Raw genomic sequence first — 72,089 nt, forward strand, 5'->3', positions numbered from 1 at the left:
TGTTCTGTTTCCCAGCACTGAATCTCAGCCTCGGCTGAATGTGGGAATCACCTGATTGTTTTTCAAAAATTCTGACACTGTCTTAAAATATAGGTTTTATTATTATTTAGGTATGGCAAGGTCAACAGATCAGGATATGACTACCATTAATAAGATAGCTTGTTATAATCACAGATGCTAAGTGGAGAGGGCATGCCATGCCATAGGGGCCACATGGGGAAGCACCAGGTCAGTCAGGAGGCAGAAGGAGCAAGGGAAAATGTAGGCAAGAGCCTTCATTGTGGTTCCCACAGTAAGGAATGGGCAAGGCAGGCCAAGCTTGGCTCAGGACTGGCTAGTCTGAATAATTTCAGTGGACTCCGCGACATTGGCGCTGTCACTAGATATCTGGTACCTGGCCCTGGAGTGATTAGGGCAGGTGGATAGTGGCTAGTATCCAGGGATTAGCTAGCCTTAGGAGGGGCAGTCCTTCTGATGTGGGCTTGGCGAGCCAAGGACTTGAAAGAAAGATTTCTTGGACTCTCAAGTTCTGGTAGTAGTGCTCTTTTATCCAGAGAATAGCATGGGGACAGGACCCACGGGCAGTGAAGAGCTGCAATGTGTTGAGGGTTAGGGCTAAATTTATAAGTCATGGGTACGTGACTTATTTTCTACTAGACAAAGGAAAGATGATGTAAAAAGTCATTAAAATGGCATTAAGGCAGGTGGGGTCTGGTTATTGTGTGTTCGTATAACTTTAGATATGAATCGGGTCATATAGATTGGCATGTAGGCCAGGACTCCTTGGGCTTCTTTCCCTGGGGCAGCCTTGATCCACATAATTTCCAGAATCAGCAAGGCCTCAAGAGATCAAACCATCAGAGTATAGAAAATAAAATGCATGAGTAATCGGAGGTCCAGGTTAAACTCCAGAACAATTAAATCAGTTTACCTGGGATGGGGTCCAGGCATCCATATTTTTAAAGCTATCCAAGTGATTTTTTTTTCTTTTGGTGAGGAAGATTGGCCCTGAGCTAACACCTGTTGTCAATCTTCCTCTTTTTGCTTGAGAAAGATTGGCCCTGAGCTAATATCTGTGCCAGTCTTCCTCTATTCTGTACGTGGGATGCCGCCACAGCATGGCTTGACAAGCAGTGTGTAGTAGGTCTGTGCCCGGGATCTGAACCTGCGAACTCCCAACCACTGAAGCAGAGTGCATGAACTTAACCACTATGCCACCGGGCTGGCCCCTGCCCAGGTGATTTTAATGTGGAGAAAAGGCTGAACAGGACTGCTGCAGGCCTCCACCATTGTATTCAGCATTGACGGCTCTAGCTTTTCATAATTTCTTCCCTGGTCATTGAAACTAAGATCTTTCCTCTCTTGGTGTGAATGCCAACGTGTGTTGACATTCATTGAAGGATCACCTTCCCAATCCTTGAAAACTCTTTCAGTCACAATTAAATGTCACTTCAAAATAAAGGTGAGTGTTACTCTCATGACTGTGGATGTCAGTATTAGTTCACTTTGATGTGGCATTTTTAATTAGGACACAAACCTCTTTGGGAAGTTGAGGAGACAGCCCTAAAATTAGTTACAAAGTTCACTGACTTTCTGAAACCATTTGGAGCCTATCTACTCAAAGTGTGGCCAAGAGACCAGCAACATCAGCACTCCTTGGAATTTTGTTATAAATGCAGACTCCTGGGCCCTCACTCTATACCCACTGAATGAGATTCTGCAGTTCAGCAAGGTCCCCAGGTGATTAGTATGCACATTACAGTTAGAGAGGACCAGATTTCATGTCAATTCGAGAAAGGGTGTCACAAGCTTAATTGGACATATTCGGTGTCCGTATTAATTCAAGTGGCTCCTCAGTTTCCATGGATTTCTGCTCAAGTGAGCTAAAGCCTGTGGAACACACCTTGCAGACCTCCAATTCTGCTGAAGAATTTCTTTTCTGAAGCAACAAGTAAAAAGGATTTTTTTTTTTCCTTAAAGAGCAACGAAGGTCAAAACACCCCAGAGTGAGCTTACCAGTGAGTAAGAGTTCTTTATAATAGTCTCTAGGTCTGTTCTAATTCATTCCTGCAGCCTCCTTTGATGAGATTGTTTCCTCCACTTTCTTTTTTTTCTTTCATCAAGATTTCTCAACCGAATGTGCTTCCCACCGAGAGGTTAGCAATTATATTTTTCTTTTCTTCAACATAGGCCTGAACTTTAGCAAGGCTCGTCCTGACCTTGCTTCTAGGTAGAGCTTCTCCCATTTATCGGCCCCTCCATTTTACAGCCAATATCTCCCTTTGATTTTTCTTGGCATTATTTACCTGAATTTGTGAAATTTACAAAAGAATTAGAAATGTAGTTGCAATTGTATATCCCAAATAATGAAATACAGGATCATTTCTACCATTTTGCCCAACATTATTCTGCTCCATTTCCTAGAAAGATATTTAGAAAGTCCTGGATTCTGGAAATATAGTCCTGGGAAAACTAGATTGCTGGTCATCTTACTCCAGACCTAGTGAATCTGAGACTCTGAGGGGGGACCCAGGAATCTAGGTTTCAACAAGCTCTCCAGGTGACTTTTAAATGCACTAAAATTTGAGAAACACTACTTTAGATTATCCTCTCAGTGCACAGAAGGCTAAGCATCTGTGGACAGCACAAACACCTAATTTCTCTCAGTGTTCTGTCCATTTTCTAGTCTTGGGTATCATGTCTATCTGACAAGACTAAATAAATTCCAGCCATCAGCATCTGCAGTGCAGTCTCAGACACTGCCCTCAGCTGCAGAACCTGTACCATGGTGCAGCCACCAACCCCGACACCACATTTTAGATCCATTGTCTACACTGTTTAAGAAAATGAACATATTCACTGTGTGCCGGCAAGGCTGGGTACCAGGTCGCCTTTCTATTCTCTGTGACTGTCCTCATGGTTCTTGCAGAATCCATTAGAGAAAGAGCAGCATTGATGGGACTTGGTGGCTTTCCTGCTCTCTCTTTGCATTGTTATTTATGAGCATTGCATGTGTGACTTCAGTCCTGTTTGTTCATCCCTTGTGGCGGGCTCTCCCCAGTGCTGTCTGGAGCCCATCCCTGGCAGTCTTCAGCAGATGTGGTGGGTTTTAGTCATGTTGCCAGTGCCATCCCCAAGTAAAATTGTGAGTTGGACCAAGATTGACTTTGCCACCTACTGGTTTACCTTCTTTCCTTCTTGAGAGTCTTCTCACCCCAGTCTCCATGTGGCCATTTGTTCTCTGTTGTCTCTCTGAACTATTAAGGAATCTCTGCCAAGAAACGAACGAACTGATAGATAAGGTGTTCCCTCAGAATGCAAGGTGTGACTCTTCCTCTTCCAATTCAAATGGAGAACAACATGGAGATCTCCAGAAGAGTGACTGTCACCAGAGAATTAGCCAGTGTGGCAGGCATAGTCAGGGCAGAGGTCACCTACTCTGTATTCTTCTCAGGACGGCCTTGAGATAGCGTGGTATCTATGACCGCAGAAGCAGATGTCAAGGAGCTTGTACTCAGGGAGAAAACTCTGCTCAAACGGTCTCTGCTTCTCTTGGCTGACTGTGGTAGCCTGGATATTGGCCCCTAAAAATGTCCACATCGGGATCCCTGGAACTTGTGGATATTACCTTATATGGCAAACGAGACTGTGCATATGTGATTAAGTTAAGGATCTTGACATAGGGGGATTATCCTGGGTTATCCAGGTGGCCCCTAAATGCAAACACAAGTGTTTTATAAGAGGGATGCAGAGGAGGATTTGGCAGCAGAATAAGAAGGCAATGTGACACTGAAACAAGATGCTATGCTGTTGCCTTTGAGGATGGAAGAAGGGGCCAGAAGCCAAGGAATGCAAGGAATGTAGTTCTAAAAGGTGGAAAAGGCAAAGAACCAGATTCTCCTCTGGAGCCTTCAGAGGGAACAGCACCTTGATTGTGGTCCACTGAAACTGATATATATTTGTATTTATATAGTTATATATACATAACTATAAAAAACTAATTTATAAAGTTATATATATAAAAGATAAATTTGTGTTGTTTTAAGCCATTGAGTTTCTGGTAATTTGCTGCACCAGCAATAGGAAACTAATAAACTGATTACCTAATGTGGTGCTAAGATATCAAGAGAGAACTCCCCTGTGGTATTCCTTTCTTCCTCCAGAAGGCTTGGCCAGATCTCTTTCTCCTACAGCAACACTAGAGGTTGCAGCTGCCAAATGACCACGTGAAGACTCAGCTTGCCACGTCTGGGAAGCCAAAGCTTCCGTCTATCCAGCGGTGTCTTCAGCCTCTGACCTTTCATCTCTTAAGGACTAAGCAAATGGAAGGATGGACCCCACCACTAGCTTCAGCTCCCTGCTTCCTCTGTCAATCTCTCTGCTTCAGCTCTTGGCCACAAGATGTCAGCCCCACATACCCACGTTACTGGTAACTGCTTATTGGTGACAATTGGCTGCAGCCTTCACCCTGGGACTAATCTTGAACTCAGTACTAAGGTCTTGCTCTTCTTTAGGGCAATGGTTCTCATCCACTTTACCCAAAGGCTTGAAAACCCTGTCTTTCTATACCATGAGCCTGGTAGATTTGAAAGAAAAGGGGATTTGGAAAATCACACATCTACATTTGCATCTGGACTCTGCCACACACTAGGAGCAGGATATTGAACAAGTTTCGCTTCTCTGAGTCACAGGTTTTCTTTCTTTCTTGTTTTTCATCTGTAAGAAAAGGATAATAATGTCTACATCCTTGGAGTAATGTAAGGCCACTAACAGAGGTAACGCACACTGTATTAGTCAGGATTCTCCAGGGAAACAGAACTAATAGGAGATATATATAAATTAATTTTAGGGAATTGCTTTACATGATTATGGAGATTGAGAATTCCCACAATCTGCCATGTGCAAGCTGGAGACCCAGGAAAGCCTGTGGTATAAATTACAGTTCAAGTACAGGAGAAGACCAATGTCCCAGCTCAAAAACAGTCAGACAGAAAGTAAATTCTCCCTTACTCCTCCTTGTTGTTCTATCAGGCCTCCAAGGGGTTGGATGATGCCCATCCACATTCGGCAGGGCAATCTGCTTTACTGGGCCTACCAATTCCGATGTTAACCGCATCCAGAAATGCCCTCTCAGACCTATGCAGAATAACGTTTGACCAAATATCTGGGTACCCTATGACCCAGGCAAATTGACACATAAAATTAACCATCACATACAAAGTATCTAGTACCCTGCAGAGGCTCAACAAATGCCACTTCTCTTTGTTAGCATCCTTACCTGAATTGGCTTAGTAACAGGGTGAGGGGGAAACAAAAGTAACAAGTGAAAACTCAGCTAGATTAAACTGCCTTAAAAGGCTAGACGTTGTGCTGTGTGCCAGATAAAATAAGTGAAAACCAAAACTATGACTTGGTGGATATGTGTCATTACATGTTTGTCAAAACCCATAGAATGTACAACACCAAGAGTGAACCCTAACGTAAACTATGGACTTTGGGTGATAATGATGTGTCAATGTAGGTTCATCAGTTGTAACAAGTTTACCGCCAGCGTGGGGGATAGTGATAATCAGGGAGGCTGTGCATGTGTAGGGGGAGAGGTGGGTATGTGGGATCTCTCTTACTTTCTTCTCAGTTTTGCTGTGAACCTAAAACTACTCTAAAAAATAAAGTCTGTAAATAAAAAATCAACAATAACCGATAACTGTCAAATGAAAATATCAATCTTCTGAGTGGCAGAAATGGATTCAATATAGCGAGCATCTCTTACGGGCAGTGGGGTAAATAGCAGTTGCAGAGAAAACTGAAGGACACTTTGCCTGCTACTGCCTTCCGTTTTTCCGTACAAATGCTTGTTCCTTCACAATTTCTTAAAATATGCTATTTTTCTTTGTTTACTGAAAGCCACTAGCATACAACGACTAATCAGAATTCATAGAAGGATTCCTGACCAGGATAACTCTCAGCTTGGTCTATATCGCTTCAGCCCCTCACCTGGAATATTTGCTTTGCCCCAAGAACATTATAAAATCTGTTTAGTATGTTAAAAATCACAGTATGCTAAAAGCTCTCGTTCTTTAGAAAATTCACCCAGCGTTCTTTCTTATTAATATTCAACTGCAAGAAGATGATGTAAAAAATATATGCAGAGGGCATTATTTCCTCTCACTATAAGTGAAAAAAAGTTCTAAAGGAGAATTTTTGATAATATTGAGTTCTAGGATACCTCAATAACCTCGCTTAAAATAGACAGCTTTTCTTTAAAGAGCCAGATAGTAAATATCTTCTGTTTAGCGGGCTGTGCAGTCCGTCACATCTACTGAACTCTGCTGTGGTAGCATCATAGACAATACATAAACAAATGAGCATTCTTGTGTGGCCGTAAACCTCCGTTCACAAAAACAGGTTTGTGGGCCAGATTTGGCCCATGGGCCATAGTTTGCGGAACTTTGATTTAAATCCTTGTACCTCCCGTTGCTGTGCTACCCATTCTGCATCTTCCTCAAAGCAAACAAACCAATAGGTAAGAAAACACCCCATAATCCAAGCGTCTCCTTCATTTTGCAGGCCCTGGACACCAATGAATGCTCATTCAGAGCCTGTGGCTTCTTGGCATAGCGGTACATCTTTCAATCAAGGGAATTCAGAAAACATTCATTAAGTTCCAGCTGTGCCAAGAACTGTGCAAAATGTCTTTTTTATTCCCTGATTTTGTCCAGCATTTTCTATTTCCACCACTCACAGCCATTTCAGCGACAGCATTTCTCTTTCTGGATCTTCTTCAGACCCTCCCAGCAGATGCTGGCTCAATCTTTTTTTCTCGAGGCTTAAGATCTAAAGGCATAAATTTTAAAAGGTTTGCAGAATGCTTTATGTTCTCTGTAGATGGATGTAACTTTTATTTCTGTTATACATATGATGCTATACAAATAGCAGAATATAAAAGTCAAAAAAATACAGAAATGTGTGATGAGGACAGGAAACGTCATCTGCAGTTCTACCGTGCGATAGATCTTAGACTTTGAACTTTGTTAGTTGAAACTAGGAATAAGAAAATTGATACTACATCTCAGCTTCTAGAGGATTAACATCTATGACTATTTGAGAAGCTGATATATGGAAGCACGTTCCTAATTTTTTAGCCTCAGGTAGATCACAGATTGTGTTAGTGAAGCCAGGTAGTTGATATGAGGCCACGAGTTGCTCCTACCTGCTCGAAAGCAAAATGAGATGGGTCACCACTTTTTCTCCTTTCTGATCAGCAGCCACTCAGATCTTTTCATACACTGCTAGCCCACCCATTCCTACAACATCCCACTGGCATCCTTATCCTGTCCTTTTAAATTCAATTCTAAGACCAAGGCCATATGATGAATTTGTCAGACTGGTTAGACCAGAAAATATGAGAGATGTCAGAACAATTTATTTCACTTGGAAAAACAACACTTTAAAAATGAACAAAATTCAAGATCTATTATGTCCAGGAAAGCTTTTGGTGACTTTCCAAGATCTGGTGAATATAGAATAATTGACAAATGGAGCTTGTTTTTCCAGGGAGTGCAGCAGAATGGCTGATTTGATAAATCGCAGGCTGAAATGTATTTTCATAAACAGCTTCCTAATTCAATTCAGCATATTAATGTCTTATTGCTTACTCTGATTTGAGCTAAGAAATATCTAAATCTTTTTCAAGTGTTTCACAAAAATAATCTGGCTGTGTGTAAGTTACTCTATGCTTCATTAATTAACTCTCCTGTGGTCAAAAGGCAAATAGAAGTGACTTCTGGCAACTCTCTTACGTGGACCAGAAGGTGCCAATTATCTCGTGTTAACCAATTAAAAGATCAAAGACACAAGAACACAAGCATGAGGATACAAAATGAGGAACACTGGACAAAAATACCACTTAGTGAACTGATTGGTGAAATTGATGGATTTTACTCTCCTTTTCTTCTGATAGTAGATAAACATAACTCAGAATCTTTTACCTGTACCCCTCCACCCACTCTTAAATATGTTTTGGAAACAAAGTGTTAGCTGTTCTCCCTCTCTGTTTGTTACATGTGTATAACACTTGTACATCTGTCACCCTCTGATCCTTACACAATTGAGGAAGTCCACAGGACATGGAGGAAGGGATTCTACTATGGAAAAAAATTAAAGAAGAAGAAAAAGATCAACCTAGGTAGACTTCCCAGAATTTCTAGTACAAAGCTGGACAGAGAAAATTCACTTTTTTAAAGTAGTTATTGTTTTCTTTTTTTGCAAAGATAATATAATTTATAGGTAGTTTGATTTTCAATTTTCCAAACACTGCAGATAGCCCTAATTTTTGTTTTCTATGTGCTTTTCCTTCAACATCCTGAGATGTGGTTTCTTGGTTTATAAAATAGTTAGTCCTCGTTCTTTAGATGATAATAAGACTCAATTTAGGGGAGTCAAAGCCCCTGCAACCAGAGATAGAACCCTTTCCTGGTGGGAGGAAAAGGAGAAGAGAAAGGCAGGTTAGGACCCTGTTATAAATGTTTCTTGGTTTCAAAGGATTCTTTCTCCTTTCCTCTTTCCCTCCCTTTTGCTTTTCTCCCTCTCTCTCTTTTTTTCCCTCCTCCATTGCTCTCTTACTCATTTTATTTGTTCCTTGATATTTCAGTACAGAAGCCATTGCATAGGAATGCTCGCAGTAAGCATCTGCATAGGAGGTTGCAGCAGTCTGCTGGGGTGTCTGGAGATTAGTATGTCAAGGAGGGCATCTTTGCAAAGTTGGGGTACAAGCTGTAGGTAATGGCAGTGGCCAATGAGTGGCAAACAAACCTGTGTAGAAGGAAGATAGCACCTGAAGGAAGGTGAGGGCGAGGGTGGCTTTGGCGCAGAGTGGGGTGAGTATCCAAAGATGTTTGATGAGGGTGCGTGCACAGAAGGGTGGCAATCACTCAGCCAGGGTTTTTTGAGCCCATTGTGATAAGGAGGACATTTGAGAAGGGGGCATCAGCAGCACAAGCATAGTGGGGTGAAGAGGAGATCTATGTTGGGGGAAAGTAGCCATGGGTAGAAGCTCTGGCACAGGGCAGCGAAGCCTGAGCAGTGTAAGGACAGTGTCCAGTTAGGGAGCTGGTGGTGGTCCATAGCAAAGTGTCAGTCTCAGCAAAGACTGGAGGGCATGACAGATCAGTGATAAAATGGTTGCATGCAATGGTGATGCATTCAATAAGTTGGTATTTTGAGATTAATGGGAGTCATTTTCTTACTATCAAGAGAAATGGATTTAAAAATATGAATAGAAAGTTAGAATAAACCCTTTGTAGCTAATTTGGAATTGGAGTTATCACTGTGAACTTATGATTTTCAATATACATAGAAATAATGATGCAAATATGTTCATTTTTCAATCGAGCTGTCTTTTTACTGTAGAGTTGTAAGAGTACTTTATATATACTAGATACAAGTCCTTCCTCAGTTATATCAGGTGCAAACATTTTCTCCCAATGCTGTGAGTTGTCTTCTCTGTCTTGATCATGTCCTTTGAAGTACAATGCTTCTAATTTTGACGAATGCCAATTTACCAGCATCACTTCTGGTTTTGTGTCATATCTAAGAAACCATTACCTAATACAAAGTTGCAAAGTTTTACTCCTATGTTTTCTTTCTGGAGTTTTATAGTCTTAACTCTTCTACTTATTTCTATGGCCTTGTTTGAGCTAATGTTTGTAAAGGTGTGAGGTAGGAATCCAAATTCATTCTTCTGTCAAAGAATTTTTTTTGACACTCCCACTAGGACTTTATTAATTATGGGATAATTGTTTACAGCAAGAGTGGAGGTGGGAGGGAAGACTCAGGCCTTAACCCCAGCATCAAAGACACACAAGAATAAATACATAAATTGTTGTAGGTGAGCAAGGGGGAGAAGTGGTACAGCAAACACTGACAGCACAGGGAGGGGCACAATCCCTCCACCTCTCAAGCTGTCTTTAGGCGGGTCATGCTTTTTCAGTACATGCTGTTAGTCTCTACCTTGTGATTGGAGTATTTAATCCATTCATGTTTAATGTTAATACTGATAGGACAGGATTTACATCTGTCATATTGCTATTTGATTTCTATACATTTTAAGTCATTTTACATTCCTCTATTCCTCCATTACTTCTTTCTTTGTGTTAAGAAGTTATTTTCTAGAGCTCTTTTTAACTTCTTTTGTTTATCTTACTGTATTTTTTAGTTATTTTCTTAACGATTTCTCTGGGGAAAACAAACATACATTTACACTGTCTTTTATATTTACATATTAGTTACTTTTACCAGTGCAATTTATTTCTTCATTTGGGGAAGTTACTGTCTGGTATCCTTGCATTTCATCCTGAAGGACTCCTTATAATCCTTCTTATAGGTCTTCTAGCAAAAAATTCTCAGTTTTTGTTTTTCTTGGAATGTCTTAATTATTCCTGCGTTTTTGAGGGATAGCTTTGCTGGATCTGATTGACAAGTTTTTCTATCAACATTTTCAGCATGTCATTTCATTCAATGGTATATTAAAGGTTTCTAAGGATCTCTTCATTTTTTTTTCTTCCTGTGCCTCCCACTGGACAATTTCAATTGACCTATCTTTTGATTCTTTCTTCCGTCAGCTCAAATATGTTGTTGAACCCCTCTAATCAATTTTTCATTCAGTTATTTTACTTTACAACTCAAGAATTTCTTTTGGTTCGTTTTTATACTTCTCTCTCTTTATTGATATTCTATTTTTGATGGACATTATACTCATACTTTGTTTATATGTTCTTTTCTTGAGTTCTTTGAACATATATATATATATATATATATATATATAATATCTTACTTAAAGATTTTATTTCCAAATTCCAAAATCTGGACATCCTCAGGACAGTTTCCATTGACTGGTCTTTTTACGCATGTATAAATCATACTTTCCTGCTTCTTTGTGAGTATCATAATATTTTTTATTGAAAGCTGGACTTATTTTTCTTTTTGAGTGAGGAAGATTGCCCCTGAGCTAACATCTGTGCCAATCTTGCTCTATTTTTCATGAGGGATGCCACCACAGCATGGCTTGATGAGCAGTATGTAGGTCCACACCTGGGATGTGAACCAGGGAACTCTGGGCTGCTGAAGCAGAGCTCATGAACTTAACCACTATGCCACGGGACCAGCCCCAAAAGCTGGACACTTTTAATAATACAGGGTGGTAACTCTAAAAATTAGATTTCCCTCGCCATCCAAGGTTTGCTGTTGCATCTGCTACTTTGTTTAGTCACTTTCCTGGACTAATTATAAAAAGTCTGCATGCCTTATCACGTACAGCCACTAAGGATTCTGCTCAGCATGGTGGTCAGATATTCATTAGAGAGAGATTCTCTAAATGCCTTAAATCAGTGTGTTTTCCACTCTTTGCTGGGCACCCATTTGCTGAATGTGTGCTTGAATATGCTTTCAAATCATTGTCAGTTTTCAACTCTACCTTAATCTTCAGTTTCTATTTGCTTGAAGCCTCAAGGTTAGGCAGGGGTGAGAGATTAAGGTCTGCTCAGGTCTATCTTGGGCATATGCACAACTCTGCACATGTGCACGACCTTCTAGATTTCCAGGAATATGTAGAAACTTTTCAAAATTCCCTACTGGCATCTCATTCCCCCAGTTTCCCTTTTAAGTGTTTTGTACAGCTTCTCCTTTGCCCAACTGGCATCAGTGCATTAGGCAGCTGCAGTGTTAAGGATTTGCTGCTGGATTGTCTTTTTTTAAGAAAAAATAAATGCCCAAACCAAGAATCAGGAAAAAAAAGAAAATAAAATTAATGTTAATTTGAATTTCAAAATGTGAAGTTTATGAGCATTGGGATTCAAATTCTGATCTATATTAAACGTCTCTGTATGTTTACTTTAATAATGTCAATACACGATACCTGTTTGCACAAATACATTGTATTTTAACTTCCAGGATTTTTGCTATCAATTTTAGATAATCAGATCTCATATTTCAATAAAAATTCTGGTGCTACAAAAAAAAAAAGTCCTCAGACAGAGATTTTCTAACTGAACAAGCTCTGAGGTATGTCAAATAAAGACAAGCTGTGTGAATGGGACCTTTGCATGAAGCTTCCACATTGTATCAATTCTCTGTAGATGGGGTTCTTGGGGGAGCTTCAAGCCCATTCCATTCCCCTTCCGTCACTGCTAGGCTGCTGTTTTCCACAGCTACCATGACTGCGAGGCTTCTGATTTTCAATGGCAAGGAGGGTAGAAATAGAACAAATAAAAACCCACAAAGCTCGCTGGTGTTTATGACAGTTAACTATTTTCTTTGAATAAAGCTTCTCACATTGTTGCAAACATTTGGAGAATTTCAAAAGTTCCAAAATAGTTGATTTTGATAATTTTTGACAGTGTTCGTGTTGTTTTTATGTAGTGGATTTTTGGAGGTCCACCATTCTAAAAGTGTTTTCTCTGTACTTTCATGAGTTTTTTTCTGTTAGTTTTGAATTATTTCAAAATAAAGAAAAAGCATGAATTTAGTTATTTATACTTTATCTCACCTTTAGTTCCTTGCATTTTTCTCCTTAGCCACTTCACTTAGCTGCGTAAGTATAATTACTTCATTAGTTAAGGTTCAGTGGTGCTTGGAACTCATATATATTTGCACAGTGACAGCCTGGAAGCTTTAGTTTCTTATTTTTTCCTTTGTCCATTGAACTCACACCAGCCAACCTTACCTTTCTTCTCATACCCATCAATGGCATGATATTATTGGTAGTAAGATGAACACTCAATTGTCTTTTAAATTCACATTTTTGTCTTCATTAGCAGTTATGTTTTTTTTTATGTAAGCTATGTTTCAGATATATGCCCTACAATCCACATTGCATGGAGAACTTTATTATTTTCCCATTTCAGTAGAAATGGCCATCACCACTAACTTACAAAAGAAGAGACTCCCCAGGCATATTTATTATTGGCAGAAGCTAATCAAGGGTAAACTAAGTTTTGAACAAATAGCCAAAGCCTTATGTGGCATCAGACTCTTGAAATAAAGTACACACAATGTGGAGTATAGTTTTTATTATAAACCAGATGCTATTTTGCACCTCATTCTTTAAATTGTCCATTATAGAAGTCGTTAACTTTTTTATTTTTCAACAGTTGCCTAGAAGACTTGCTCTCCGTATTCCTTGTTCTCCCTCTTTCTTCGGTCTCAGCCTTCTTAGTTTGTTTTTCTAGGTGGTACTTCTTTCTAGGAACACGGGAAGTCACTGACCAGTGTCAATCGCTGCAGTGCTGCTTTATTCCACGAGAGGGCGCTCGGATGGCTTTCTTTCTCTGGTATTCTACCTGCTCACTTGTTTACCATGTTGGACTGTAGAATAGATTTATCCCGAAGTCCTCTATGAAAACCAGGACGACATATGTATACATGCAAGTATGACTAAGTTATTAGGAAATATGAGGATTTATATGTTATAGAAATAGGAAAATAAAAAGGAAGAGACTGAGATATCCCGATATTTTATCCATGACAGTATTATTTACTTCCTCTGGGAAACCTTTGGATGGCTAAGAGATATAACTCCTGAAAAGAAGGTGAGGCACATGGAAAATCTTCTATGTTCTACATTGATCAATATCAGTGATATTTGATCATTTCCAGACTAGAGAGAGCAGGTAAAGCCTTTTTTTTTTAAATAAAGCTAAAAACATAAGTTCAAATAAGTGTCTGAGATGATTACAGATCAAGAGATTATAAAAAACAATTCTCGAGTTTTGTCAGAATAATAAGCAGAAATGTTAAGAAAATGTTTGCTTTGCTAGCATTAGAATGGAAGAAACATAAAGTAAATGAACTCAACGTTATTATTATTTAAATCACAGAATATTGCCGCCACTGGAAAGTATATGAGCAAACTTTCATCCATTCAAAGACAATTCAAGTTGTCTTTTTCTGTAAGGTGAGACTGGCGTGAGGAGAAGTGAGGTGGCAAGATGAGTAATGAGGGGATGAGGCATACACTATTCAGCCGTTCCAGAAACTTTGTGTGTTATTCTGACGTTATGGGAATTTTCCTGGTCTTCCTGGTAAGAGATCAAGCAACACTAGAAATGTCTTTAGAAAAGGAGATTGCCTGAGGTGGAGATAAGCAGGTTTAACTATTAGAAGAATGAGGAAATGTTGCAGAAGAGAAGGGGACAATGGGTACCAAAGCACAGAATTACTGCCATGGCTTTTATATTCGACTCAAAGAACCATATGCCATGATGGCAGTTACTTCTGAAGTTTGAATCAGTTCTGATGGCCATAGAATCAATAACTGTTTGATAACTCTATGACCACCAGGGGGCAGAAGGGACGCATCATAATCTCAACGTGATAATCATGCAAGGCAAATGAAATTTTTAGATTTTGTTTATTAGACATTATTTTGTTTTTTAAATTTTATTTCATGCTTTCATCTTGGTCCATAGCCATTGGATAGTAGTTTTCTAAAACAATTGTTTTAGTTACAGTGATGCTCCACGTAACATTTCAGTCAAGGACAGAGCACATATATGATGGTGGTCCCATAAGATTAGTACCATATAGCCTAGGTGTGTAGTAGGCTATACCATCTAAGTTTGTGTAAGTACACTCTGTGATGTTTGCACAATGACAAAATTGCCTAATGACACATTTCTCAGAATGCATCCCTGTTGTTGAGCAATTCATGGCTGTATTACCATCGATAGCTCTCAGATAACCAGCTATTACTTTAATAAAGAGAATTCTCTTTCCAAATAGAGCCAATTAGTGAAAGATGAAATTTATCCATGCCTGAGTGAGTGAGAAGTCACTATAATTTGATAGATTGCCTTTAGACATTTAATATTTGTTAATTTTTTTAAAAACCTCAATATCCCCTTTTGGGGCAATGGAACTGATACTTTTACTACTTAAATGTCTTTATATCAATTTCTAAGCAGGGAAAAGAAATGAGGAATGCAATTGCACAATGAGGAACACAAATGAGGAATTCACAATCGAATGAATAATTTTGACATATTTTCTTTAGAATGTAGGAAAAAAATGATGAAAGAGTCCATATTTTCTTTACAGCACATTCTAATTACTTAGAGTCCTAAAAACCTGTTTCACATCTGTTATTTGTTAGTTATCTGTGCTTGCCATTTGAATTTTCTGAGCAGCATCTGGAGAGGTAGAAAAAACCAAAATGGTCTCCTTGGTTGCTGATCACCCTGCTATTACAGGTTGGCAAATTCTGTGCATTAAGCCAAACACACAAGCCAGTTAGGAAGTCTGCAGATATTGTGTTTCCAGCTGTTTGAAACATAAATGGCACCCATCCCATCGAGGGTGTAGCACCACCCTGAATCACTTCATAGTGTGACCCTCGGTTTGTTTGACCAATATCTGGAACGAGAAAGCAATCAGAAGCATATTTTCAAATCTCTGTATATTTGGAGGCAATTTTTAATACATTAACTATTTCTGAAACTAATCAATGAGAGGGCAAAGTAACCTCAAGGACATCTGAGTCAGTGTGTGTGCATGTGTGTGTCCAAAATAATGAGAATTTAGTGAAAACACTACTCTTCCATGATTATATATATTTTTCTTTTTAATGCCTTATATTCTCCCCTCAAAAAAATGTACGGATTCCCCTCAAGGATAAGCAGGGATTTAATACTATCTCTATGCCTGCAAGGTCCAGGATAATGTAAGAAAAAGGAAATTGGCCTTTGAGGCTAAGTTTACTTGCCATTTGATGTCAGTGTTGCGCTATAAGCGCAAAATTAACGGGGCGGCATGTGAGGGTAGTGGGAATAAGCTACTGGGAAATAAAGTTAATTTGAGTGTTAAAGGTTATCAGTTTTAGATAACTTATCACAATCTGAAATGACAAATCTTTGTGGAGATGGCACAGGTCTTTTGTAAGGAGTCAACCATCATCACCGTGTCCAACTATGTCATTCAAATTCAAAACACGACACCTGTCAAACACAAGCTGATTTTTCTTCTTTTCAAATAGAATAAACTACCTTAAGGTGCTAATCTTAGAGAGCTAAAGTATCTTCCATCATTTTGAATGAAAATATATGCATATTCTATTTCTAGAGGAATAAAGTGCAATTTAGCCATGCATAATCAACTAAACCCTGTCCTTCCATTTAATTTGTCAGTTGTTTATGTTTACAGGAAGCCATTCTCTTCAAGGACAAATTTAATAAGGACAGTTTAGGAGATTGCAAGAAAGTGGTGTGTGGAATGGAAAATGTGAGGTGATTTCAATTTAGATATGTACTTCACTGTCCGTGATTATGAAAGTTACCAGAAGGCAGCCCCTCTTACAAAACAAACATAGACATATGCTTCCCAGTACTCTAGGCATGGCTTTTCATTAAGAAGAATGCATACCACAGATTTGCTTATTGTATAGTGAAGGAGCTACCGTCTTCATCAACACAAAATTCACCACTGGAAAAAAAATTATTGCTATGGGCTTGAAAGAATGAGTACCTCCAGACTCGAAACATGAAGCAGCTTAGAAGATGCAGTGTTGACCAACTGTTCCAGTTTAATGAAGATGTAAACATATGTCAGAGCTTAAGGAATTTTGATCTTTAATGTAATAGTTGGTTTAGATCCGTTATATACACTTACATGAGAACTCCAGAAAGTCTTGGGAAACTTCAGAAATTAGACCATAGATACAGGCAAATCCTTCACTCTCTAAGACTCAAATACAGTCAATACCAAGGTACTAGCAATAATTATAAAGTGTAGGGAAGCAACCTTTCCGTAACATTTCCTTCTCTCCTTGCTGCAAATCAAATTATAGACATATCCATTCACTATTGAATTACTTTTATAAAGTGCTTTCTTCTTTGACACGCTGTTTAGAGTTTTTTAAGGTGACAGCCTAACTGTTTTGAAATATCGTCTTTATTGCTGCCTCATTCAGCTCTCTAAGCTCTCAAAATATGTCCTTCTCACCTACCTCTGCTCTGTTATACTAGAATGTTAGCCCCCGAAGGAGCAACAACAAATTCTTCCTCCAGAATAGCAGGTATTAAAAGGCTCAACCGTGAAGGAGTACAAACCCGTGTAGGCAAATCCACAACAATACGGTCCTGTATTTGAAGGAAGATCCTAAACTGTAAGGTCCCGTACTAATAGATAGATAGATAGATAGATAGATAGATAGATAAAAATAAAAACCTACAGAACCAAGATTTTTTTGTCAAGATTTGGCAACTTTCCTGAGGTGACCAACCAAGTACTTCTTAGAAGTCATAACTCAGAAGAATTGCATCGGCTGAGGGTAGTGGGCAAAAAATGAGAGAATAAAGTCAAAATCAGTGTTCTCAGACTTTCGTGTGCACAAATCGATGAGGACCTCATTAAAATGCAGGTCTGATTGAGTCGGTCTGGGGTGGGGGGCCCTGAGATTCTAATTTCTAACAAGCTCCCCGGTGCTGCTGGTGCCGTTGGTCCACAGACAACATTGAGATGTAAGGTAAAGAGTTCCAAAAGGGAGTCAGAGGACTGGAGAAGGCCTGGCTGTCCCATTATCACTGGGGGAAAAAGTAAAAATACAGATTTGTAGGCCCTGTGCTACAGGGTCCAAGTGAGGAGATCTTGAGAAATCTGTAGCTTTCAAGTATTTCCCAGGAGACTGATAGCGAGGTAAGATTAACGTCTGAATAAGATGAGATTTTTCAGCAATCAGCTAGCAAATGAGGTGGTAGCTGACCTGTCTATAATTATAATGGCATCAATTAACTCTTGAAAAACATGGGTGGGAGAGAATTTGGTTAATTCAGGTCTATCATCCTTCATGCCTTTGAGATCAAGCATGGTAGAACATGGCCTCAAGGGAGAACAGATTCTACGAACTCTCAGAAAGGGAAGCTGTCTTTGATAAGCTTAAACTCTTGTTCAAAAATAAAATAGCATGAATCAGACTCAACGTGTTCCAGGTACTTTATGTGCATGTTCTCATTAAGTCCTCACATCATCTTGAGAGGTAAGTAAGATTATCTTCATTTTACAGTCAAGGAAGTAAGGGGAAGGAACGTTAAGTCAATTGCATAAGGTCATAAAGCTAAGGAACAGAATTGGAATATGAACACAAGCTCCTCTAACAGCAATCTGATGCTCGTGACCTGAGGTCCATGCAAGCTTCAAGATATTGGTGAGCCAGGATGGGATGAAGTCTAATTCAGTATTTTTGAAACTTTGCAAATTGTCCGTGTTTGCTATTTTTGGCACTCTATGCTGTCATTCCCCTAATGGTAATGCTAAAATCCTTAGAAATTGCTCACATGCTGGTGTAAAAGCATACATTTGGGCATAAAATGATTTAACAGAAATATCCTCTGAGCTGCCTCAACTTATTCGTGGTGGTGGTGGTGACAGTAGAGGTGTTTCAGGGAAATCATGTGGTTGCTGAACGTCTTCACCCCTCCTCTCCCCGCTCTGTAAGTCATGCATCTCCACATTGCTGAAGCGTGATAAAAAAATCAATGTGGCAGACAGTGGTCACAATGATAATGCAGGACGTTCAAAAGCATGGCATTCTGACATCAACAAGTGAATCTGCAAGCATTTAGGAGAGTGCACTAGGAGAGCAATCCTCTAAGCAAATCAGTAAAGAAAGACTTGGTACATAGAGATGTTTGAATACTACTATGCATATTGATTAATTGTTTTTGCAAATTTCAGCATGAATTAAGGATGCCTTGGAATATGGAAATGGATCCCACTGCCTAGATGCTCGTCCAGTGAATGGCCCTCATGTTGCTTTGATGTGACATAAAATGAGAAAAAGAACCTTCATTCATTCAGTGAGGGCTACATGGAACAACAACCAAGCAAAAAGCAAAATCATCTTTTCCTTTTACCGTCCCAGGTCATGCTTCTCCTTCCAAACTTAATTCAAGGCTATAACTTAGCGGTGAGGAGTGGAGCCTTTGGAGCCAGAATGCCTGACTTTGAATCCCAGCTCTGCCACTCCCTAACTGTGTGACCGGGAACGAGTTACTTAGTCTCAGCGTCCTCATTTGTAAAATGCAAATAAGCAGTCAGTTGGATTAGGCTGTTGTGAGAATCAAATGAGTGAACATCTGTAAAGTGCTTTGAACAGTGCCTGGCTGAAGTAAGTGACTTTGATATGTTAGACACGAGAACAAACTATGTGAAGATGCTAGACACTGAGGTGTACATAAAGGTTGCCCCTGAGCTGAGGGGTGTTTATAATTTTGAAAAATAACCTACATTCCCTCTCTAGCACCCATATCATGGTTTGACAACCTGAATAAATGCCATTTGCCTTTTGGGAATGAGTTTTGAGAATATAATAATAGTGAACACGTGCATTTTATAGCAAAGAGTTAAATATTCTGTTACCTCGTAAGACGCTATCTGCAGTGGCAGAAATGGGGTGGTGGGAGAAATGGGGGACAGACACAGAATTATGTTTTGATAAAGCTCCAAGTCCTATCAACTCATCAACAAAATAGTTTAACACAAGTGAGTGATTTGACATCCATATACCATTGGTCTTTGCTGTCTGAGCTAATGCAGTATTCCTGCCCACTTTATTTAGCACAGGAATTTTTTGTCCTGTAATGCATGACCTGCCCTGTAGGCTAGCACTATAGTTGTCTCCCCCAAGAACACCATAAAAGGAATGTAAGCCATGGTGACGTTGACCGTTTTCTCCTGGTCTTTGGAAAGTCTCAGTAGTCTTGTTGGAGAATAGGAATACAGAAAACTTCCCACTTCAGACTTGTTGTGGAGATTAATTACCTACTGCCTTTGCAAATGTCTTTGAAGATCAAGTGCTTTCCCAAATTAAATAGTCTCATTAGGCATCCTAAAAATATCCCCCTAAAACCCTCAGACCCACAACCACATGACCCTCAAATACATACAGACCAGACGGCATTCTTTCTCGTCTCTGGGACGCGATTATCTCCAAGATACAATTCTTGCACTTGTGGGTATGAGCTGTGTAAACAGGGGAAATGGCTGCTTGAGAAACTTATTTGTAGTCATTCAGTATAAAGCTCTGTGACCTGGTGTTTGGCATAAAGTGGAGAATAACACTATAATCTAATCTTCAAAAAATTTTCAAACCTAGTTAGTAAGGTTAGATATCAAAAGTTTACATTTCACAATGGAAATGTTAAATCAGTGGCATTCACACAATTTTCTTCCTCAGAATTATTTAATAAATGAAATCTTAGGAGGAAGCCCAATATGTAAAAGGGATATTCTTGTGGTGGTTCAGATTGGAAAAGTAGGCTCAATTCCAAACTCCTCCAGGTAATCATGGCCTCAAAGGGATTGCTCTGTCTCTAGACCCAAAAGGTGAAGCTGTAGATGATCAAACTGTTTGTCTCAGGACCCCTTTATCCTCACAAAGATTGAGGACCCCAAAGAGATTTTGACTTATATCTATCAAAATTTAACATATTAGAAATTCAAACCAAGAAATGTTGAAAATATTCATTAAATATTTATTAAAATAACAAATTGAGGCCATCATTATATTAACATTAATAACATATTTTATGAAAAATTGCTATATTTTCCAAAACAAAAGCAATTAGTTTAAAAAGTGGCATTGTTTTATGTTTTTCAAGTCTCGTTAGTGTCTGCCATAATTGAGGATAGCTAGATTCTTATATCTGTCCTGCATTCAATTTGTTGTATTATGTTATTTTGGTTGAAGAATAGGAAAACTGCAGCCTCTACAGTTTAGATTGTTGAACAAGAAGAGTTTTTAATAGTGTTTTCATGCAATTGTGGATATTCTTCTTGGACAGTACACCAAAATTTTACAATCAGTCATTTCTTAATAGTAGTGCTATGGAATTTGAAAACGTATTGATGAACTTTTTGGTCTTGGTTAAATTCAAATGTCTTGATCCATATTGCACTAAAATGGATCCTTAATCTGTGCATAGTTTTATAACAATATGCATTGGTCACTTAGAAAATATTGGTTCGGTGAGTTATGCATTTTTTCCAAATTTTGACACATTTCGTTTTATAATATTAAAAAGTCACATTCATTAATATTATCACTAACCTCATCAGACAAATCTTTAAGTATCAGGAAGCTGTCCAGCTTGTGGTAACAGATAAAAGGTTTCCCAAATTTCAATTCTTGCTTGGAAGCTCATATTCTATCTTCGGCAACAAATAGCATCAGTTGTTTTTGTTGAAGTCACAGACTCACTTTGTTCTTTTTTGAGATAATGTCTGCCAGTGCCCAAGTTTGAATAACCATAATTTGTCTGTCATATTCCATTCAAGAAATAATGGTGGTCTATGGAAATAGTGGATGATTCAGCTCATAACTCAGACAACTGCATAAGAACATTTCCTAAACACAACCTCCATACTTTGGACAGCAACGGAAGTGCTTTAAGTATACTTCCTATTTTGTCACACAAAATAATAAAAGACATACTCAAGAGTCAAAATTTAATGTTATTTTTTTTTCTTTTGGTGAGGAAGATTGGCCTTGAACTAACATCTGCTGCCTATCCTCCCCTTTTTGCTTGAGGAAGATTGTCTCTGAGCTAACATCCATGACAACCTTCCTCTATTTTGTATGTGGGACACCTCCACATCATGGCTTGATGAGCCATGTGTAGGTCCTCACCTGGGATCTGAACCTGAGAACCCTGGGCCACCGAAGCAGAGCATGCAAACGTAACCACTATGCCACTGGGCTGGCCCCTTAATGTTAATAATTTTTATTGCTTCTTCCAAGACATTCTTAAGTGAAACAAGCTTTGAACTTATTAACTTAATTGAGTTTTTTTAATGACTATGTGGCAGTGAAGAAGACAGTGACTGCTATTACAATTTGGTGCCAATGCTTGATTGGTGCTAAAACGCCAAATGTTTAACCACCATTACTTTTGCAATACTAGCGAAAGTATCAACAAAGCAAAAATGGCAAATTACACCACAGTATTATTTTTATGCTAGTTTTGACTTTGCCAATACTCTGGAAGAATTTTAGGGACAGTGGGGAGTCCATAGAGCACACATTGTGGGCTGTTGGTCTAAGCCAACTGTGAATGTGTCTTTCACAGGCCAGTGATTGGTGTAGGAGTCAAGTCTGGCCAGTGAGATTGAAGGACTTGGGGTTTTCTGGGAAAGGTCTCCTTGCTCATAGACACATTGGCGGAGGTAACCATCTTTTTCCTTTAGATTTTGTTACATGTGTGTGTGGCATCTTGCACTGTGTCAGCCATCTTCCAACAATGGGCTAAACTAGACTGAAATAAAGTCATCAAGGAGAGAATGGCGGAGCTTAAGATGCAGCAAGAACCTTGATCCTCCATGCTGTGTGAAGCCACTTAAATAACTAACCCCAGAGTCATGCCGTCTCTGAACTTCTTGTTTCGGAATTTAGTAAATTTCCTTTTTGATTTTCTTATTACTTGTAATTAAACCTATCTCAACTGGTACTGAGATATATTTTCTTATTTTCCATTTGGCTGAGGCCACATTGTGAATGAAAGAGAGCTAATCCACTAACTAGCAGGGGAAAAATGTCAGGATTTATGTAATTTTTTCCTCCAATATTATGTAAAACAAGAAACAAGTGATAGTTACAACATTTTGAAGTTTAAAAATGGAGCTTAGTTGAGCAGATGGTCACATTTACAACACCCAGCTGGCTAGAGTTTCCTTAAGAGAGCACCATGTTCTTTCTACTGAACAAATTAAATGTTACAAGAGCATCAGGGCAAAAAGAAAAATTCTCACCCTATAAAATTAGATTTCCCTGACCTAAGGCATGGTTATGTAAGTGCTTCCTTTGTGACCATACCAAATACTGTTTTTCTAGGAGGGGGTTAACTTATAAAGTAAATGCAATCACCTCATGTGGTACTTTCTTGTCACATATTAAAATTGAAAGGGGCCCAGTCCAACTGTGAAAGAAAGCGAGTATGTGAATGCTAAAATGTGTTTTCGGTGAAAATAACATTGGAGCAAAAATATTGTAGATCACAACTTCCAAACTGGGAGTCATTATTCAGTAATTTACTTCAAATATTTATCTAAAATATCTGAGAAGTAAAATCACATCCCAAATTATGAAACAGGCAAGTGATGACATTTAGAATCATCGTTTTAGGATTGATTCCATCCTTCAAAAAAAGGAAGAGCAATCAGCAAACCATGCCACTGAATTGATGAGCTCCTTCTCTTGTGTTTTTTAGAAGCCCAAAGTCCTGCACGGAAATGAGAGTAAAAATGATTTTAAAGTAGAATCAACTTTGTTATTAAAACACGGCTCATTAAATGTCATTACTAAATACCTAAAGACTTAATATCTGAATCACCCTTGAAGATACTTTGTAGCTATAGGATTCTAAAAAAAAATTTCCTTTTCTTTTATTGTCTCTATATGTTTTTAAATATAGTATATAGAATAGCCATTTTCCATGAGAATAATCAGAAAATTGTGGAATTACATTCAACTGTTAAAAAATAAAAAGACACTTTAAATTGAACATATTTTGAAGAAATTAATCATTACTATATTTAACATATATGCTAACTCTAAGAACTTACAAGTTTAATATGATATTTTCCATACTTCCTTTCCTTCTAATATAGAATTATACATTTTAGGGGCTTCTTTTTATCTGTAAAATGAGAGAATTGGTAAAATGAGAGAACCCAGTCCAGCTCAATAATGTTTTTTACTTCACTAGTAAGCTAGTTAAAAGATAATTCTCATTTCAACATTCAGTTCCTCCTACAAAAATCCAACAGAATAGTGTTCAGTAAGATAGAATTAGGTAATCAAAGCATCAGGACGGTGTCTACACCAGACATCCAATGAGCAAAGCAACAGATAACTCTTTATATCAGCCTTAATTTTTTCCAGGTGGATCAACCACTGTGTTAATCAGGGTGTTTAGGAATGTGTGAAGCTCCAAGCTCACCTCTCAGTGTTCTTAAAAAGGAGAGAAGGAAATTAGTATTTATACAATTAAATATAGTTCATATTTATATAATTAACATTACTACAAAATTTACCATGCATAAGGAATTTGACAAAAGAATACCTAATTTACTCCCCAAAATAATTCTATGAGGCCAGCATAATTTCTGACAAAAAGATTCTTCGATGTAGGCCACAGTGAAGGACATTGAAGAGGAAAAGTCTGTTGCTTTAAGTATAAAAGAGTAAAATAACTTTAAAAATGGTCAGGACAGGGGGCTCAAGCCTTAGGAAGGCTCAGGACGGTCTCCTATGGCTTCCGGATCACCCCAAATGGCCCTGTTTTCTTCTGCTTTATATTATAAACTCATGTGTTTTATAAGATAAAATAGTATTCCTCTAATGTGAAAAAATGCTGAAACAAAACAAAACACAGCACCCTCCTTTACTCCCTAAAAAAAAGCCTCATTTATATTTGGAGCACAGCAGGACCTAAACACGACACTAATAACCTGGGAATAAGTTATTATTGCTTGTGGCTAGAACGTGTTCAAAGACCTTTTGGTTCTCTTTCTAATGAACAAACACAATCCCACTGATAATGTCGTGTGGCTTCTTTTGGTCTTGCATACAGGAAGAAAATGAACCAAGTACTATTCAAGCAATCTTTGCCTGAATTACTGTTGTGCTTAACTATCTCTTCAGACTGCAAAATAAGTGGGTCTGGAGCAAAGAAAGACATTCCGCTCGTATTAAGCCCTGGACTCTGAAGATTCTTATGTGCTTAGGTACAAGTCTCATCCTTCATTTCTGGGAGACAGTAGCTGCAGTGTTCTACTCAGGGCCCATGAAGCTCTCTAATGAGCTGGGCTCACCATGATTTGAAAACTCATTTCTTCTTACATCTAATTCCTGGTATTTTGTTATATCTATTTTCAAAATGTAGTCACTTTTCCAAAAAAAGTACAAAAGTAACTCGTGTCAAATTGTACAAAGTCTCATCTCATCTGAGGTCTTCCTTTTCACCTTGTCATCTTCCCCCCTCCTTTGGGCCAACGTTGTTCTCTAAATAATCCTGCCAATCACCACCTAATCTCTTCAACTACAGTTCATAATATTGGCACAGTTATCTTTCAGTCACGTCAATGCACATACATATTTCTCTACAGAAAGATGTTTAGCTTTCTCAGTTTTGCAATCAAACCAACTGACATGTGGCTTCTCTTTTATTCCAGCCTTGCCTGTTCATACAGGCCTTCTGCCTCCAACCTTCACAGGAGGCCTGCTCTTCCCATACTCTTTGTGGAACAAACCCTGTGTTCTCTCAGTTCTAAGTCTTTCACCCAGAAGGACTTTTTTACATGCCTACCTGTCCTTCAAAGACTAATTCAAATTTCACCTCTGCCAAGAAGAGGTGTCCTAAGAGGAAACAGATTTCTCTTTCCCATAATAATAAGGCCCTTTATTTATTTCGCTAATTTAGTATTTATCACAGTCTTCCTTGAGACTAACTTGTTTAAGAGTGTCTTCTCCTGTGACGAAGTACAAGAGGTCAGGAACCATGTATAATTTATCTGGGCAAACCCCCAAATGCCCAGCATAATCCTTTGCATATAGTATCCATAGACAAGTGTTTGTTGAAATGACCTGAAGTGAATTGAATACTTTTAAATTTTAACTAATCTTACATTCAAACTCAGGAACAAGGAAGATAATTTGAAAAGCTGAATATACTTTTGATTTCTTTTGCAATAATGTTAGATAATGCATTCTCAAAATCACTTGTCAAAGGATAGGGCTCAAAATAAATTTGGGGACCTAACTCTTTCACATCTCCATCTAGATTCCATTTACACTCTAATGAGAGAAGTGGAATTTTATTTTTCCTAGGCTGCTCATTCTTTAATATGTCAATATTCTAAGTGTAACCCATGAACCAGCTGCAATGAGATCACCTGGGAGCTTGTTAGAGATGCAGAATATTAGGCCAAATCATGATCTATTAGATCAGAATCTGTTTTTTACAGCGATCCCCAGGTGATTTTGTGCATATTAAGTTCGAGAAGCTCTGCTATCACACATTCTCTAAACCTACCCCCACGCACACACACACACACAAATTGTGGTTGCCTTTTAAGGAAATTTCTGGTTTCTAGCACCTGAAGAGAGTTTTATTTCAGTTTCGATTGGAACGACTTTGCTTGGGTGTGTATTGGAGGTTTCCTTCATGTTATTAAACCTTATCATTCATCTTCAGTGTTATGACCCCTTATTTCAATTTCAAGGCTCAGTACAAGGTTAAGTAAAACATCTTGTCTGTGAAACAAGAATAATCCAGATGTTTAATGTTATGTCGTAATTTGGGTTTTTCATCCTCTGAAGATTATTCTTTTCTAGGCTTCATGCCTATGATTTCATAACTTAGATCAAGGAAATGGTGAGGTTTTCTGGCATCTTGGTTATGGTAACCAACAGGCTAAACTTCTCAAATTTTATGTGATAGAGAATAAAGTATTCACTGAATGCTAACCCTGTATTAGGAATTCAGATAGAAATTTTTCTCATAATCAAGTAAATTTCACTATTTCCATTTTACAAGTGATGAAAACGAGGCCCAGATGAGTAGGCTGATTTGCTTAAGATCACTTTGAACTCATATAATTGACTTCAAAATTCATGATCTTTCTAGCACATTCATTCATCTAATGAATACCTATTCATTGAGCACTTGGTATTTCCTAGACATTGTGCTAGGATTATAGATTAGCAGTAAGTAAGGCAGACATAGACTTTGTCTTCATAGAGCCTACATTATACTAGGAGAGCTGGAAAAAAATTAAAAAGCATTTGATGAGTTAGTTAATTCATTTATAATAAGTGCTTTGAAGGAGAGTTTCAGGATGTGGTGAAAGTGTACTACACTGGAAAATGAATTAGTTTGAGGAGCAGAGAAGACTTTTCTGAAATGTCTTCTGAGTTGAAATCTGAATGACAAGTTGTAACTGACCAAGGAAGATGGCCAAGTATGAGGGGAAAGGGTACTGTCTTAGAAAGATGAGCATGTGCAAGTCCCTGGGGCAGAAAAAAGCAGTAGTTTACCATCACACTAGAGAGAGGCAGTTTTAAATTCTGGAATTTGATTCTAAGTTTGTGTAAAAAAAATTCCAGTTTTGCTGCTTACATGCTTTGAGATTACTCTGATTCCTAGTTTTCTTGCAAATGGGGATAAAAACTATAATAATAATAATAATAACAACAGTTACAACAACAAGTCAGCAATAATAATATCTACTTCTATGTGCCTGGCACCTAACAGATACTCTATTAATATTCATTGAATAAATGGATGATTATTCTGATGATCAAATAAGACAATAAATGAGGAAAAACCATAATTATTATTTATCTATGCATTTATTTGTTATTTATTCAACAAGTATTTATTGAGTTCTTTTTGTGGTCCCAGTAACAGAAAGTTGAATAATAATATCTTTGTTCTATAAATGGTAGTTATTTTTATCATTACAGGTAGTGAAATTAATAAAGCATCCATAAATATTAATGAATCACTGATTTCTAACACATACGCTTTTTTTAAAACAAGGTTACCATTAGGATAAAAATTTTAGTAAACATATTTTGAAGTACATAGCCTTAGTATTTTCTTCCAATTTAAGTTTTAATGGTTATTAATCTTGGTTTTAAGTAACCTAGGCTTTCTCAACTGGATGAAAAGCTGCCTATACTGATGAATAATTTTGCTGTGTTCTGGAAGGCTGCCACTCAGATAGCCTCCTGATGAGAAAAGCAGCCAACTAGCCTCTTACCCCTGGACACCCTATTCTCTGTTACATGGCTTGACCTCTCAGGTAATAGTCAATTGGACCAGCAATGGATAAATGATTCAACCTCATCCAACAGGCTATGAACTGGCCTAGGGTGAAAGCCTCGTAGGGCACTCTGCATTGGATGGCAACTGCTCAAACCAAGTAAAGCCTCTGTTTTGGAATACAAACACAGGAGTTGTAGAAAATGAATAGTTGGTCAACATGGGTGGGAAGGAAGGAAATGGAGACAGCGGTTGAGCCAAAACAGGTATAATAACATGAGGTAAGAAAAACATCAGCTTTTTAGGAGCAGCTTGCTATAGTTCTAATGAAGTCCTAGAGTTGATGTCTGATGACTAGAATGACAAATAATTCCAGAAATCTAGTTCTCAAATTATACTCCAATCTTAAAAAAAAACTTGGCTATTTAGCAGTTCTATTTTTTCCCAAAAAAACTTATGGGAAAAAATGATACTGAATTTTTCAATTCTCCACATAACTTTAAACAAATGTCAATTTATTAAACTAAAATAATCTGAAAAAAACTAAATAGTAAATTATGCCAGATTCAAGTTTTTAAATCAGGAGACCACATCACTACTCCTAATTTTTCAGAAAATGCCAGAAGGCGCTTCAGACAATTTGTTTCCGTAGAGATTTCTAGATTTCCCTCAATTCAACTACCATCTAAAAAATTTATGACTCTTACAAATTATCAGAGGGAAGTTATTGTTTTAACTTGGGGACATGCAATAGTAATTGGCATTCTATTCCATGCCATGTATGTGCAAACATGTATACAAGATTGTTCTTAATCAGCACCACGTTTACCTGACAGCTGAACTTACTGACTTGAACTCTATTCTTCCTTGGATAATGCTTAATGACCACGCATAAGTTGAGTACTTATTTGTAAATCACCAGCAACCACGGAAGATCTTCAGCAGAATCTTAAACTTGTTTCTACGTATTTCAAATAAAATATGTCCCACTTTCTTCCCAACATTAAAAACCAAATCAAAACAAAAAATACTATTAGACTACTGAGTTTTTAAACAGTAACCTATGGAGGTGTCTTCTCACTAGGCTAAATATTTTTACTTAAAATATGAAGTAAGAAAAGAAATGAGATTTTCATATTATAGTTCCCATACTAAGTATAGTCTTTCTGATAAAATAACTTCATGATGGATAACATAATTTTCTACAGTTGTATCATCTTTTATTTAGGTAAATCAAAATCAGTTAATTTACTTAGGTTAACGTTTCCTATAACATTGAGTGCTTGAAATGTACAAATAAAAACAAGTAAATTTATTTGATATTTATTCATTTGGCTGTAAAATGAGAATATCTCCAAGGCACTGTAGTAGAAGGTCAATACTGAGGATCTTATGTCAACTCATTTTTGTCACATTTACAATAGTGAAGCAGGGTAGTAATTGAGAGGAAAAAAAATGCTTATAGTATGAATGACTTAATGCCCTGCTTTATGTGTCTGTCCATTAGAGTCATGCAAAAGTACGAAAATAGGCCACAGTAATTATCCTCCTACAATTCCACATCCATTCTGTCATATTCTCTTCTCAGTCCTTAAACCATGACCTCTAATCTATAAACGGATCTGAAGTAGTACAAGCTTGAAGTTTCACATTCAGAGTTAGAAAGTCCGAAAGAGCTTGGGGCATTAAAAGCTCTCATGTGAACAAGAGAAGGAGATACCACATCAGTTTTGAAAATTCTTGCTGAAAATAGTTGAGCCCGATTCTGATCTGGCCTCTACATCTAATGACTAATTTATGGCAATGCAGAGAACAAATGAACATGTTGAAATACATCATGGGAATGCAAACAGCAAAGGTTAGAGTCTGTGGATCCAGTATCATCAACAAATAAATTTGAAGAAAGAGAAGAGATTGAAAGAGACTTCCACAACAACAATAACGGCAACAAAGGCAACAATAGCAATAATAACACTAATAAATAAAGGAAAAATAAAAGCCAAACAGGACTGTTGTGTCTGACTTGGGCATATCACTTAGTGAAAGCAATAAAGAAAGAAGTAACAACCTTAAAAATCAGGATAGTAGTTGAATAAGGGGATGAGGAGGTCCTTGGGAATGACCTGCAATATTCTATGCCCTGAGATGAATGATTAAAAGTGCCATCAGCACATAGTAATTCATTAAGCTGCACAGTTGTTTTGCTCAATTTTCTTCATTTACATAGTATTTAACAACATAAAATTGTTTTATAAATATGTTTTTGTTCAAAGTAGCATTTTGCCTTAAAGAGTTCTGATTTGCTAATATATCTCAAAGAAGAAGTCCAGGGGTCAGCAGTTGCAGGATGGGAGAATTCTGTAACTTAGTAATACAGGATTTAGCCACAGCGGCTCTGCCATTTTCTGGAACTTCCCCTCTTGCTTGCAAGACGGCTCACCTAACACTGAAAAAGCACATACAAAGCCTGAGAGAAGGGGCTTTGGAGCAAATAAATATTCTTGATCAGCGTTTCTTTCACTTTCTGAAAGAATTAGTGTAAGATTTGTTATTTCTTCATTTAACGTTTGACAAAATTCAGTGAAACATGTGGACCTAGAGTTTTCTTTGTGGGAAGATCTTGATTTAAAATATTTCGTTTATTTAGTAAATATAGAGCTATTCAGATTTTTGTTTTATCTTTGTTTTTTGTTTTCGTCATTTTCATTTTCCAAGGAATTTATCCACTTATAGTAAGTACAGAATTTGTTGGTATAATGTTGACCATAATATTCTCTTCTCATCTTTTTAACACTGGTAGGATCTGTAAATATCCCGTTTTCAGCAAGGTAATTTCCATTATTTTTTTCATTTAAAAATATCAGTCTAGTTAGAGGTTTATCAATTTTGTAGGTCTTTACAAAGAACCAACTTTTGGCTTTGTTAACTTTCTCTAGCATTTGTTTTCCATTTAATTTATTCCTGCTCTTTATAATTTTTCTATCTTCTACTTACTTTGAACTTACTTTTCTTTTTAACTTCTTAAGATGCAACTTTAATTCATTAGTTTTAGATTTTTTTCTTTTCAAAACAATAAAACAGTATTTTTCTTAACATTATTTCTAAAATTTTTACTTGATTCTTTTATATACTTTCTCTTCCTCTGCTAAGATTTACTACCATCTTTTATACTGTAAACATATTTTACTTTATCCTATTGAGCTGTTCTTACTAGCTACTTTAAACATTCTTGTGTGCTAATTTAACATCTGGAGTACTTTGGATTTTACTGGTTCTTTGTATATTGTATACTTTTGGATCACATCGTGAATTTGTTACTTACATTGTAGAGGATATGGATCTTGTTGTACTACTCCAGAAAATGTTTTTATTTTTGTCATTGTTACTGTTGTTACTCTTTTGGTAGTCAATTTACTGGCTTGGGCTCCACCTACAAACTGAATTTTCAGCAACAGCTCAAATTTCAATTCAGTTACTTTTATTTTTTGCTCGGCTTCTCTCAGTATGAGCTGCACACGTATGGGTTAGGGATAAGCCAGAGATTTGAGCAGAGTTCATAGTGTCTCTACGCCTCTATTTTTTTCTAGATTTCCGCCTCACATGCTAGCAGCTGTGGTTTCCCTGAAGTCTATCCTTTGGTTCTTTAGGCCAGGAAGACTGTGAATTTTCCATCAGAGTTTTAGCTACCCTGGGAAGTACTAACTGTAGCTTGCCTGTAGGCTAAAAGGCTAAAATTGGAAGGTCAAACAATGACATTTCCTCCTTCTCCGCCTCCATCCCCCTCCAGATTCTGCCTGTTCTGTTCACTCTTGTGACTTCAGGTAGCTGCTTTGGGTATTTCGTCTGGAGTTAATAGTTGCAACCTGTGGGAGGCCAGTGGAGAGCAGCTTAATTGGCAATGCTAGAAATGAAACTCATGCCTATTTTCAATAAAGTGGGACGTTCTAGTGGGCTATTTTTACTTGTAGTTGGCCAGAATTTGGCCACCTGTTCTCCTCTTAACCAATTATGATTCATCCTTGGGTTTAGAAGATGATCCTGACTTCCATAAACACATTCCTTTCTGTAAAATATTAGAGTTAACATCAGAAGGATTAAGGGAGGAATTACTCTTGGAGAAACAATTGATACTGTCTGAGAGTCATTTTCTCATAGATGCAGGGGTTTGTTTTTCTGGCTCTGTCTTGAATCAGAAAAAAGATAGCTTGAATCAGATCTTGGACGGATGACTTGAAGAAATCATTACACAAGCAGACGAATAAGTCTAAATTAAATTCTTGTATCAGGTTTTATTTAGAATGGACACCAATGGTATCCCAAAAATTGGCAGAAAATCAGAGAAATGATTTTTGATGTTCAACTTAAATATTTTACAATGCTCAACTAAGCATGAGGCATTATATCTTGTTCTCACAGAAGAACGTTCCATTTTCACTTTATAGACGTGATAAACAATAAGGCTTCTTATTGATGGTCACATAAAAACCAAAAAACATGAGAGAAAGAACAATACCTTTTATGGCCAAGATTCTTTGAAAATAACAATAACAGATAGGATAAAAATTCTGCCCTAAAAGTGCCTATAATCCTTCAGGAAAGAAAAAAATAATCTCAAAACAAAGCTGACTAATATTGTAAAGAGGTATATGCAATGCAACCATTTGTTCACAGAAGAAGAAACAATTACTTCTGACAGAGAGTCTTGAAGGATATTTTTACTCTTAAAAAAAAGGACCTTAAAAAATGATTGTGATAAGTGAATTGGGAAAGGATATTACTGCATGAGGCAGCACCATCAACTAATCATGGAGACACTGATGTTCTGAATGTTAAAAGAACATCAACCAGTTCACTGTGGCAAGAGTGCCATAAAAGTCTTAATGAACTGCATTGATTGAAAAGTGAAACTGCATGATTATTTGGGGATCAGATCATGGAAAGCCTTCAATACAGGATTAAGGATTTGGCTATAGTAAACATTATCTCTGAAATGAAATACCTTGCAATCTAGCTGAAAAGGTACAAAAACACATAGTCATTCAATAATTTGAGACAACATATGAAAAGTACTATAGTTGTAATTCAGAATAGAGGAGTCATAGTTTACAGACAGAGAATGACATTTTTGACTGGGATAATCATGGAGGACTTTTATGAGGAGGTGGCAGTTGAAATCCATCTTGAGCAGAATGTTGAGAATGCTGAGTGGCCGTGGAGGATGAGCTTGGAAGGAAGATTGAGGGAAAGGCACAGAGGAAGAGAATTTTGTGTTCCTAAGTCCAAGTGAATTGGATGGGTAGACAAAAAGACCATGCAACTTGAATTTAGAAAGACCCTGATTACACCAGACATCATTGACAATAGTAAAGCTACTGTATTTCATCTAAAATTAGACATGACTAATAATTTGAACCATTATTTTATATCACATTAAGGGAGGAGCTGTCAGTTATAATATTTCACATTATTATTTATAAGATACCTCTTAATTTTAGAGATGCTGAAATATGAAAAAAATGTATAACAAGAAATGATAAATATCTTTAAAAAAGTCATGTTCTTTACATTTTACCGTAAAGATATCCAGGCTTTTTTTTTTTTATTATCTCTAAATAAGCAATTCATTTGAGAGTTACAAAGATGCCAACTTATGTAAAATTTAATGGCTTTCTAAGTAGTTACCCAAATAATTTTTGCCAAAAACTTAGCTGGAGTTGGATATTACACAACTTTATCCAACAGTAGGCAAGAACAAAATGTTAACATTGCTGTGTTCTTGGGAAATGATGAGGGAAAAGAAGCTATCAGTTCAACTTATATCATAGTATAAGAGGTATTTTTGTACCTCTGCTGAATTTCAACAATTCTATTCACTGGGAAGTCCCACTTCAATACATGGCCAGGAAACTGACAGAAAGTCAGATTTTTCTTTTGTCAATTACTCTATTTCTCTCCATCCACTCAGCAAGTAACAACCTTGAGAGACTACAATTTTACACTGTGAGTGCAAATTTCCAATTAAAAATCACTCTCCCTATGACTCGGACATGTTTTTCTCTATTTTCCCTATAAATTAATGAACTTGTGGGCTTAACTTTTCCATAATGTCTCCAAGCGTCATATCACATGTCAATTTTGTCTGACAGTTTTGGGGAAAAAAGCAATTTGATTATTTTTCTATCAAATTAAAAAGGCAAAACCGTTATTATATTTCTGGAAACAACAGGGACTGCACATGTTGTAATGCAGCCTCAGAGAGTTGAACGGCTCTTAGGTAGTCATTATTTTGCTTTGTTTTGCGTTCTTGTACAAGTTCATTCTAGAGTGATCTAGTAGATTAGGTTTCGCTTTTCTCCTTTCGAAAATGGCAAACATGCTCTTTTCAAATAGGTACAAGGAACAAAGTGCAGCTAATGGAAAATTAACAGCTGACAAATTATAAATAGATTTGTTTATTAATTAGTTTCTGTCCAGGATATGCATACAGCCATGTGAATAAATATGCATATTAAAACGAAGAAACTATAGGAGGCATTGCCATCCGGCACAGAAACTACTCGAGGAATTAAAAAATGCAGGCAAACTCCCAATTTGTTGTTGAAATGGCTGTTTGACACTGAATCAATTATAAAGGGAGATTGACTATCCGTCAGATAGTTGATCTACACGACATCAACTGAGCCATGCATGTACCTTTTCATTGAAATGTTTAAAGACTGAAAAAACCTTGTGCCACAGATATATGTCTCCTCTAATTCAAGGTTAAACTTGTAAAATACACCCTCATCAAAATATAATGTGACATTATTTACACACTTTAAAAATTTCAGTCTTCTTTTTCTTGACAGATTATAAAAACTTTACGTATATGCTCCAAGATTTTAGAATCAAATATCTATGTCTGATTTAGTTAGCTTGTAAGGAAAATTCCAAAGATCACATTTATATTGTCTGATACTATTCCAGTTGAAAATATTTTTGCTAATTTTTAAAATAACAAATGAAAGAGATATATTATGCCTGTTTGTAGCCCATATATAATCCCCAAAATTCTTTTGGGTCAATAGTGTCACACTTCCAGTCTATCAACCCTTTGGGTAAATAGTTAAAGACATTAACTTGATTTCCATGGATTTTTATTCCCCTTGTGGGTCACCATATAAAAATGTTAATGATGCATGAAGTAGCCAAATAATGAGTTAGGGAATATGCTAATTTGGATGTTTGGATGCATGCAATAAAAAAACCTCAACTCAAAGTGTTTTAAATGATGAAGAAAATCTATTACTGCGCATTGGTAGGTCTCTCAAAAGAGGGCAGCTCCCGGGTGGGTGAATTTAGTGGCTCAATGACTTCCTCAAGGCTCCAAGTTTCTGTCCTTATACTCTGTCATAGTTCATGGATTGACTTTATTTTCAGGGCAGCTCTCCTTATAATTTCAACTGCACTGAAGACCTGACAAATTCCACAGGAGGAAGAGGAGTATTTTTTATCCAATGTTTCTTTTATGGAAGGTGAGGGGAGGCAGGACATCTTTCCCAGAGGCCTCCAGAGTTCTTCTCTAAGTCTCTATCAACCAGATTTGCTCCTGTGCTCATTTTTAAACTGAGTACTGACAAGCAAGAGGAAATTATCATGGCTGCCCAATGAAGTACATGGTCATCTGGAAGATGTTGGTTTGCTAAGCAAAATGGGTGTTCTGTAAGTAAGAAAGAATGGGCTGAATATTTGTTGAGTGCGCACAACATTTAACAGGGGGCAGAAAAAGAAAATAGGGGATAAGCTTCAAACAGTACAACCTGACAATCTGATTTTAAAAGCTGCAGGTATTCATTCATATGCCTTGTGGTCCAGAGTCAGGCAGCCTCCTTACTGACTTGGCCATGTTCCAAAGTTCTATTGGCCTTACTGTATGTCATTCTACACTGCTTTATTTTATTCTGTATTGCTTTAACTTATTATTTAATTTCTTTAATACATGTCTTATCTCACCAATTAGATCTTGAGACTCTTGAGCTCAAGGCATTATCTCCCCCGCCCATTCCCTTCTCTTTCCTGTCTCTCTCTCTTTCCCACCCCCCTTTCTTTATATTTCTTACTGGCCACTTGCCTATTTCAATACCTAAAATGATGGATATGAAGGGTCTGTACACATTTCTCAAAGGACGGGAGGAAATCCTTTCATACGAGCCTTTTTCATGTTTAGTGGCAGTGCCAAGTTTTTCATAGGTTCTCAAATGCTTGTTGAAGACTGCATAGATGAAAGAGGCCAGAGACGCTGTGGATTACCAAGCTGGGTGGTGCCCATAGAACACGGCAATCAAAGAGCTGCTTATTTACTTCTCCAGTGAGCCCCAATTTTAATACTTTATGGTCTAAAAACTGTCATGAAAATGTATCTTTACCCAAACTAAAACACACTCTTTACTACAAAATATACAATTCTGGTGTTTTAGTTATCCCAGTTTATAATAATCTTCATAGAATACCTGTTCTTGTCATCATTTAGTCTCCCTGTCAAAAAACTTCTATTAAATATTAAGACAGAATAAGTAAGTCATCTGTGTGGTATAGCTGACAAGGGTTAAACTCTGTGGTCACTTAATCTGAAAAGCCAAGATGTTTCTTCTTAATTTATAGAAAGGAAGGAGCTTTGCTTATCCTGAAAGTATTAATGAGTAAACAAATAGAATAAAAAATATTGATGCCAGATTAAATGGGAGGTATGAAAAACTGAGTTTTTCTCTATAATGTAAGGGAAAGAATATACTTGGCCGGAGATAGAGGAAACAAGCATTTCTCAGGAAGTTACCTAGCAGCAGAGTACAATCCAGTAACAGATATGTGACTAGGGTTTGCTGTCAAATCACGTGACTTGAAACTGTGGAGCAGCATCTTCCTCCTTTGGCTGATGTCGCCATCTTCAAATACAAGGACAATGTCACTTCTTAGAGACAACGCTATTCCTCTGCTCCTCTCTCAGAATCTGCTCATCCTCAGGGCTTTTATATTAATATGTATATTGGCGATCCTTTCAAATGATATCAGGATGTAGAGATTGAGGGCAAGATAACTTGAGTTAACATTTCCATATAAATAGAATTGGTAAATGAACAGTACTGGCCGACTGTACCTTCAGCTTAGCTTCCTAAATCCTCCTAGTGGGACTCTTGAATTTAAAAATGAACAAAGCTATTTAAGCATTATGTTTCTCTAACTAGGTTCTCTCATCATCTCACTCCCCAGTTTGGACACAATGACCAGGATAGAAAAAACACTCAGAAAATTTAGCTGCTGTATCTTGGATATACAAGAAATCCAAGGTCAAGAAGTCTTAAGAGTCAATATTTAAGATGTATAATATGTGTCTCTTACATAAGAGGTAATGATTTCTGAATAAACGATTTTGTAGAACATCTTTTCTCCATATGGTTTATTGATACAGTCACTTTGTTCTTAAAAGAGAGCAATGGATTGCCTATAGGTTAATTGCAGAATTGGTGTTTTCCAAAGGCTAAAATTCCAGAAGATGTTAGATACCATTTTACACCTAGAAAGTCAAAAATATTTTTTAGATTTATGCCCTCTTGCATAAATCCTTTTACAAGCCGGATGCTCCTTCATCTGAGGTTGATATTCAAGACTACTTTACTATTGTTTATTAAGTCATGGGTCAACCCAAGTCAGAATATTAGTGGGAAAAGAATGTTTTTATTATGTTAATGACTACTCAAATAATTAGCAATCTAATAAGATATTTAAAAATTCACCTAAAATAGACATATTTGAGTGATTAATTTTAACTGAAAAATTTATACAAGTAGGGAGGAATTCTTACATAAACTAGCTCTGCCAAATTGTAATCATTTATTTAATTTTCTATAAAAGCAGAAAATAATTGATATAGCACTGAGCTCTATAAGGATGAATTGAATAGTGTACGGGAAAGTACTTAAATGTTACCTAATACACAGTTCATGCTCAAAAAATTATTCAAAAAATATTTTTCCAGTTATTCCTCTGTGATAGGCAAAATAATGGCCCCTACAGAGGTCCACAACCTAATTTCTGGAATTCATGAATGTTACCTTATATGGCAGAAGGGTCTTTGCAGATATGATAAAGTTAAGGATCTTGTGATAGAGAGACTATCCTGGATTATCTGGATGGGCCCAATGTAGTCTCAAGGGTCTTTTTAAGAGGGAGGCAGGAGAATCAGGGTCAGAAAAAAGTCAATAGGATGACAAAGCAGAGCCAGAGAGAAAAGATGCTCTGCCACTGGTTTTGAAGATGAAGTGAAGGGACCATGAGCCAAAGGTCTCAGGCGGCCTCTAGAAACTGGAAAAGGCAAGGAAACAGCTTCTCCCTTAGAAACTCCTTGCTGGCACCTCGATTTTAGCCCTGTAAGACCCAATTTTGGATTTATGACCTCCAAAACTATATGAAATAAATCTGTGTTACTTTAAGCCACTAAATTGTGATAATTTGTTACAGCAGCGACAGGAAACTAATATACTCCTTCCCGTCAAAATTCTAGAATTTCTCTGACAGTTCCATAAGTCTTCAGTGTTAGAGATCTTCTCGGCCTGTGAGTCCATAATCACAAGCTTTGTTGGAAAATGGAAAAAGCTTTGTTCCACTGATTTTTTTCAATTCAACAAAGAGAATATGAGGAAAGGAAGGAAGGGAGGGAGAAGGGAAGGAAGGAAATGAAGGAATGAAGCAAATAGAGTAAGAGCTATAATGAAAAGGTAACATAAGTTGATGAGACATCTTAGGGGAGAAAAGGCAAACTTTATGCTACTAATAAGAAAGATGAATTTCTGTACAAATAGCTACTTCAACGTCAAGTGTAATCAAGTCTTAAGTTATATAAATAACACCCAGCATTGCTTTAAGAAAAGAATGAGAGAACTAAAACGGTGCTATTGTTTTTCTGGGAAGAAAGAGGATGGCAACAATGATTCAGTCATTTCCAAGAGGGAACAGGCATTCTTCTAGAAAGGAGATGGAGGGCCTACAATTGTTTTCAAGAGGAACTCTACCAGTATCAAAAGTCATGGATTCTTATATTTTTGTTCTGGGAGGAATAATCCGTCTGAGTCTCAGGGTGGGGAGTTGAGGTAGATTTAGGAAATACTATCAGAAAGTCCTTCAAAAGACCAAAGGGCAACCGATGGCTCAAGGGTTTGTTGCTTCACCAGCCTTGAACAGGACGACTAGTCCTAAATCCTCTCCACCTGGAGGCAACCTTCAGCGCCTTCTCTGTCATGCGGAGACCAGACTTGCTGGAATCGAAGTGGGTTGCTGCCTACGTTCTATCCATTTCTCAAGAGACAATCAGGTCTGCCACCTCCTTGCTGATTGATTTCATTTAGTGGTTTTGTTTTCCCTTAAGAGCTAAGTCCCTAGGAAAAGAGGCAATTGACCATAAATGAGTTCCCTTAATTTTTACTCTTTTCTGATAGGCAGTTTCTCATAGGGAGACATTGGATACCCTGGGCCCTATGTAGAGACACAAACTAACAAAAGATAAACATATTTTAAGACCCTAGAAAAAGGAAAAAAGGAAGCTAGAATCACAGAAGACAAAACCTTTCTTCCTCATATGCAGATTAAGATAGAAGCATATTGATAAAATGAGCAAATTAAGATGGAATTTCTTTTTAATGCTAAAAGAGAAGGCAACTCTTTTTCTTTACTTTCCTTATGCTGAATTATGGCCCATTCCTACAAAGAATTATGCCTTACAGGACTCTGATCCCTAAATCAGTTTACCCTTACACTTTTAACTTGGGTTTTTGTGTTTTTTTTGAGGAAGATTAGCCCTGAGCTAACATCTGCTGCCAGTCCTCCTCTTTTGCTGAGGAAGACTGGCCCTGAGCTAACATCCATTCCTCTACTTTATCTGTGGGACGCCTGCCACAGCACAGCTTGACAGAGGTGCGTAGGTCCACGCCCAGGATCCGAACCTGCAAACCCTGGGCCGCCAAAGCGGAATGTGGGAACTTAACCGCTGCACCACTGGGCCAGCCCTTAACTTGTCCTTTTTTCTTTCAGTACATAACCACCAGGATGATAGCAGACACGCTTGGTTCCCCTTAAGAGATGCATCTTTGACACAGAACTGAGCTCTTGTCTGCCTGATTCCCAGGAATGATTTTGCACTGGCTCTTCATATACTTTTCATACTTTGGAAAACTTTCGGTGTGTTTAGCTACTGCTGTGGAACAAACCAACTACATTTCAGTGAGTTAATGTCAAAAGTGTGTATCTTTGCTCATGGGTCTCTAGGTCAGCAGGACAGTTCTTCTGGGCTCAGCTGGGCTCAGGCACGCATTCCTGTGGTCAGCTGTCAGTAGGGAAGAGTTGGTTCTGCAGATCGTGGCTGGATTCTCTCACATGGTTCAGAATCAGCTGGTTGCCGGCAGGTTGAGGATGGCCTCAGCAAGGATAACTGGGACCTCTTCCACATGATCTTCCGGTCCATCTGCTAAGCTGGGTTTGTTCACATGGCAGCGCAGAGTTCCGAGAGAGACAATGGAAGCACACGGGGCCACCGAAGTCTAGGGCGGTCTGGCACATCATTATTTTCACTGCATTCTATCGGCCAAAATAAGTCACAAGGTCAGCCTGACAGGCAAAATAGATTACACCACTTGAAGGGGAGAGCTTCTCAGAGCCTCTGAGGGAGGGGTAGAGCACTGAGAAGGCTTTTAAAATTAAATTAACGCACCTGCCCACGTGGAAAAGCTAGCCCACCCCTCTTGCTTTGACAAAGAGAATTGTCTGAAATCTAGACTCTGGCTTTGAGCCCTGGATTTGGTCCAATGCCTTTCACAATCCAGATGTAAAGCTTTGAAAACATGGTCCATCATTTAATTCTTGCTGTTCAGATCTTCTCCCAAATGTAGTAGTGGATCAGCTGGCCCCAAATAGAGAAAATAATAAATTTTAAAAATCTGTTATGTGGATTCTAATGCTTCCATTCATCAGAATACACCTTTCCTTCTGCAGTGTTTTTTACTTAAAATAGATTAGGAAACAAAAACTCACAAACCAAACCTCTGGTTCTTCTTCAAATTAGCCCAGAAGTAGAATTCTCGCTTGATTTCAACAAGCTTTCTACTAGTATTACTGATTACTATTATCGTTATTAGTTCTTTGGTCTGTGGTCTATTCTAGATGAGAAAGTTTCATTACCTCATGTATCCTGGTAACTAAGTTGCTTCAATTAATAAAGCAAGGAAGTTTTGCAAGAAAAATTATGGATGGTTTCTTCCCCCTTCAGAGCCAAGAAAGGTTATTTAGCACCTAGAATCTCTACTCTCTGGAATTCAGCAATTTCTTCATGTTTCGGAATGAAATTACCATTTTTCTTTTTGAATCAGAGTGAATTTTCTCCTCCAAGACCTCAGGAGAACACAATTCATTTGATATTTCAGGATGTCTTCTCCAAGGACAACAGCCTGCCTCTGGCGGCCACCAGTTTCCTAGCCTCCACAGGCATTCTAACTCTCAGTGTAATTTTTCACATGAACAGTTTCTAAAGGAGTAAACAACTTTACATAACTCTTGCACATTCATTTCTCCAGAAATTTGCCATTTGTCTCTCAGGAGAAACTCTGCTGCTTTCACTGAGGCCCCATGTAGGCTGCAGAGCAAGGAATTGTTATGTAAAAATGAGAGAAGACTCTGTCCTAAGGGACGTGCAAATGGTTCATAAAACCTTTCTTTGTCCTCTCCCCTTTCCATGTTTACTTTAAATACTTTTAGTTAGTAAAGTCTTATTTTCAAATATTTATGCAAAAAAAACTGCTGGAAAAGACTGAGTTTAATTACAATGCATTCTTGTTAATAGTTTGTAAAGGGCCACTGGCCCTTCTGAGCTTTTCTTTCATGGTTGATTAATGGATACACTAGATGGAAAGATTCAGTTGACCAAAGGGGATATTTTCGATAAAGGCTTTTAATCTTACAAACCTCATTTCTGAATTTCCCTTAAGGGGTAAAGGGGCTCTGGCTCTTATATGAGGCAATAATCCTTTACCATGGTGGCTAAACAATAAAAAACAGGTAGGGCCGGCCTGGTGGCTTAGTGGCTAAATTCTTGTGCTCTGTTCAGCGACCTGGGGTTCGCCGGTTCGGATCCTGGGTGCGGACCTAAGCACTGCTTGTCAAGCCACTCTGTGGCAGGTGTCCCACATATAAAGTAGAGGAAGATGGGCACAAATGTTAGCTCAGGGCCAGTCTTCCTCAGCAAAAAGAAGAGGATTGGAAGCGGATGTTAGCTCAGGGCTAATCTTCCTCAAAAAAAAAAAAAGGTAAAAATAGAAACAAGAAACAACAACTGTAATATTCATGTTAGCGTTCCTTGCTCCTCCCCCATGACCTCATTCTCCGAAACCTTAATTTCTCAAGAGATAAAGCGCTGAAGTTAATCTAGCCAAAGGCACACAGATTCATCAGTGTAGCTTCTGCCTTGAATGCCTGCTTGCTTTTCTATCCCAGAGAAGCAAGTCTGAGCTCCACCTCTCTTTGTCGAGCCACCACCTAGAAGTCCTCCTAGCACGTTGCCTCCACTGGGCCTGACCTACCGCTCTGTTAAATCTCTTTCTCATCATAATTGCAGCTAAGCTTTTTGAGCTCTTACTGCATGCCAGGGAGAAGAGTTGAACTGGATCTCCGAGTGTGTGACTACTTGAAGGCTTTTGCTTTAGAGTGAGATGTTGAGAAACCAGTTCCAAGTGGAGGGCAGCCACTCCCTCACAACTGCCTTATTTCTGCCAAACAGGTCTTTTGATTTCTTTCAGGAAGGGCTGCTTATTGTTAGGGTTATTTTTGTTACATCGCCGAAAGAGGTAAAAGCATTGCTATCTGCAGTTCCGCAAGTGGTGCTGGGAGGGGCAGGACATCAGCTCGATAGGGCACAGACTTTCTATTAATTCCCTCCTTACTCCTTGGTCCAGACCTTTCCAGGGCACAGCCAGGCAGGCTGACTGCCTCCTTCCTTACAGCTCCTTCTCAGGCATTCTAGGCTGAAACTCTCTACAATTTGCTTTGCCAACGTTATCCCATCTGCTTTTTTTTCAAGCAGAGTTTTGTTTAACTTTTTTCCTCTCCTGATGCCTCCAACAACCTCCCAGCCAACAGACACTCTCTTTGCAATTGTGCATTTATACTTTTTTATTTTATTTTCTGAAATTTTTAAAGGGATCTGAGACAGAGGGGACAGGGTTCCTAATTTAGCAAATAAAAATGCAGGACACTCAGTTACAACAATTTTTTTTTTTTTTTTTAGAATAAGCATGTCCCACGCAATACTGAAAATATACCTATATTGGAAAAAAAATTTGTCTATCTGAAATTAGAATCAACTAGATATCTTAGAGTTTATCTGGAAACCGTGAGAGAGGTGTCTCACCTACCTGCACATCCAGGCTGCTATCTTTAAATAGAACCTTCTCCTAGGTTCATGATGCTTCCTTTCATCTCTCTAGCAGTCCAAACCACCAAGACTATATGAGTGCGTTCAAGGCAATTTTCAACTTCCTCATAATCTTTTCATTTCTGTGGTAGCTCTTCAGTTATATTCCTTATCACCTTGTTGGAATAAAATATAACATGTGGTTACTCTAAGTGACCTTTCTTCAGCCTTTTTCTGAAAGAGTAATAACCTCAGGGCTAGAATCCATGAGCCTATAAACCATATTTATTAATGTTTATACAGAATCCTTTTTGAAGTTCAGGTCAGGAGAAACAATACTTTCATATTTCGGGTAATTTTTCCACAAGAGTAAAACAAGGATATGGTTTCTTTTTCATTTAATTACTCTGCATCACTTTCATTATCTCGGGCATGATCCTTCACTAGAGCAGGCAGAAAGAGAGCATTGGTATATAGGTATGGGTATATAGTCATATATGCTGATGGCATATATAGGTATATAGTTATATATGCAGATGGCAAGGCTTTATTGTCAAGAAATAGAATAGACTTAATTGACAACTAGCCATGCTGTTCAATTATTGCCAGGGAAAAATAAAAGTCAATCAAGTATTCTAAAAGCAATTTCATCATTTTGAGTAGATGCTCCACATCATTTATCCAACTTATATACCTAACTGCTTTAAACAACTAATTAACGCTTTCATTTATCTTTGAATTAACCATGCAAACCTTTTAATTCAGAGGGACAACTTAAATTTACATTGTTTACTATTTGACAGGCTCTGGTTGTTAATAGGTTATGTGTGTGTGTGTGTGTGTGTGTGTGTGTGTTTAATAATATGAGATAATTGCTTGGCTACAATGACTATGATTTTTCTGGAGTCAAGTTGTTGCCACAGGTACTGTGGTGCTGAAAGTTGGGGGGTCTTGATTGTTCATTGGTTTGTTTCTTAAAGTAGAGCCCAGATTAGTTATGGGTGACAATTTAGACCCTCTTCACAAGGCCTTTCTAGGATCCCTTCATGTGGAAGAAGGGTCACTTCTGTTTAAGCATCTGTCTGCATCAGATTTCTTACTGATTAGAAGATTTCCACATGGTATAGCTGCATTTCAGCTTCTCACAGGAGAATGGACCTAGAATTTATGATCACTTAACACTTTGCCAAAGCTTAGGCAAGGGAAACACTGTGAATGGACAAATATCAGGCAGATTTGCCAGCCCTCTATTCCTCTACACTCCAAACTCAATCTGCAATGTAAGCCAGAACAGTATCAGACTTGGAATTTAGCTGGGCCATTTTATATTATCCACCTTGAATTGGCATCCTAACCTCATCATACTATTTTTTTCTCATGCAAATAACTCCCAAAGAAATAAACGAATGCAAGTGATGGTGTATGTACCGCCAGGATGTTGTTGAGGGTGGTACATACTCCATTAGCCGATGCCATTTCTTTTTACAAAGACTCAGAGTTTTCTCTTGGATCCTAATATCAGGATTAACTGTGTTTCTCCTTGGAAATCTATTTCTTTCTATCTTCTTAGTACTGTCAATCTTATGACATGACATGTTAACATCTCTTCAATGTTTACTGGAAAGCTCAGAGCAAAATGTGCACATTTTGAGCAAAATTTAGCTCAGAGCTAAAATCATTTTTAGCCTTAGGTACAGCACTCAAGGCATATATATACATGTATATACATATATATATATATTTTTTTTCACTAACCTCATCTCTGGTTTCATTTTATTTTTCTTTTTTGTTTTGACTTTCTCACTTGCTTTTGTATAAAGGCTTTATTTTCTTGGAATAGTTTAGGTTCACAGCAAAACTGAGAGGAAGGTACAGAGAGTTTACATATATCCCCCGCCCCCATACATGCACAGCCTTCTCCATTCTCAACATCCCCCACCAGATGATGAACCTTCATTAGGGTTTTCTCTTGGTGGTATACATTCTGTGGGTTTGGACAAATGCATAATGACATGTATGCATCATTATAGTATCGTACAGAGTATTTTCATTGCCCTAAAATTCCTGTGCTCCACCTTTTCATCCCTCCGGGCTTCCACTCCAACTGATCTTTTTACTTTTTACTGATCTTTTTACTGTCTCTGTGGTTTTGCCTTTTCCAGAACATCATAGAGTTGGAATCATACAGTATGGAGCCTTTCCAGATTGGCTTCTTTCACATAGTAATATGTATTTAAGGTTCCTCCATATCTTTCCACAGCTTGATAGCCCATTTCTTTCTGGTACTGAATAACCTTCCATTGTCTGGATGTATCACAGTTGCTTCCAAGTTTTGACAATTAGGAATAAAGCTGCTATAAACACTCATGAGCAGGTTTTTGTGTGGGCATGTTTTCAACACATTTGGGTAAATATCAAGGAGCATGACTGCTAGATCATGTGGTAAGAGTGTATTTAGTTTTGTAAGAAAAGGCCAAACTGTCTTCCAAAGTGGCTGCACCGTTTTACATTCCCACCAGCAATCATGAGAACTCCTGTTGCTCCACATCCTCACCAGCATTTGTATTATCGTTTTCACCTATTTTTAATACCTCTCATTTTTTGGGGCACCAAGATTGAAGACATTATATGTAACATATTTTAAAAATATAGGCAATTGAAAGAAATTAAATCAATTAAAATTTTTAAATTTTTTAAAATTAAAAATATCAATAGCAGAAAAACCTTCAGCATTTTTATTGTGTATCTCTCTGTGTGTGTGCATTTGTGTATGTGTAAATTAAATTGTTCATATTTTTGTACATGATCATCTTGTACATATTTTTGCAAAATCTTTTTTTGATTTAAAAGTCAATAACATTTCTCATGTATGGCTACATGACATTGTGTTTTACGAATGTATTTTAATTTATTTAAATATTCTTTTATACTGTTGAACATTTGAGTAGTTTCCAGATTTTTGTCCTTAAAGGCAACTGTGTCAAACTCCCTTTGTAACAATTCTTTGCACATTTTATCCATCAATATACCCTTAGGTCAATAGTTCTTAATGTCACTGTGCCTCAAAGTTATTCTGCCTAATAATCCCTTTTCAGCTTTTGAGACCAAAATTTAATTTCTCCTTTTCTAGAGGGAATTTCTAGAGAAGCCTAAACCCCCAACCTAGAGAGAATTAATTATCTTTTCCATTATGTTCCCATAGACATTATATATATCCTTAAGTGATGTTAAACTCTTTTTTAATGTGTCTATTTCAATAACTATGTATTATACTATAAGTGGTTTTTACCCAGGAATGTGCATCAGAACACTATATTCATAGAGTAAAAAGATACATTCTGAGTTCTGTTTCGTCTAAGGATATAGAAAACCGCAAGAGAATATTGCTCTCAACCTGACAATGAAGAAACGCTAAATCACAACTGGGTTTTTTGAGCCCTTTGGAGAGCTGATGTCCCATGGTTACCAAATGAGCCAAATTTCAGAGGGTCCTGCCGTTCCAAGGGATTATGGACATGTAACCTGCCCCACTCCAAAAGCACAAGAGGAAAAGGTGGCTGGTATAGAAACTAGGAAGAAGAAATCAGCCAAAATTTTAATAAATTCCTGAAAGCTAAGTGTGGGCTAAGGTTTCCCTTCAGAGCAGTGGGGGTCCCAGGAACAAGGGCAGTTTGCATTCACTTCCAAGCTCTTTTCAAGGGCTTCCACCAAGTACTCAGGCTTGGGACAAGGAGAGAGAATTCCCTCAGTGGGACAGGCATAGAAAGAGGGGAAAGTGGCATCAAATGCTGTTCACTTCTCCAGACCCTTCTTTAACAGAAAAGGGCATGAAACGCTCCTGTCCCCAGGACTCAGACAAAGATCCGTTGCTTCTATGCAATGGGTAAAAGTACAAAGCTCTAGAAGGCAGCAAACCCTCATAGGACCTGGATCCCACAGGAATGCAGAGCAGAGTTCCGCTCCCTCTGGAGAGTGACAGGAAAGTTTCTCTCTTTTTTTGTTTTCTTTTTTTAAAGATTGGCATCTGAGCTAACATCTGTGCCAATCTTCTTCTTTTTTTCCCCTTCTTCTTCTCCCCAAAGCCCCCCAGTACATAGTTGTATATTCTAGTTGTAGGTCCTTCTGGTTGTGCCATGTGGGACGCCACCTCAGCGTGGCTTGACCAGCTGTGCCATGTCTGCACCCAGGATCCGAATCAGCGAAACACTGGACCGCTAAAGCAGAGAACACAAACTTAACCTGTATGATCTCATCTTAACTTGGCTATATCTGCTAAAGCCTTATTTCCAAATAAAATCTCATTCACAGGTACCTGGGTTTAGGATTTTCACTATCTTTTTGGAGGCATCATTCAACCCACACACATATTCAAGATTTTTTTTTGGTGAGGAAGATTCACTCTGAGCTAACATCCATTGTGAACCTTCCTCTTATTTGCTTGAGGAAGACTAGCCCTGAGCTAACATCTGTGCCAATCCTCCTCCATTTTGTATGTGGGATGCCTCCACAGCATGGCTGATGCATGGAGTAAGTCTGCACTGGGGATCCAAACCGGTGAACCTGGGCCACCAAAGCAGAGTGTGCAGAACTTTAACCACTCGACCATGGGCAGGCCCTCTCAAGATTTTAACTAAATGAGTGTGTAATCAATGTTTAGATAGTGGGGGAATTAATTTACTAAATCCCTAAATTTTGATCAATTTATTATGTAAGTATTAAACAAATAGTTAACAGAATGTAGTTCGTGTGCTGTTTGAAAAGCAGCATGTGTGTGTGGCTATTAGCTGTGCATATGGTGAAAGCTGAGCTGTAGTTATGTAAAGAATGTATTGGTGAATTGATCCTTGCTTCTGGGTTTATGAGCAGCTAGTGTGATGTATGAAAAATGACCTTACTGAGGAGTTTTTCTTTTCCTAGCCCTGTAGTTGTGGTGTGATACTATGGCCCAAGGTGCGGGTGTCTTCGCTTTAATGTCATCTCTTGTCCCAGAGGCAATTTTTGCTTTAGTTACCACAACTGACATTGGAATAGACTCAGTGATGTTTTATTCATGAAAGTAGATCTTATGACTATAGCTTCCAATACACCAGAGACAAAAATATTGCTAAGATTGCACCTAAACTAATCTGTAGTTATGGAACAAATTGACACATAAATTAAATTTTCACTGCTAATGCATGCTTAACTGTGTAATCATGCTCCAGTTTGGAAGTCGGCTAAAGTTTAGCTTAGATTTGCTCATCAAAGCTCACTGAAAATTGGAAAATATCAGAACTTCTATTCTTAACTAATATGTGCCACACCCACAGAAGCTTTTAAGGTTAAATCAACAACTAAGTACCTATTCTTCTACATTTTATTGGATTTGATTCATTGCTAGATACAGGCATAACTTGTTTTACTGTGCTTTGCCAATAACATGTTTTTTATAAGACCCTCCTCCAGCACAATGATTGAGACTCACTGAAGCCTCAGATGATGGTTAGCATTTTTTAGCAATAAAGTATTTTTATTTTTATTTTTGGTGAGGAAGGTTGGCCCTGAGCTAACATCTGTTGCCAATCTTCCTCTTTTTGCTTGAGGAAGATTGTCCCTGGGCTAACATCTGTACCAATCCTCCTCCATTTTGTATGTGGGATGCCACCACAGCATGGCTCGATGAGCAGTGTGTAGATCTGCACCAGGGATTGGAACCCACGAACCCTAGGCTGCTGAAGCAGAGCATGCGAACTTAACCATTATGCCACCAGGCCAGCTCCTAAAGTATTTTTTAATTAAAGTACGTATATTGTTTTTTCAGAAATAATGCTATTGCACACATATTAGATTAGAGTACAGTGGAAACATAACTTTTATATGCACTGGAAAACCAAAAAATTTCTGTTACTTGCTTTATTGCAATATTTACTTTATTGCAGTGTTCTGCAAGGGGACCCGCAATATCTTCTAGGCACTTTATATTTTTTTATTGAGAATCCATTCATCGCACGGTGGACATGTCTCCTTCTCCTGAACTTTTTCTTCATTCTCTATTGAGAAGTCATCCTTGTGCTGAAAAACTTTCTGTTTTCCATATGATTGATCTTTTAGGTGGTGGGGGAGTCTTCGCTCAAACAGGGGTTAGAAAAATCACTCTCTTTCATCTTTGGTTTCATCTTCTGAAAGGAAGAAGAATTTAGCTATTTTACCAGCTGTTGTGAACTGTTCAAATTTCCTCTGGGGAGAAAGACCAGTTGCTTTCAAAGCTCTGAGGAGTATCCAAAATGCTCCTGGGTGCAAGAAAGTAAATAAAAAGCAATGCAGACCTTCAAAGACTGCTCCTGGGGGCCTAAGATAAAGTTTTAGCCACTGTGAGAATCACTGAAACAAAAACCTGTGGAAAACGCACACAAAATCGGGAAGAATATCTGTTAATTTAGCTTAAGTGTAGGGATCCCATTCATGGTCCTGATGAGGTAAAAGACTGAAAGAAAATATGTGTGCTTTCTTTCCAGAATTTGTGAGCTGGCAAATTAGAAATAAGATTTGCTGATTCATGAACTAGATTTATTTATTATGGACTTGTCTATGCAAATACTCCATAGTAAATCTATAAATCAAAATTTGGGTGAGTTTATTATGTCATGTTTGAGGACTATAGCATGGAGCCTTTCTTCCCCAAGGAAGGAAAGGCACCAAAGAAGTGGGATGTACAAAGTGGTTATATACAGTCTTGGAACAAAGAGTTCACCACATATGATAGGAATGTCCCATTTACAATTGTCACAAGATGCTTAGCTGGCACAGCAGGCTGGTGGTCAACAGCTCAGTGGTCACAAGGGGAGCACAGTAGGGCAGTAATGAATCCTTAGTTTCCAGGAAGAGGTGCTTATCCTTAAAGAAATGCCAATATGGGAGAAAGTTACATCTCTTATCTTTAGGGGCGTTATTCTTGGCTTTGGGGCATAGTAAGTGTTTAAAGCAGATGTACACTGCATGCTCAACAGGCCATGTCAGGACCTTTTGGAAAAACAAGGTCAAGCCAAATTAGTTTTAACCCAAATGCCTTCCTCATATACTCCAATATATTCTATTGCTTGTCATTTATTCATCAGACTCTATATCAAACTTGCTCTTTACTCTCTGTTTATAGGTTCTTATTTTTACAACAGGCTCCCTCCTTATCTACTGAGTTCTGAACTTGCCACTTCAAATCTATCCTGCATGCTCACACAAAAAAAATTAAAAATAAAGAAGTAGTGGAAGACCTGTTTTCGTGATAACAGTCTGTGGTACACAGGTCCCAAGATGGCCTCCAATCATCGCCTCCTTCTGGGAGTCACACCCCTGTGTAGTCCTTTCTCATATTGATCGGGTTTGTTCTGTGTGATTAATAGTATACAGTAGAAGTGATGGTATGTCAGTTAAGAGATTAGATTTTAAAAGACTGTTGTTTCCCTCTTGGGTGTACTCTCCTGCTGTCTCTCTCATTCTCTCTCTGTCTCTCTGTCCTTCTCTTTGTGTGTCTCTCTCTTTGCTTACTCTTGTGGAAGCCAGCCGCTATGTAATGAAGACACTCAAGTAGCCTATGGAGAGGCTTATGTGTCAAGTTGCCGAGGCCTCCCAGCAACCACATGAGTGAGCTTGGAAACACATCCTTCACCCAGGTCAGGCTTTGACAACTGACAGCTTGGCTGCAACCTGAGAGATCCTGAGCCAGAACCTTCAGCTAAGCCACTCCCAGATTCTCACCCACAGAAACTCTGAGATAACAAAAAGTTACTGTTTTAAGTGGCTAAGTTTGGAGTAATTTGTAACGTATAACTAATACAGATTACTTTTGAAAAACCCCAACTCTGTAATCACCTCTTTATTTCCAACTTTTTCAACATTAAAATTCTGCCTACTTTCATGCCCTTCCACATTATGCCTTACTCACTTTCTAATTTGCTTTATTATTCTCCCCACATGAAGACTAGTACTTTCCAGGCCAGAATACTTTCTTTTCAACTGCTACTGCCTTTATCTTCCTTAATTTTATCTACATTCCTCCTTCTGTGCAAAAGTACCTCTTCCTCTCATTTTACCTTACTACTTAAGGTCTGTTCTCTAAAATCAATATCCTCTTGGAATTCTCCCAGGACTAAACCAGGTCACTCTAATAACTTTCTTGTCTGACTCTATGACAGTTAAAAATTAGTAGTACAGGGGCCAGCCCAGTGGCATAACAGTTGAGTTTGTGCGCTCCACTTCGGTGGCCCAAGGTTCACAGGTTCGGATCCTGGGCACAGACCTACATACCACTCAACAAGCCACGCTGTGGAGGTGTCTAACATACAAAATAGAGGAAGATGGTTACAGATGTTAGCTCAGGGCCAATCTTTCTTACAAAAAAAAGAAAAAATAGTAGTACATAATTAGTCTTAACATCAATAATTTATACAGCTTTTGAAAGATTGCTTTTAGTCTGGTCTACAACACTTGTAGCTTGACCGAGTGCATAACATAATAAGAGTAAGGAAAGAACAAGCCTTTGTTTTAATTAAAATTAAAGTAAAACTTTAATGAAATAGGGAATATATAAAGCCCCTAAGAAATTCCCTAAACTTTATTTTATCTAAAAGTTTTAATAATCTTTATCATAAAACATTTCACTAGAGTTTGCAAGAAATAATTACAAGCCTCCACATTAGTCTATGAGATCCTTCAATCTAGGAATTGTCTTACTCACCCTTGTGTTTTCTGAGTCTAACACAGTTGCTGGCATAGATAAGTTAACAACTTTACTGAAATGGAGGGATTTGATCTCTATTGTCATTTCCCTCCCTACCTGCTCATTAGTGAAGATGATAATCTATGAAGTGGCTAGAAGGAAACAAAGCAAATTAGCAGTGTATTCAGTCTACAAATTGGATAATCAATAACTAAAGAGTGGAGAGTAAAATATGCTCTTTATTAATATACCTGCCGTGGATCTTCAAGTGTTAATTGATTGATTTCATATATGGCCTGGAGTTATGGGACACATTCGTGTGCTTTGTTGTTAGTACTGCCAAGTTGATTCCGACTCCTAGTGACCCTGTGGACAGCAGAGTGGAACCCTGTCTGGTCTTTTTGTGCCATCCTCTCACCTCCCGGTGCTATTTCAGACAGTGCTCTGCTGCTGTTCATAGGGTTTTCATGGCCAATTTTTTGGAAGTGGGTGGCCAGGTCCTTCTTCCTAATCTGCCTAGTCTGGAGGCTCCACTCAAACCTGTCTACCATGGGTGACTCTGCTGAGATTTGTAATATCAATGGCATAGCGTTCAGCATCCCAGCAACATGCAGCTGCCACGGTGCGACAAACTACAGACAGGTGGCGTGGTTCCCTGACTGGAAATGAACCCAGGCTGCAAGATGAGGGTGCCAAATCTTAACCACTAGACCACCAGGGCTGGCTATTTGTGTGCTCACCGTTTGACAAATAAAGAAAATGAGTTGTTAAGTTTCATAGTAATATTCACTAAGCATCCAAATCAGTATCTGAAAGAGTTGAAACAGACCTCTGTCTTCCCAGTGTGCCACTTCACTCTTACGCTCTTGCTTCTACTAGAAATTTGATTGGTGACATCCTTTTAGTTGCTTTTTAAATCCTTACTGTGACATTCAAGGACTTTCAAATATGGATTCTTCCCTACCATTCCATTTATCTCCCTGTGAAGCTGGAGCACCTCAGATTTAATTACATGCCTCACAAATAGGATTGCCAGATTAACAAACAAAAATACAGGAAACCCAGTTAAATTTAAATTTCACATGAACAATGAATAGTTTCTTTTTGGTATGAGTATGTCCCACACCATATATGAAATATATTTTTCTAAAATATACTATTTATTGTTTGTCCGAAGTATAAATTTAACTGAGCATCCTGTATTTCATCTGGCAACCCTACCAGTGCTCATGTTCTTGCCTTTGTCTTTCATGTTCCTCTCCATCTCTACATTGAAATCTTATCCATCACTCAAGGCCAAGCTCAAACGCCACCTCCTTGATCAGTAGTTCATGCAAGACATCATGATTGTCCTGGAACAAAAAAAGCCTTTCCTCTTTCTCTTCTTTCATGGAATTTTGGTATTTTGGAGAACTTAGAAATGAAAGAATATGATTTTCCTCTGAATCTCAACCTAAAGTCAACACACAGTAAGGTCCATTTGGTTGACTGTGAAATATCAACCTAAACTATTGAGTACTAATGATAAAGAGTTTCCTATAATACTGTGACAAGGTAATCTGTATTGTATTACCTCGGTGAAATATTTGACTTGCTGGCAAATTCCTCACTAGCTCACCGTGGAATGGCAGCTTTCATCCTTAGCTACTGCTCACCAAGAGGTAGTTGCATTTTTTTCCTCCAACCTGTTTGTTGTAATCACATAAATTAATTAAACCTTGTAATCCAATGAAACTTGAAAGTGAGAGTTATTTCTCTGAAAACTAAAATATGTGTTTCAAAACTAAAATTTATGTTGCCTCCATTAAGGCACAATGCTAAAAAATATCATCAAATTGGACGTGGGATTAAAAGCAAAACTATAAAAGATTGAGAAAACAGGAACAACAACCAAAAAGTCATGAACAATTTTATATTCAGATTGCTTTAAATGCATTTAAATTCTTGATTCACTTTAAAGGAGCCATTACTGGAAATTGTAGGTGACATGTTACTCACATAGTTTATGTGAGAAAAAAGGAAAAAGCTCCAATCATCATACCCATACTCAAAAAAAGTCCTGGCCATATAGCAAAGGATGGAGGAATGAATGGATCTTTCCAGGTTTGGGGTTAAAAAATGCAATGTTTGCAGTAAATGTGTATTCACTTATGCCATCATTTCAATTCAATATTTTAAATCACTCACAAACTACTAGGCCCTTTCAGGTCAAATAAGATGTACAAAAGTTAAAATACTTATTGGTATGTTAAATCTATTCAATAATATTAGCATAACTAAAGAAAAAGAAGGATATGAACAGAAAATTCTCATTCTCAAAAGCAGTTTGATGAAAGGAGGGCAGAAATATTGAACTCGGTAAAGGGACATTTAGCCTTGAAGAAAGATTAAATCCTAATTTATGCACATTGAGTGTTTCTTTTGGGTTCATCCCTCGACTGAAGGCCATATAGCCCTTGAACTCTTCCATGCTATTTTAGGTGATGACCTTTTCATCAATTTATCTAAGTTCCTTTACCTTGGATTATATTTGAAAAAACAGCTTTTTATTTTGATTTTTATTTGACTTGCTACCTAATGTATTTACTGAGATAGAATGGAGCTAAGCAAAAGATGGAGATTTTGAGATTCACTGTGGTCCAAAAGGTATCTCACACTGGAACAAACTTTCTAATGACTATCAGTTTTGTGCATGTGTGTATTAGTGAGAGAGTGTCGGTGACACTGGTTTTCATAACTCTTTGAGAGAAATCAGCCCCCGACTTCTTCAAAGATGGAAATCAAATCCTGCAACTTATCGTCCTATCTTAAATACTTTTATTTCCCAATAATTTCAGCACTGTTCCTCTTGACAATACAGACACAATCCCTGGCCAATCTCTGTAGTGTGGATGTCTTTTACAGTGATGCTCAGAGTACCTCTGATGTATAATTATCCATGTACACATTTTAGCTCTCCTACTGTTTTGTGAAGTGCTTGAGGGCAGAGATTTATGCCTTCTAAATCATTTTGTGAAGTGTCTGGCACATAGTAAGTTGCAGATTGAATGTATTTGGGTTAAATTGAGCTGATGAACTTCTTGGTGTCCCAAATCTAGTACTTAAGGCAGGAGATGTCCTATACTTGAGCATAAATGAACAGTCACAGCTTGGCTACTGAAGGAAACTTTAGGGGAAGACATTTCTCTTTGGCATGCTGTAAAGAGCATTTGCTCCCTCTCCCTGACATGCCATCCTGTTAAAATGAAGCACTTTTCCCTTTGGGCTCATGGACAGCAAAGCAGCATACTTAACTGTAAGACAGTGATGACTGCCCTTGAAGCATCTTGGCCCTGAAGGTTTCTCTTGTCTTTGCAGAAGAACATATGAGATTCAAAGATAGAAATCAAAGCAAACGCAAGAGGTAGAATGACTTTAGGGTTTGCCTTTTATCTGCCAATCAGCTATTTTTGTTCCTATTGGGGAAAGAACTTGTTGGCCAGGATTTATTTACTTAAACTTGGCATAAAGTTATAGCTGTTATTAATAAACAAGCAAGGAGATATATTAATAGTAGACTATGAATATATTCAAAGAACTTTGCCTAGTGTATCATTTAATTCAGGTACAAACCCTCCCTCTGTTCTGTATTCTTCTGTTCTGTCATTTGATGGTATGAGGCGTGCCACAATGAGAAAATTACCCTAACCTTTACACCGTTTTCCTCTGGGAACAGTATTTCAGATGGCTTCCCTTAAGTTCAAGAGCTTAAATCTATTTTTATATCCTCTCTCATATTTAATGTAATGTCTTCTTCTTGTCTTTCTTTTTTCCACTCCTTCGCTTCACATATTTTCTACCCCATATGCATTCTTGTATATCAATTTTAAAACATATCTTTTTATAAAAATAGTAAATCTTTTCCTTTCTTTCTGGTTTAACTATTGATTTAATATATTTTAATTGTTCCTAACGAATGCTTCATTTTTGTCTATAGCTAAGCCAGGCATCTTGGACTTGTCTCTGCTCCTTTTTAACAACTTTTGGGCTTTTCTTTTCCCTCATTATTTTTATGTCAATTACAGGTGAAATCTGAATGCTTCTCTTAATCATATGCTACATTAGTAAATTAATCTCGATTTTATGCAATATTTATTAAGTCTAAAGTTTCCAAGAAAAATAAGATCTGACATGTACATTGTCAAGTACATTTATTGAACCAATTTTTGCTTTCTGACATCTGGATAGAGCATAGATAAAATTTTAAAAATCTTTCATTGTATATTTCAGTGTTTCTATAACTATAGCATACGTGTAATTCATTTGGAAGAACCTGTTATAATTCATATTTCTGGGTCCCAAAACAAGGGATTCTGATTCAGTAGCTAGTTCTGAGGTAGAGTCAAGAAGCAGATGTTTTTCAATCAATATCTCATATCATTTTGATGGATACGTGCATTGACAAACACTAATCATACAGGACTGATGAGAAAAATTCTACCCTGAAAAGACTGACCCTTTCAATGAGTAGTGATCACAGTATTACACAACGTTGTCTTTGTTTCATATAAACTTTTTAGAGCACCCTCAAAATCTGGGGCAAAATTATTCACCTAATCATTTGACAAACATTTACTGAGTGTCTCTAACGTAATAGTTTTTGGGGATATAGCAATCAGACAAAGGAAGCAAAAATACCTGCCCTTATGGAGCTTTAGCAAAGTGACAGTCTATAGACAAAAAAAATTCTGAAATATATAATATATTACCTAGTGATAAATCTAAAGGAAAATAAAGCAGGGAAGAAGTAGACAGTAGGAGTTGAAGTTTTAGATCAGGAAGCCAGGAAATCCTCCCTGGGAAAGTAACTTAAGTGTTAACCCTAAAAGAAGTGTGTTACCTTTATAACCCTGGAGTGATGTTCAAAATATTTGATAAAAAAGAATGTGGCCTGGACTTGCCAAATGCTCTGACCTGGAAGAGATTGACTCCAACCTCATCCTCCAGTTCACCGTTATCCTTTCTCTGACCTTATCGTGCCTGGTCCAGAATTGCATTTCCTCATCACATGTGGTTTCTTTGGTTAAAAGGAAGACACTCATGAGGCTACCATCAGGTCGTTTAAGGAGTGAATGGGAAGCCAGGGCTACAGAACCAGGCTCAGAAACAGACCAAGAACCAGAGCATCAGAAACCATTTGGTTGTCTCATCAGAGCCTGCCTCTGGTAGACATAAACTTGATCATTATTTTCCACTTTGTGTGGCACTCATCTCTATATCCAAAGTCTCACAAGAGAAGATCTGACTATGCTCAGGTCACATGCACTTTCCTTGGCCACCCAGAGGTGCCACAAAGAAGCACTTAGCAGAAGAAACAGCTTCACCTTTTGTACAGGCAGGACCTCTAGATTCAGAGAGCCACCCAGAGTGTCCATGGTGTGGGACAGCTAATATCCACTACAGTCATGATTTTTCCCAGCTCTACAAGCTCCACATTAATGCCTACGAGCATCTGGTTTAATATCGTTAGATCCATTATTTCTATTAGTATGTTATATAAACTTTCCTGTGCTAAAAGACTGGTGAACATAATGAGTTATACATCAAATGACCACTTTTACAATGAATCCCACTGAGGGAAACAACTTACATTGTGAGATGCATTTTCTTCTTCAGGACTTCTTTAGCTGTTAAGCTGGGCTAGGATGCCACAGTTGGCCACATGTCAACTCTTATGATTGACATCTAGGGAACAGAAGCCATTGAGAGGGAAGGAGCAATAAAATTTGACTAGTTGCTTACTTTAAAATAAAATTTATTAAAAATAAATTAATAAGAATTTTCAAATTCTTTCAATTCAAATATACCTTATCTTTTTTTTTAATGGACTAGAAAATTTCATTTTCTTTTATATTGTGTAGTCTGTTTTTCATAACAGTTTTCTGATCTCAATGACCTCTCCTTTCTCTGCAGTCAGCTTTGTGCAAAGCCTTTCTGGCTCCCACAGGAGCTTTAACAGTAGTAGCATTTGCAGTAGGTAGTGACGGCATTTCTAAAAATTTCTCTGTGCTGGAAAAATAAGACATATGCGTTGACATTTCCAATTTGAGCACAATAGCTGTTCATTAATTCTGTATTGTAAATGCCATTTCTGGATTTGATTTTCTTTGATTTTCCCAGATTCATTCATTTCAATAATTCTCTGCTCTACAGAACCATCTTATCTTTATTTTTGGTGTGTTTATGCTGGTATCTTTCCACAGACCCATTTTTATGATTAAATATTATTTACTTTACATGGAGAAAAAATGAGCTGAGTTATTATACAATGAATCTGCTTCAATGTCATAGGCATGTATTTTAAATTGAAAATTTTTGTTTTTAATACATTTATTAGTAGGATTAGAATACAAAGGTAGTGAGCCTAGTCTGAAATGTAAATATTCTTGGAAAATGCAAATATATTTAGATTTACTAATGTTCATAATCAAAGAAGTCCCTTCATTCAAACAAATGATTAGATGTAAATATTGAAATAAAAAGATATACGTTATGAATTGTCTAGTGTTGTTTCCTTTTCTGAACATTAACAAGTCAGCCTATTTGAAATTGATGCCTGTAATCTCTGAGTGGGGATGGGAGATGTTGGGAATTTTTGGAGTACTAATGTGTTGACTTTTGGGATTCTGGGGGAAATTTTTTTTGTTCCTAAATATTTCTATCCCCAACATCTCCAGGAACCAAGAACTGTGAGATTCTGACTCTCATCTCAAGCAGTATGGACTTCAGAATCACCCTTTCATGATTTGTTACAGGCCAGGTACCTGAGCTCCATTCAGAACATAATGAATCATAATATCCAGGTCTAAGTTTCTACATTAAAATACATCTCAGGTGAATCTTATGTTCACCAAAGTTTGAGAACTATTTATTAATAATCCTCTTTTACCCATAGCTGATACCATTTAATCTCCAAATTCAGATACTTTCCTCTTCTTATATCTAACACATTCTGCAAGTAACCTTAAAAACAGTCAACATGCACTGAGAAAGGGATAATCTCTTCAATAAATGGTGCTGAGAAAACTGGACAGCCACATGCAAAAGAATGAAACTGAACCCCTATCTTACACCATCCACAAAAATTAACTCGAAATGGATTAAAGACTTAAATGTAAGAGCTGCAATAGTAAAACTTTCAGAGGAAAGCAGAGGGGAAAGGCCCCTGATACTGGTTTTGGCGGTGATTGTTTTGGATATGACTCCAAAAGCACAGACAACAAAAGCGAAAATAAATAAGTGGGACTACATCAAACTAAAAAGCTTCTGCACAGCAAAGGAAACAATCAATAAAATGAAAAAGCAACCTATGGGATGGGAAAAACTATTTCCAACTATACGTCTAATAAGGGTTAATATCCAAAATATGTAAGGAACTCTATAGCAAAAAAAAATCCAATTAAAAAATAGGCAAAGGTGGGCCGGCCCTGTGGCACAGTGGTTAAGTTCTCACGTTCTGCCCTCTGCGGCCCAGGGTTCACAGGTTTGGATCCTGGGTGTGGACGTATGTATTGCTTGTCAAGCCATGCTATGGTAGGCATCCCACATATGAAGTAGAAGAAGATGGGCACGATGTTAGCTCAGGGCAGTCTTCCTCAGCAAAAAAAGGAGAATTGGCGGCAGATGTTAGCTCAGGGCTAATCTTCCACAAAAAAAAAAAAAGACAAAAAATTTGAGTAGACATTTTCCAAAGAAGACATACAAATGACCAATAGGCACATTAAAATGTATTCAACAACACTAACCATGAGGGAAATGCAAGTGAAAACCACTATGAGCTATTATCTCATACCTGTTAGGATGGCTATTATGAGAGACAAGAGATAACAACTGTTGGCAAGGATATGAAGAAAGGAGAACTCTTGTGCACTGTTGGTGGGAATGTAAATTGGTGCAGCCATTAAGGAAAACAGTTTGGAGGCTTCTCAAAAATTACAAATAGAACTCCAATATGATCCAGCAATCCCACTTCTGGGTATGTATTTGAAGGAAAGAAAATCAGTATATTGAAGAGATATATACACTTTCATGTTTATTGCAACATTATTCACAATAGCCAAGATGTGGAAACAACTTACACGGCCATCAACAGATGAATGGATAAAGATAATGTGGTACAAATATTCAATGGACTATTGTTCAACCACAGCAAAGAAGGCAATCCTGCCATTTGCAACAACATGGATGAAATTGGAGTGTATTATGCTAAATGAAATAAGCCAGATAGAGAAAGACAAATATGTGGAATCTAAAAACATTAAGTAAATAAAGCTGATCTCATAGAAACAGAGAGTAGAGTGGTGGCTGCCAGAGGTTGAGGGCTGGGGAAACTGGGGAGATTTAGATCAAAGGGTACAAACTTTCAGTCATAAGATGAAGAAGTTCTGAGGATTTAGTGTACAGCATAGTAACTGTAGTTTATACGACAGTATTGTATACTTGAAATTTGCCGATAAAAGACCTTGAGCTATGTGTTCTCATGGCACACACACAAAAAAGGAGTTAGCTATGTGAGGTGATGGATGTATTAATTAACTTGGTGGTGGTAATCCTTTCACAACACGGATGTATATGAAATGATCATGTTGTACACTAAATATATACAGTCTTATTTGTGAATTATTTCTCAACAAAAATGGAAAAAATAAAATACATAGAAGATTCGAAGAAGACAAGTCAACACATTGAGTAGTGTAAGGTTCAATATCAAGTCATTCCTGCTATTTCCTTCTTATCCTTTTGTCTCTCCAGACCGTGTCCAGTCTGATAACCTGCCTAGTAACCTTGCGCCTACAAGGCTGACACTTTGAACTATTCAAGTCCCAGAGCTACATTTGGCCTTGAGACTTACCTCAGAGGTATCCTTCTATTTTTCATTTTCCACTCATGTTCAGATGAACTTCATTGGGATGAGATCTTTCAAGACTTGGCAAAGGTGCCATTTATTATAAGAAGTATACTCCAATCTCTCAGGCTGAGCTCCTCCTCTGGGCTCCCTCCTGTTCATACCACTAAATCAGCTTTGTTTACATTACATTGCACTGCCAGTTGGTGTTTGGGGTAGGTCCCTCATTAGACAATGAGGACCTCTATGGCAAGGGTCTTACTGTATAAATTCTTATATTCTCGGAGCCTGCGAATTACTCGACATCCAGTAAGCCCATCATAAATACTTGTTGCGTCGATACGAATTGAGGCAACCACAGTTTCTGTGCCAGAGAGTGGTTATGAAAGCAGAAAGTGGTTATGAAGGTCCAATTCAGCTGTGCTCTTTTGCCGTTTAATTCTAATCTTAGCTCTTTGATCATAACTTAACATATTGAGGAAAAAAGAGATCCAGGGACATTTTGTTCTCTGACTAGATAATGCTTACCTTAATATTTCAAAGAATTGCAAGTTCCCATTTTCTTTTGACTTAATGAAAGTTCATGATTTAAAATAAACTAATTATTGTTGAAGGCTAGTTTTCAATTTGAGTAAAAGAAAATGCAATTTTTTAAAATGCTAAGCCTCCGGCATAACAATAATAATCATTTTCTTTTCACTGATTAAGTTAGAGAGCACTGACATCTTCTGCTATTGAGTGCTATTTTTTGCTTATATTTTGCTATTGAGTGAGCCCCAGGTGGGCACAATAGGTTTGATCAGAGTAATGTGTTAATGGCTTTGAAAACAAATATTTATTTGAGTTTTCTTGAACTCTTCTTGTGAGCTCATGTAAGTTCATTATTCTCAAAATTCTGGATTTGGCTTTAGCCTAGAAATGTTTTATGTAAATCACATAAGACAAGATGAAGTTAATGCTGCTTATTTTCTTCTTTGAAATATATCTGTGCTTACCAGAGTGTCATCAAAATAAGATCTTACAAGATAGTAGAATTAAACTTCAGCAATGTAAAGAATTCAATTGCAAAATCACACTACTTTCTTCTGCTTCTGAAACTGCTTTACCAAATTATCTACTATCTTTCCATGTTGATAATTGTCAGCTAAAATTTTAAATTAAAAATTTTGAATTAGTGGGCTCTTGATATAATTTTGGTGGGAGTAAAATTAGTATAAACTTTTGGAGGAAAATTTGGAAAAATGTATCAAAAAATTTAAGTATACATATTTTTATAAATTCTTATCTATAGATTTATCCTAAAATGTGTTCAAAGATGGGTAAAATTTTAGATAAATATATTTATTGCAGATTTTTAAAAAGAATTGTTCAAAATCAAAAAAATTGAAAGTTCAACAGCTGAGTAAGATTACCACTCCGTGCAAGGATTGTGGTTTCTATTGGATCCTTTCTTTTCACACCTTTTCTATATTTTAAAAATGGTTATGATGAACATTTATTTCTTTAGCAATTAAAAACAAATAAAACAATTAAAAAATTTTTATTTGAAAAATGTAGTGAATTAACAGTTGACTTAAAACAGTTTCACTAAGTTATTAGTCATGGTTCTACTGGCTATGAAAAATGTCTATAAATCACCCTAATGGGTCTTGGGTCTTGATCAAGCAATTCATCCTTTCACAGTCAGTAGATCCAGGGACAGCATAAATCAAATTACAATGTTTTACTAGACTTTACACCCTATGCTAAACTCTAGGAATTATTCTTGTCAGAAATACTCAATCTTGCTAGAAGCAAGCCATGCTATGGTAGGCATCCCACATTCCTTCGGGCCCTCCTTAAAATTCCTGAGGTCTCCTCAGTCTCCCTCTAAGCCTTGGGGCTGGTATCATAAGAGGGTAATTCTTTAGTTTTTTCTATTCTTTTACAATATATGTAAAATTATATTTTACACAAAATAAAGAATATGAAGTAAGAATAAGAGGACAGGTTAGATATAAAGTCTTAGTTCTTCTCCTCATTGAATTGGTAGAAAAACTTGCATCAAGATTTCCCTTTTTCCCATCACATAGATGCTTTTGTAAGTGCCCTAGCCTGCTCTTTCCAGAGGCTTGTCTATGCTGGGATGTTAGGTTTTCATGCAATGTCTCACTAAACAATATTTGCTACATGTTCTCAGGCTGTGTTTATACCATCCTTCACACTTCCCTTTATCACTGAGACTTTTATGTTGTTGTTAAGGAGGTTTGTTTTCTCCAACAGCCTTGACAAAATGATAGCTTCCTGCTTTCATTATTCACCTGGGAGAGCCCCAGTTTTGCGTCTTACAAATCTAAGAGGGCAGCTCTATGTGTCTAGCACTCTTGTTTTTCTCTCTGTTTTCTGCCCTGATTGAGATGCATGCTTTACGCTCTCAAATGAAGAACAGTAAAGTCTTGGTTGGAAAGATACAAAGAGAAAATACCCAAGGGGGATAGTAGCTTCATCAAAGACCCTCAGACTAACCTCCTGATTAACCATCTCATCCTCACTGTCAGGCAGGTTACAAAAGGAATCCTTCCTCCTGCCTGTATGCTTTTAGAGTCATTATTTTTAAAAGTCCTCCATGGTAGTACGGGAATTATATTATCTTGACCTTAAATATTTTCTGAACCTGACCAAGGAAGACTATGCTTTTACAATGAATGCTTTGACCTTCTGCATGCCTTTACAAACCTGAAAGAAAATTTTCAGAGAAATAGAAAATGCAGAACTGAGGATTAGGGCTCTATTGATATGAAGACCAAGTAGTCAGAGGCAGAGACTTCACAGGATCCCACAAAGAGGACACTCTAATGATGTTAAGAGCTGAAATCTCCTTAAGATATCAAGGGCACAGGTACTAGAATTCAAACAGGGGATGGCAGAGGTCAGCAAATATATTTCTTGATTCAGGATGTGACTGTGGGAGCCCATTGGGTTACAGAGAGAAAGGGCTTGGAGTACTGAGAAGACAGTGCTACTGGCTCACAGCAATGCAAAAACCTGGAAGCTGGCAGCCTACAAAGAAGCATCCAGAGACCCCAATGAGCTTGGTGTTAGCAAGCAACTCAGAGATGGACTCTGAAACTGTGTCTTAGCAGTAAAGACTGTAATCTTGTTACAGATCTCAACCAGGAGTGAGAAAACATGGTGGCCAGGAGGCAGACATTTGGGAGCACACAAGAATCTTTTGGGAACATCATGGCATAGGCAGTATTTGATCCAGGCTGAGCTTTCCATGAATCTGGGTGGCAGAGGGTGGAAGGGTGTGGTGAGGAAGAGGGAAATGGTTTTGTGACTTTGCCCTTGTTGTATTTTCAAGCTGGTGGGGATTAGCAAAACATAAGCTACCACAATAAAATAATAGCAAAGTTTACTCTAAATAAAACCCAACAGGTCCTGCTGTATGCTTCGTGGAAATAAAAGTTACATTAATATTAATAACTGAATTTTATTAGTTTGGACTCCCCCTTCCATATGTTTCTTTTCTCAGAGTTTCCCTCATTTGTATTTGGGAAATTTCTCTTACATTTTCTTCTTAAAGGCCAAGGCCAACACAAAGCTTTCTGAAAATAATTGACCACAGTCGGCTTGCTTGCTTCTCCATGAGTAAACCATTCAGCCAAATAGAATGTGTTGAGCTGAACACTGTGGACCAGTTACCAATAACAGGGGAGGACTCCAACTACATGGAGGATAGCAAGGTCATCACAAGGCCAGCCACCAGGAATAGAAGTCCAAACAATTCTGCCCATTGTGTCTTGGTATTGGAGTTGCCAAGGAAAACACAATGGTTAGGCACTAGATGGAACAATGCTTTACTCACATAGAAAAGAGACAGAGTAAGCTCTAATGGCACGCATTGGTCCCTCATGACCAGCAGGTAGCCCCAGCAGCTGATACAGGGCAACTGGCCTGTAAGCACCCCTCTTGTGCTTCAGTAGAAGACTCCAAACCCTCCCAATCAGTCTGAAATACTGATAGTTGGGGACATACCTGAGAAACATTGATGTACACACTGATGCAGAACAAAGGCATACTCATTGAGACTGAAACAGGGAAAGATATTCCCACACAAGGCGATAAGCCAGGCACAGGCTCTATGGCCTCTTTATCTCTTGGTAAGGAAGTGTTCCAGGCCCAACACCCATTCTTATGTGGCCAAGTGGGGGTCAAAAGACTGTGCACATGTGATTGCCTTTCCCAACAGCAAAATCATTCCTGTGATTTCACTGAGCAAAGCATTTCTTTGGAGTAGCTACCCACAGCACTCAGACTGGCAGAGTTCTATGACAATCCACAGTAGGATGGAGGGAATGGCCCACAGCTCAACTGTGTCTTAAACGTTCTCAACTGGACTCTAGGAAGAAGCAGTCCTAAGTCTGTGTATTTCATTTCCTTTGTCAAAACAAATCCGTTGGTTTTATCCAATATCTTTTTTCCTGTAACAGGTCATTCCTAGACTCTTGGTTAGATGGAAAACAGAACATCATTGTGTTCTTCTTTCCAGTCATGTTTCCAGGTGCCTAAGCAGAAGACCTTTTTTGCTTTCCAAACAAGAAGAACAACAAAGTAATCACTAAAAAAACACTCCCATTATTCCCCACAGCACACACATTAATTAAAGGAAACCAAACCAAAACGAAATAAAAATGAAACAGAGACCTTCTCCATTACAACTTGGAAAAACCTTAGGGCAGGAGGGGGCGTTCATTCTCTCCAATTCAAAACAGCCTCTGCGTAGGCTCCATCAAGCTTACCTTAGCTACCTGAAGTCACTCACCCTAACTCTTATTTCTCTCATCATGTTTATAAACTGAATTTATAAACTTAGTCCTGGCTGTCTGGTTTTCCTGATTTTGATTACCTTTCTGCTTCTTTTATCCCACTACAACGTTCTCCTCATATTTGAAATTTCTTTTTCATTGGTTTCTGTGTCTTATTCTCTCTAGTATATGTACTTGAGAACAACTTTAATACCTGAAGTCATATGTGTGCGTATAGATCAGAAAGGATTCTGGGTTATGAGTAATGGGAACAATTCAAGATTCTTAGAACAATAAGGCAAAGGTTGGGGAAAACAGGCAAAATATGAAGAGCTCTGGTGTGTTGGGCAGCTTGATCCATAATGAAGTTTATGCTAAAGAAAAAATCTGGATCACCAGGCATTGCTGCTATGATGAACATGATCTCTAACCAGCCACTTATTGCTATATAATTTATCCAAGATTCAAAGTCCTAGGAGAAAGTCTGAGATTCCCTGATCCTCGTTCACGTGTCTGCCACCTGACAGCACCAGAGTGTGGAAAAAATGGCCAATACTTCCAAAGTCTATACATATAAGAGATTCCTCCAAAGGCAAGATTGAGGTAATGATATACAAGAAGTTGAGTGTTGGGTGGCCAAAAAGTGAGAAATACTCACCAAGGAAAGCAAACTCATTGGTCTCACAATTTTAACTGGACCTTATCCTGGAAAATACTATACATCTATCAAATATATTATTAATCATTTAAAAAATACTGATCCAACCTTCCATCTTTGTCAGCCTAGAATTTATCTTACATTTATCTATATAAACTAAATAAGGTTTGCATGACTATGATTAGACTAAGGGAAATCTTAGTATAAGGACCTATACATCTTTAGCATTTCCCATGTTTTTATATAGTTTTCATATCAACCGCTTTGATGGTTCTATAAGTTGTCAAATAGATAAGTTATAATTTGCTTATAACTCCCTGCCTCAGCCCTTGCTCACACTATTGGACATTTAGGCCACTTCCATTTTGTTGGCTAACACAGGTAATATTATAATAGATATCCTTACAGGTCTTTCCTATTTTTGGATTATTTTAAGATAAATCCTCAGAAGAGAAAATGATAGTCTTGATATAAACAGGTTAACATATCTTGGTTGAGATTAGCATGTTACTTTCTAAATACAATCAACATTTCTAACGTTGCTTTGAATAAGGCAGTGCAAAGATAAGATGGCTAAAACTTCAATTAAGAGCCTAGAGGTAATATATATGATCACTTAAAGAGAGAAGTTGATTGCCCCAAGCTCTATGGAGGGATCAAAAAGCCCAAACACACACACACACGCACACACACCACACTATAGAGAAAAACCATCTGAATCTGATATAGGTATGGTATAACTGTACAACAGTCTTGACAGAAATCTGTCCTTGAAGCCATAAGTAGTAACATGCTAGCACTTCATGATGTGTTATTGACTTCCATTGACAATTGCTGAAAAACCCGTTCCAGAACCATCTGTAACTGAATAAATTAGCTAATGTCCATGCTGGGAAAACTATAAAAATGACTGTATGAAATTAAGGCAACATCTGAACTCGTGAGGCTGCTTATCACATTTAAAGTGGACAGTATGGGTCTTTGGCGGCAGTCGAGCGGGTATGGTAAAACACAGCAGGTAGTATGAGAACTTCAGTGCCAAAGGTCATTTCACCATAGGAAAGAGGGAGAGAGGGAGTGATGAACTAAAGCCTAAATTTAACATGTAGGGCTTTATGCCTTCAAAGCAATTTCCTTTTTGAAATGTCAGAAAAAATACTTTAAATAATTAATAAACTGAATAGTCTGTACGTTATTCAATTGTGCTAACATTATTTTGAGTGTCTGTCTGCACTCTCACAATATTTGGGTAAGTCCGCATAGGGTAGGGCAGAAAGAATTCCAAATCAATTTGTCGAGACTTAATTTTCCTTTAAACACTTGAGTTTACCTTTCTGATATATGATAACAGAAGAAGATTATGGGATCCTTGAAAATAGAGTCTAAGTCACATTAATTCTTTTTTTTATCAACCCAGCTCTATTTATTCAAAATATCGTTCTTTCCCACCATTTTAAGGAACAACATTTGTTGTAAATCAAGCATTCGCATGCGTCTGTTTCTACATTCTCTACTCTTTTTCATTGGTCTGTTTGCCCATCCTTGTACCACTATCGTACTGCCTTTTTTCTATAACTCTGTATGTCTTGACATCTGGTTGAGCAACTTCTCCAAACTTGTTTTCCTTTCTCAAAATATTTTTTTCTAGCAGCTGTATTGAGATATAATTCACATACCATACAACTCATCCATTTAAATGATACAGTTAAACGGTTGTTAGTATAGTCACAGACATGTACAACCATCACCATCTTTATTTTAGAATATTTTCATCACCTCACCAGGAAACCCCACACCCTTTAGCTATCACCCTCCTCCCTTCACACCTTCCCCCTAGTCTTAAGCAACCACTAATCTACTTTCTGTCTCTATAGATTTCTCTCTTCTGGACTTTCATGTGAATGGAATCACATAATGTGTGGTCTTTTGTGACTGGCTTCTTTCACTCAGCATATTCTCAAGGTTCATTTGTGTTGTAGCACACATCAGTATTTCATTCCTTTTTATGACCCAATAACATTCCATTGTTTGGATATACCACATTTTGTTTATCCATTCATCAGTTGATGGGTATTTGGGTTGTTTCCATCTTTTGGCTATTATAAATAATATTGCTATAACCATTCGTTTCCAGGTTTTTGTATAGAGAAGTTTTCATTTGTCTTGGATATGTACCTAGGAGTGGAATCGCTGGGTCACATGGTACCTCTACGTGTAATTGTTTGAGGAAGTGCCAGACTGTTTTCCATTCCCATTTCCCACCAGTAGTGTATGTGGGTTCCAATTTCTCCACATCTTCACTAACACATTTTATTATCTGTCTTTTTTTTTTCTAGCCATCTAGATTGTGCAGTGGTATCTTGTTGTGGTTTTGATTTGCATTTCCCTAATGACTAATGACATTAAGCATTTATTCACGTGCTTATTGGCCATTTGGATATCTTCCTTGGAGAAATGTCTATTCAAATCCTTTTGCCCATTTTTAAATTGAGTTATTTGTCTTTTTATCATTAAGTTGTAAAAGTTGCTTATATATTATAGATACAAGTCCCTTATTAGATATATGATTTTCAATTATTTGCTCTTATTCTGTGGATTGTCTTTTCACCTTCTTGATGGTGTCTTTTGAAGAACAAAAGTTTTCAACTTTGATGAAGTCCAATTTAACTATTTTTTTTCTTATGTTGACCATGCTTTTGTTGTCATATTTAAGACTCTTCTGACAAATACAAAGTCATGAAGATTTACTTACATGGTTTTCTCTTATTTATTCTTGTTTCTCAAATACTGTCTCCTACATGTTTAATTATTGAATTAAACACTAGAACATCAAAAGAGATGAATGTCAAAAGTATAGTTTTCTTTTCAAGACTGACAAATTCTCACAGTAGATTGCTCATGCCATTTGCTGTGTTTCACCACTACTGTGGGGAAAACGTCATAGCCCCCTTATATTGTTGATATGTTTTGGTCTTCTTTATCAAACTTGCAATTATATGGAAAAAAATTGTGTAGCTCAAGGTTAAAATAGTCAAGATAGTATTTTCAAAATGTAAAAGCTTAGCTTTGTTAACTTATTTTTTACAAAAGCATCATGACTGGGGCCGGCCCGGTGGCACAGCAGTTGGGTTTGCACGTTTCACTTCAGCGGCCCGGGGTTCGCCGGTTCAGATCCTGGGTGTGGACATATGTAATGCTTGTCAAGTTATATTGTGACAAGCATCCCACATACAAAGTAGAGGAAGATGGGCGTGGATGTTAGCTCAGGGCCAGTCTTCCTCAGCAAAAAGTGGAGGATTGGTGGCAGATATTAGCTCAGGGCTGATCTTCCTCAAAAAAAAGGCATCATGACTAATCCATTGATTTTTCTAAAAAAAAAAAGAAAGAAAGAAAAAACCTGTTCTTTCACCTTATTTTAATTTTAAAGAGATATTCTAAAATTAGTAACTTTGTGATCTAATTTATTTAATCTCTATCAATACATTTCTCCTGGATTGCTCTTAAGAGAAAAAAAGCAAAAATCCTTATGATATTGATAACTGTTATTTTTTTGAACCTTATTTCAAGGTATTGGGTCAGAGTATATTCATTTTTGGGGAAAAAAGGCCATAAAATATAAATAAACAAAAAGCTTAAGAAAGGTAAACAGGTGAACAGCTAATACCATAAAACAGATTAACCAGTAAATTATATAGATACATACTTTTAAGTAATTAAACTTCTTAGAGTATTCCCTTCTTCTATCCAATTCCATTTATAGTTGGATAAAGCTAACTAGGATAGGCAGCTGGTGGATTTTCAACAACAATGAGCAACAAAATTATAAAAGATAACAAGCTCAATGTGTAGACGTCTCACATCAGAATTAGGTTTAATGTTGGATGTTGCTTTTAAAAAAATGACAAATTAGGATAATATTTATAAAGAATAGCTGACAGAATGTACAAGTTCTGGCAAGTATTTTGTAGAGAAAGAGTTGAAGGAATTGAAGGGTATTAATCTAACAAATAAATAGCTTCAGGGTAACATGATAGTTCTTTAAACTTTTGAAGACTGAATTATGTTTATAACAGGAGACAGATGTAGGGGTAACAGATAAAAATTATGAGACAATTGTTTTCCCAACATAAAGAAAAGATTTTCATAATCTTTTGAGAAGTTGTATAGCTGTCTAAAGGAGTAGAAATGAGACTGAAATTTCCTTTATGGATATTCTCCAGGGATCCTAACACAGTGTATTGCTTCTCATCAGGTGACTTTTAATATTTTGTCCAACTTGTAGACCTTACGATTCCATAACATGGGTTACATTTCCTTTTAGAACTTCTGAAGATACTATTGAAATGATACATTTCAGTCACCCTCTTCTCAAAATGGAACCGAATTACTGAAATGCCTTCCATTATTTTTGGCCTGTGTCAGGCACCATCCCATGACCACCAGCCCGTTGAGTGCAACTGAACAGTCTTTGTTATCTTGGGCATTGATGATGCTTCTGATGCAATCGCACAGGTGAACAGAGTGTTCTATATTCTCAGTGTCATTGGAACTTAAAATATTTGACATTTTATGAAGCACTTAGCTGTCTGATGAGAACCCACGAAAGGGTCTCCCTTAAGTACCCTAGCGTTAGATAGAGACTTTGAACACCAAAGCCAAGTATGACTCACATTGGGTAGATAATTTTAGTGTGGCAGGTGCATTCCAACTTGAACCTGTACTTCCTTACAGGGATTGCCCATTCCTCAACAATATTCTTTATTATATTTAGCAACATAGGTTATTTTTGCCTGATTTAAATTCAAATGATTACATATGTAAGTTTGTTTTTCTTTTCTTTTTTTTGGAATGAGCTAATTACTGCCAATCCTCCTCTTTTTGCTGAGGAAGACTGGTCCTGAGCTCCCATCCATGCCCATCTTCCTCTACTTTATATGTGGGATGCCTACCACAGCGTGGCTTGCCAAGCGGTGCCATGTCCACACCCGGAATCCGAACCAGCGAACCCCAGGCCGCCGAAGCAGAACGTGCGAACTCAAGTGCTGCGCCACCGGGCCGGCCCCTATAGGTTTATTTTTCTTCCTCTTCTCTTTCCTCTCTTTTTCCCCACTCTTCCTTTCTTTCTACTTTACATTATTTGGTAATTTTTTTCTTTATCCTGGTAAGGTTTGAGCCTGGAGTCGATAATTATTTTTACTTTAACAATTGGAATAAACAAGTGCAAAAATAAACATAGATATGTTTGTTTTTAACATAGACATCAGGAAATGGTAAGGATATAGACTGAAAAGGAAAAGAAGAGAAAAACTCACACCTGTAGTCAACCCAAGACTTTAGAAGACTAAATCTGACTTTGTCCCTAAGGAAGGACTAACTAAGAATGTTGAGATTTTGCACTTCTGGGATCCCAAACTGGTATCTGGGATAGTTTTTATTTGCAAGACAGTGGTAACAGTACATGCAAATATACATGAAAAAGAGAAATTCTGTACACAAATGAAGAGACAGGATAGCGCAGATAGTGCAAAGTTATGGGTATGTGTCCTAGAGTTAAACTACTTGGTTAGACATTTCCATCACTTTTTATCTTTGTGAGTCACTCACTTAAGTTCTCTGTGCCCCAGTTTTTTCATCTGTGAACTGTAGATAATAATAGCATCTATAGCAAAATGATAGATCTATGTCAAAATAATAGATTCTGAAGCTTTTAGAAGCATGCCTGACACATAGAAAAATGCTCACTGAATGTTAGCTATTATTATTTTATTTTTTTATGCCTAGAATAGGCAACATACATTATTTTATTTGTTCACTCTGAGAACTTTGAGGCTA

The sequence above is a fragment of the Equus quagga genome, chromosome 21, assembly GCF_021613505.1.
Source record: "Equus quagga isolate Etosha38 chromosome 21, UCLA_HA_Equagga_1.0, whole genome shotgun sequence".
In the NCBI taxonomy this organism is placed as follows: domain Eukaryota; kingdom Metazoa; phylum Chordata; class Mammalia; order Perissodactyla; family Equidae; genus Equus; species Equus quagga.